This window comes from Triticum aestivum, chromosome 7D, assembly GCF_018294505.1.
Source record: "Triticum aestivum cultivar Chinese Spring chromosome 7D, IWGSC CS RefSeq v2.1, whole genome shotgun sequence".
Classification (NCBI taxonomy): Eukaryota; Viridiplantae; Streptophyta; class Magnoliopsida; order Poales; family Poaceae; genus Triticum; species Triticum aestivum.
In genome coordinates, this window is record NC_057814.1 from 313,380,695 (window position 1) to 313,452,783 (window position 72,089).

Genomic DNA, 72,089 nt, shown 5'->3' on the forward strand with positions numbered 1-72,089 from the left:
TTTGAGCACATAAAAGACTTGTATGAGCATGATCTACCTTTGCTATTCCTTATGCCAAATGTTTGACGCATACATCTTGGGAACACTATTACATCAAAGATGGTTATCTTATGAGAGCTAAAAAACTATGCATCCCCGAGTCTTCTCTTCGTTTGTTACTTTTGCAAGAATCTCATGGAGGAGGACTAATGGGACATTTTGGACGCGACAAGACATTCGCCGCGCTCTCCAAGAACTACTTTTGGCCTAAGATGTTTCGCGACGTCAACCGCCTCACCAACCGATGCTCTACATGTCGCAAAGCTAAGTCTAAAGCCCGATCTCATGGCCTTTACATGCCCCTTCCAATTCCATATCAACCATGGGAAGATATTAGCATGGATTTTGTGCTTGGTTTGCCTAGAACTAGAAATGGCAAGGACTCAGTTTTTGTTGTTGTGGACCGATTCTCCAAAATGGCACATTTCATTCCTTGCAACAAGATAGACGATGCTTCACATGTTGCAAATTTGTTTTGTAGGGAAATATTGCGCCTTCATGGAGTGCCAAAGATGATTGTGTCGGACCGCGACGTGAAGTTCTTGAGTTACTTTTGGAAGACCTTGTGCGCCAAGATCGGAATCAAGCTTTTGTTCTCTTCAGCATACCATCCACAAACCGACGGCCAAACGGAGGTGACGAACCGCACGCTCTCCACTCTACTACGCGTGTTGATAAAGAAGAACATCAAGGAGTGGGAGGAATGCCTACCTATCGCCGAGTACGCCTACAATCGTGCAAGACATTCGACTACCAGCAAGTCCCCCTTCGAGGTCGTCTATGGCTTCAACCCATTGTCACCATTGGACATTCTACCTCTACCGCTACAAGAGCGCACAAACATGGACGCGAGTGCCCGAGTCAACTTCCTCAAGAAGATGCATGACGATACAAGGAACAGCATCGAGCGCCAAGTACAACGACTCGCGACTAAGCTCAATGTCAACAAGCAACCCATGATGTTCAATGTTGGAGATCTTGTGTGGCTACACCTTCGCAAGGACCGTTTTCCCAACGAACGCAAGTCCAAACTTCTACCACGAGCCGATGGACCCTTCAAGGTGCTTGCACGCTACAACAACAACGCATACAAGATCGACATCCCACGTGACAAGTACTCCGTGAGCGACATCTTCAACATCAAAGATCTCTCCCCGTACCATGGTGATGAGGATTTCGATCCGAGGTCAGATCTTTACCAAGGGAGGGGAGATGATGCGGAGCATCCCACGATCATCCCCATGGACCTACCATCGTCTCATCAAGACCTGAGAGGACCCATGACACGAGCACGAGCTAGAGCTCTCGAGAACGAGGTGACTTCTTTCCTTAGTGATATCATGTATGATCCACTCGAGACATGGCTACTACCTAAGTCTGATATGCTATGCATGATTAGGTGTCAAGAGGACCCTCCCGGAGATGTACATGAAGACGGACAAGTCGCCAAGTCGATGGATGAAGAGAACCAACGGAAGAAGGCAAGTTCACCTTCCAGGGCCCAGACATCCGGCCCCTGGAGCGTCCACATCAGCAGCAGCCCAGCCGCCCAAGTCTACAGGGCCCGGACATCCGGCGTCCAGCCCGGACATCCGGCGCCACGCACTAGAACCTACAGAATCTATCGTCGTCAGCCCGGACATCCGGCCCCCTAGCCCGGACATCCGGCCCCTCCCGAAGCCCCGGACATCCGGCCCGACGCCTGGACATCCGGCTCCGCCTGTCTGCGCACAGTAAAGGGTCGAGGCCCATGTACCTCTTCGCCCCCTAGACTATATATACTCCATCCCCTTCCTCTTTCTAGGGTTAGCATTGGTTTAGCTCATATGTGAGATAGAGCATTGGTCATCCATTACGGATCTACTCCACGAGAGAGACCGCGGCCCCTCTACGGAGAAGATCCCCTTGGATTCAAGACCTCCTCATGGAGAAGACCCCCATCAAGACCTCCTCATGGAGAAGAACCAGTTACCTTTGTACCGTCCTTTGTTGGACTTGGATCTTGTATCTTACCTTTGTGTTCATCGATCTAGCACATGTGTGATCTATTCTTGTTGGTTGAGTGATTCTCTCATGTTTCCCCTCGTGTTCTTCGTGTTCCTCTTTGGGATCCGCTCCTTTCGTGAAAGATCGGCCATCTAGGGTTCCACCCTACATCACTAGGCCTTGTTTACTAGCATTGCAATACCTTTTACGCTCACTTTTATTGCTTGCTACCTTGCTGTTTTTATATTTTCAGATTACAAAAACCTATATCTACCATCCATATTGCACTTGTATCACCATCTCTTCGCCGAACTAGTGCACCTATACAATTTATCATTGTATTGGGTGTGTTGGGGACACAAGAGACTCTTTGTTATTTGGTTGCAGGGTTGTTTGAGAGAGACCATCTTCAACCTACGCCTCCCACGGATTGATAAACCTTAGGTCATCCACTTGAGGGAAATTTGCTACTGTCCTACAAACCTCTGCACTTGGAGGCCCAACAACGTCTACAAGAAGAAGGTTGTGTAGTAGACATCACGCCCTCTATGGCGCGCCGTGCCCTTTAATCTTGACTGTCGTCAGCTATCTCTCTGTAATGATTTTGAACTCCCAGAGCCATCATCTCCTCCCACCAGGGCTCTGTTCAAAGCCTCTGCATCCCGTCATGCTACCTGAGCAAGCATACCATGCCCTACACGGTGGACGCCTGGCTGAAATCCCCTGAATTCACAGAACTACAGCTACTTGAGTTCTACTATTCCTGAGGAAATCACCTACCAGATACCGAAACCATGTACTTGTGCCCTCACCACCAATGTCCATCTCGCGGTTTTCCTCCTCTCTCCACACCGCCACCTTTGCGCTGTGCTACCTACCAGACAATCTGGTACTAAACCTTTGACTCCCATTTCTCAAAAAACTTTCACTTGTGCGGGTTCGTATATCGGAGGCCTCATTGCACAGCATCATCCACTGCAGTTGCCCTGCCCTGGAGTGCTTGGTGCTTGTTTTCAGAGTTAGAATCGGTTGTATCCAAATAAAGTCACCTAACCTTGTAAGAATTGGAATTTCTTTTGACGGAAGGCAGCTCATCATCCAAGATGCCCCTTCACTTCAAAGGTTGATCCTTGATTCTATTTATTCATCGTCGCAAATAACCGTCCTCTCTGCGCCTAAACTGGAGACCTTGGCTGTAATACATGATCTCTGTGCTCATTTCAAGATGGTGTTTGGCTCCAATGTTCTTCAGGTAGTATATATTATCATCTACACTTGTAACCATAAGCTGCATTTTAAATTTCTGCGCATAAGTTATATATCATCTTGGAGTACACATTTTGTACTAATATTATGTTCTATGCTCAATGAAGAGTTTCTCCATGGATAGCCTATCAATGGTGCTGGATTCTGTCAAGATCTTATACATCCAAATGAATAGTTTTGATCTAAACAAGATTATTGGCTTGATGCAATGCTTTCCATGTTTGGAAAAGTTGTATATAAAGGTGATAATTTCACGCACATTGGAAGCCCGCATATAGTGTACTAGAATTAACCGTTCAGTTGTTGCTCTTCCATCACTCTTTTTTAGACCTTAACTGTTTTCGATCTTCATGTCTATTTAGGCAACAGGACAAGGAAAGAAAGTTATAACCAATCGGTGAATTCGTAAGCACCAGGATTTTCTCACTTCTCATGACATTTGATTGAAGACAATAACGCTAGAACGATATGTAGCCAACCATGCAAACACTAGATTTGTCACGTTCTTCCTATTGAATGCGAGGTTACTATTGTCCATCAGGCTTAAGTTTATCAGCAGCATGGTTTTGACGAATGGGTATGTCGAAGAGCAAAAAAAGGAGTTTCAGGTGGACAAAAGAGCTTCTGAGCATGCCGGCTTCTATTTACAACATCTTGTGGTCATAATCCAGTAAATTTTATGACCCAGGATGTTCATTCTATGGACCTAACCGATCCATTTAACTGTGACTGCCGAAAACAGTGCTGGAGTTAGATGTTGTTGCCCTTTTCAATCTGGGTTTTGTCTAAACCTGATGAACAATTAACCCTCATGCTTTTGTACAGTTTGTAAGCTGGAGTTAGATGTTGTTTCCCTTTTCAACTCGGCTGTGACTGTCATATTTTCTTTGAAACAAGGCAAATGGCTTGCCATTCGTTTAATTAAGAGTGAAATACTGTAACAAATCCCAACCAAGGGAAATAACATCACTCTCGTCGGCTGCTTGAGCTCACTGTGCATTACAGCACACAAGTGATTACCCCCACCAGCACCCACAAACTTATTTTGAACTAGCACACCAAATGGGCTGTAAATTTTCATAAGAAAGGCCGCATGACTGTGACAGATTTGGATTCTGACATTTGGGACCCATGAGGAAAAAGCCTATCCAAGGTGGTGTCGACTTACTAGCTAGTCAACAAACAATTCTGCCTACCAGTCGTTGGATTGACATCCAACGTATGTCGTGTATCTTCTATCTCTTGTTTTCTTCCTCCAGCCGCCCAAACCAAACCACCCCATTGGTTCCTCCTACTCCCGCCTCCCACGGCTGGCTGCGCCTCCGCCGCCCTACCGTACCCTCCAACGTTGGCCAGTCCCTCCCTCTATTCCCCCACACGTCCTGTTATTCTCCAGCGACGTCAGTCCCAACACGCACCCGAACCAGTCAACCCTCGTACTCCCCTCCGCCTGCGACAGGACCGGCGCATCTTCCACGGATCCTATTCGTTCCATCCGAGGCCTCGCCGTTGTCCTCCACCTTGGTTCGCTCACCATGCGCGGTGTGCCACCCTCTTGCGTTGTCAATGTCGTCAACAACCGAGAGGAACAAGGAGATGACTGTACGTGGAGAGGATTACAGTAGGGACCCACCAGGGTCATGGCAGTACGCAAGCAAGTGCCTCGTTATTACAAGCCCAAAAAATGGTTCCTCCTAATGGTTGGACATCTGGGGCTCAGGCCATTGTCAACGTAGTCAATAAATGAGAGAATTACACAACGAGCGGCTGACACCAGGGACCCAGCAGGTCAGGCAGTTGTTATTTACTTTTTTTAGGAACAAGCAGTTGTTATTTATACTAGTTTTGGAGACGGATCAGGGTAACAACGGGGCTGTGCGGGGGCTGTGGCCCGTCTAGCCAGGGTTTTATTTATGTTTACCACATCATGAGCCCAGTTGTGTTTTTTTCTTGCTGAAAATGGCTAGCCCAGTTCTACTTTTTTAAAATAGTACCCAAACGAGGTCTACTTGCTTTGTCAGCCCAGCTGGGCTACAAATCTTACAAGACGAGGAGAGTTTCATTTGGCTTGGCCAGAAAATGGGCTATCAGTAATGAGAAATGGGTTGTACATTTTTAAAACACATCAAACCGGGAATTAGTTTCAATTTTTTTTTCATTTCAAGATTTTAAATTCCATTGATTTTTATGCGTGGACAATTATTTGGATTTTATATTTATATAAATTTATTTTTCAAATTAGTTTGAATGTGACTCAAAATTTTGGGATTAAAAACAGTTGACCACACCAAAATATGCAAAATTTTGTATAATTTCGTGGCCACATTATGGGTTGTTGATACGTCTCCGTCGTATCTACTTTTCCAAACACTTTTGCCCTTGTTTTGGACTCTAACTTGCATGATTTGAATGGAACTAACCCGGACTGGCGCTGTTTTCAGCAGAATTGCCATGGTGTTATTTTTGTGCAGAAACAAAAGTTCTCGGAATGACCTGAAACTTCACGGAGATTATTTTTGGAAATAATAAAAAATACTGGCGAAAGAATCAAGGCCAGGGGGCCCACACCCTGTCCACGAGGGTGGGGGGCGCGCTTACCCCCTTGGCGCGCCCCCCTGCCTCGTGGGCCCCCCGGTGCTCCACCGACCTCAACTCCAACTCTATATATTCGTGTTCGGGGAGAAAAAAATCAAAGAGAAGGATTCATCGCGTTTTACGATACGGAGCCACCGCCAAGCCCTAATCTCTCTCGGGAGGGCTGATCTAGAGTCCGTTCGGGGCTCCGGAGAGGGGAATCCGTCGCCATCGTCATCATCAACCATCCTCCATCACCAATTTCATGATGCTCACCGCTGTGCGTGAGTAATTCCATCGTAGGCTTGCTGGACGGTGATGGGTTGGATGAGATTTATCATGTAATCGAGTTAGTTTTGTTAGGGTTTGATCCCTAGTATCCACTATGTTCTGAGAGGTATGTTGCTATGACTTTGCTATGCTTAATGCTTGTCACTAGGGACCGAGTGCCATGATTTCAGATCTGAACCTATTATGTTTTCATGAATATATGTGAGTTCTTGATCCTATCTTGCAAGTCTATAGTCACCTATTATGTGTTATGATCCGTTAACCCCGAAGTGACAATAATCGGGACCACTACCGGTGATGACCGTAGTTTGAGGAGTTCATGTATTCACTAAGTGTTAATGCTTTGGTCTGGTACTCTATTAAAAGGAGGCTTTAATATCCCTTAGTTTCCAATAGGACCCTGCTGCCACGGGAATGTAGGACAAAAGATGTCATGCAAGTTCTTTTCCATAAGCACGTATGACTATATTAGGAATACAGGCCTACATTACATTGATGAATTGGAGCTAGTTCTGTGTCACCCTATGTTATAACTGTTGCATGAATAATCGCATCCGGCATAATTCTGCATCACCGATCCAATGCCTACGAGCTTTTCACATATTGTTCTTTGCTCAATTACTTTACCGTTGCCACTGTTACAATTGCTACAAAACTGCTACTGTTACTTTTGCCACCGTTACCGTTACTTCCATACTACTTTGGTACTAAATACTTTGCTGTAGATATTAAGTTATCCAGGTGTGGTTGAATTGACAACTCAGCTGCTAATACTTGAGAATATTCTTTGGCTCCCCTTGTGTTGAATCAATAAATTTGGGTTGAATACTCTACCCTTGAAAACTGTTGCGATCCCCTATACTTGTGGGTTATCAGCTGTATGCTAACAAAAAGAAGATGGGCTCCAAAAAAATCCTTAAAAATTAGCAAATGGGCTGTAAATTCTTAGAAATAATGGCAGATGGGTTGTATGTTGTTTTCCACACATTTGAGGCTGACTTGTGCGCCTACTATAGGTTGACGCGTACGCTTTCCTAAAAAAAGGTTGACGCACATGCAACGCCGTGTCAACTTAGTCAACACACGAGAGCAGTGACTGTTGGATGTCCATCCAACGGCCGTCGAGCTTCTTCAATCTCTTCTCTTCCTACTCCAACCGCTCAAACAAGCGCCGGCGGGACTGCCTACTCCCTCCTCCCACTGCCGAATGTGCTGCCGCGCAGGCCTCACCGCCCCGCCGTACTCCCGTCGCTGGCCTAGCCATCCCTCTACTCCCCACACCTACTGTTATTCTCCGGCGACGGCAGACAAACTAGTAAACCCTCGTACTCCCCTTCCCGTGGGAAACAACAGCCGATTCTTCCCTGGTTCCGTATCGTTCCCTTCCCAGGCCTCGCCGTTGTCCACCGCCCCGGTGCTCTCGGCGCGGCATGGTCAACGTGGTCAATGAATGACATCCATCGGAAGTGGACTGTACGTGGAGAGGCTGACAGCTGGGTCCACGGCCGCATGCAAGGAAATGCCTCCTTATTATGCGCAAAATAATGATTCCTCCACCTGACAGCTGGGACCCACCGGAAGGGCCTCTGTATTTCGCGAAAACAATGTTCCCCCCGCTGACAGCTCGGACCCACCAGCTATATCTTCCCATGCAAGGAAGTGCCTCCTTATTACGCACAAAAAAGTGAATACTCCCCCTACTAGCTAGGACCCACCATAGTGGGAGGCTGACTTGTGGGCCTACTAAGTTGACGCGGACGGAGGGCTTTGTCAACTTAGTCAATATGAACGATTCTAGCTCCATTGACCGTATGATGTGCATCTAACGGTCGTAGTGCTTCTTCAACCTCTGGTCTTCTTGCTCCAGCCGCCCAAACCAGCGCCGGTCGTGTCGCCTGCTCCTGCCTCCCGTGGCCGGCTCTGCTGCCTCATAGGCCTGGCCGCCCCACCCTACTCCAACCTCTGGCCAGGCCATCCCTCTACTCACCCACAACCCCTGTTATTCTGCGGCAATGGCAGCCTCACACCGCAGCCGAACCACTCAACCCTCGTACTCCTCTTCGTGTGGGCATCCACTGCAGCGTCTTCCCCAGCTCCACGTCGTCCCCTTCCTAGGCCTCGCCGCCGTCCACCGCCTTGGTGCTCTCGGCACGGCATGGTCAATGTGGTCAAGGAACGACTTCCATCGGAAGATTATTGTACGTGGAGAGGCTGACAGCTGGGTCCACGGCCGCAGCAAGGAAGTGCCTCCTTATTACGCGCAAAATAATGATTCTCCACCTGACAGCAGGGACCCACCGGACGGGCCATCGTATTTCATGAAAAAAAAAACGTTTCCCCCTGATTGCTGGGACCCACCAGCTACATCTTTGCACGCAAGCAAGTGCGTCCATATTACGGGCAAAAAAATATGATTCTCCCCCTAACAGCTGGGACCCACCAAGGCCTCCTTACCTCCCTGATAGCTGGGACCCACCTGGTCGAACCGTACGTAGGGTTGTCTGTCTGGTCGCGAACGTGTACGTACATACTGGTCGTTCGGTCTATCTGCAGGCTGCAGCGATGAACCGTGGCCGAGTAAGGAAGGGCACGTGTCGTAGTAGAGGCGTGGATGTAGCATGTCACGCAGTCCCGTCAATATCATGTACACGTACGTACATCCAGGGTGCAAGAAAGTAAATACGTCCACGTACGTACATATGGGCGGGGTCTCGAACACCTACTCGTGCATACGTACAGCCAGGGTTTGTGTACATGGAGAAGCAGCGGAGAGCAGCGATGGCATCCTGTTCATCAGCAGCCAACCGGCTGGGTCGGAACGGAGAGACTGTGTCGTGTTCATCGGGAGGCAACGGAATGCGTCTTGTTCATGGGAGCCAACCGGCTTGGACGGAACAGCCGAAATGAGGCCTGGCGTACCGCAGAACGGAGGAAACGGCCTTGTGTTTGACCGCATACGGTCGAAACGGGATCCTGTTCACCGGGAGGGGTCCGGCGTACCGCAAAACGGAGGAAACAGACTTCTCTTCGACCTCCTATGGTCGAAACGGGGTCCTGTTGATCGGGAGGAGTGTGGCGTACCGCAAAACAGAGGAAACAGACTTCTCTTCGACCTCCTACGGTCGAAACGGGGGTCCTGTTCATCGGGAGGGGTGTGGCATACCGCAAAACGGGACTCCATGGGCTACTGTTCATCCACCGTCTACTGCCTCGCTCCAGCCTCCACGGGCTACTGTTCATCAACGTCGACCTCCTCCAGCCTCCACCTATGACTGTTCATCCACAGCATCTCCCTCCTGCCTTCACCAGCTACTATTCATCCACGGGCTCCTATGCATCCAGCCTCCACCAGCTACTGTTCAACCAGCCCTCTCCACGGGGTCCTGCTCAACAAGTCCTCCACCGGCTACTATTCAACCAGCCCTCCACCGGCTACTGTTCAACCAGCCCTCCACCGGCTACTGATCATCCAGCCCTCCACGGGGTCCTGTTCATCCACCCCCAACCGGCTCGACCGGGGTCCTGTTCATCCAGCGGCAATGGCCTCTACTACCACGGGGTCCTATTCATCCAAGTGCAATCATTCAGGTTTAGTAGGCAAACGCCTCGCTCGGGTTCAGTTAGAGCCCAACGCCTCGCACCCACGCGTACGTGTACGAGAGAAACGCGCAATCCCTCTGTGCATCGCTCGGCCCCGACCACCCACCGTAACCGGGAACTCCCCGATATTTTCGTCGCCCTCGCTTCTACCATAGTTTTTTCCATCATGGACGGCCCAAAGAATGTCATGCAGCTGCGTCTCCGGCCCCCCAAGGACGAAAAGCCCATTTTCTGGCATAAATTTTTGTCATAGAAGTAGGAGCCCACCACATCTATGATGATACCGGGTTTTGTCACAATTATCATCGTAGAAGTGTCATAAGCATGACAGGAAAGAAATCGTTCGGCCCAAAAAGTCACGGATGTGTCTTTTTTTGTAGTGAGTGAGGCAAGTCCTTTGTGGGTGATGACCATGGTGGGATAGACAAGGTTGCTTCTTCGTGGACCCTTCGTGGCTGGAGCCCTTCGTGGACTCGCGCAACCATTACCCTTCGTGGGTTGAAGTCTCCATCAACGTGGACGTACGATAGCACCACCTATCGGATCCCCGCCAAAATTCTCCACGTCTCCATTGCATTTGCGCACTCCAATCCCATCCCTTTACTTTCTTGCAACTTGCATGGTTTACTCTTTCCGCTTCATATACTCTTGTCATACTTGCTTGAAATGTATTGTGAGTGCTTTAACATGTGCTAAACTCAACCTTAACTTATAGAAATTCAAAACCGTCACTTTTGCTTGTTAAGGGTCTAATCACCCCCCCCCCTCTAGACCCCTCTTCACAATCCTTTCAAGCATGAGAGTGCAACTACTTCTATAAAATATAACCATCGTTGTGCTCTAAAAGATATAAGCGAAGCACTAGAGCAACTGCCTAGCTCAAAAGATATAAGTGAAGCACATAGAGTATTCTAACAAATCACGGTAAATGTGTGTCCCTCTCAAAAGGTGTGTCCAGCAAATGATGATTGTGGCAAACTAAAGAGCAAACAAAGCAAAACTATGGTACAAGACGCTCCAAGAAAAACTCATATCATGTGATGAATAAAAATATAGCTCCAAGTAACATACCGATAGATTGTAGATGAAAGAGGGGATACCTGGAGGGGCCTACACAAGCTTAGACGCTTGGGTCTTCCTTGAATATTAACTTGGCGTACCTTGGGCATCTCCAAGGTTAGGGTCTTGCCACTCCTTATTCCTTCATCCATCGTGATCTCACCCAAAACTTGAAAACTTGGGCACACAAAACTCAACAGAAACCTCGTGAGATCAGTTAGTATAATAGACAAATCATAAACTTTAGGTACTGTTATGAACCCATTCATATTTTATTATTGCATAATACCTTCTGTTTTCTAATTTCACCATGACTTATACCCCCCCCCCCCGATATAATCCATATCATCATTAAAACAAGCAAACTATGCAACAAAAACAGAATCTATCTAATATAGAACAGTCAGTAATGATCTGAACAAACATTATACTCCTGTAACTCCAAAAAATCTGAAAAATTAGGACAACATGGGCAATTTGTATATCAATCATGTGTAAAAATTTCAGAATTTATCACGTTTCAGTGAATTATAGTAGTTCCAGCACTGGGCACAAAAGTTTCTGCTTTTTCACAAAATCAAGTCAACTATCAACCAAATCATCCCAAAGGCTTTACTTGGCACAAACACTAACTGAAACATAAAAAACAATCATAACAGTAGAAAATTGTGTCAACACACCAAAATAGAAAGTAAAAGCAAAAAAATTAAGAGAACTATTGGATTGCCTCCCAACAAGCTCTTCCTTTATAGCCATTAAGATAGGCTTTGAGATTTCAGTGATGCTCATGTCAAAGACAAGAATTTAAGCACAAAGAGAGCATCATAATACATGTGAAAAACACATATAAGTCTAACATACTTCCTATGCATAGGCATTTTATAAGCAAACAAATTATCAAGACAAGAAATATCTAGCATATGCAAGGAAGAAGAATAAATCATTAACACTCTCAACATAACGAGAGGTGATTTAGTAATATAAAAATTTCTACACCCATATTTTGCTCTCTCGTAATAATTACATGTGGGACCTCTCCAAACACACTTTTATCAAGAATTCCATAAGATTGACTGATCTCCAAGATAGTGGAATTTTCTAAAGTCGACACTCTTCCCAAACCACTTTTAATATTCATAGCATTATAATCACCCCAATCATGATCATTATAATAAATATTAAGTATGACAAAATCATCATGTATAATGGTAAAACACAACCCATCAGTGTAGTCCCTAGCAAGTGCAAACTTCTCCGATATAGTGTTGTTGGGAGACTTCAAAAATATAATAGGAATATCAAGTGTGGGTGCAACAGAGCTAATTTTGTTTTTAACATAAGGGACTATGGCAAGTTCATCTCCGTAAGCATCATTAATATTGGCATCATGGCCACAAGCATAGCAAGCATCAAATTCATCAAAAAGGGATATTTCAAACGAATCAATGGGATCATAATTATCTATAGATTCCTGCAAAGTATCAATCTCTTCTTGGACAGCGGAGATTTTCTTAATATAATCTTTAATATAGGCATTAGAATCATAATTTTCATAGTAATATTTAAATGTGGCAAAATTTAAGATTGGTAGAGAGTAGCATCATACATTTCAATCAAAGAAGCAACTTCATAGGCACCCCTAAAAGCAACAAATTCTTCATTTTGTTTGATATCGTAGTAACTATAAACACCATTGGCATAAGAAGATAAGATTTCATTATCATTAAAATCACATAGGTAGGGAAGGTGTTTCTTTGGGTCCTTTCTAGTGCAACAAGTAAAATCATATATTTGGCATAGATGACAAGCATAGCATAGCAAACAATTTATTTGATTCCATCAGAGTCTCCCCTTTTGGGACAACCGGTGACGCACAAAATAAGCATGATCATCTATTTATTTTCCCTCAACTAAACAAGTTGTGTTTTCAACACGAGCACAATGGATCGAAGATGATCCAAGTAGAAAACTTTAAGTGGATCCATAGGTCTTTATTTTTTGTGTTTTTGTTTGATCACATGATTATGGCAAGCAAACAAGCAAACTAAAAAAAGTAAAATATTTTCGGTGTTTTTTATGAGAAGTGGAGGAAGATGAAAAAGAGAGGCGAATAAAAAGGCAAATAAAAGGTAGAGCAAGTAGATGACAGTTTGTATGTAGGAACCTGATAAGAATTTGATGATGTCTCCCTAGCAACAGCGCCAAAAATTATTCCTGCTACTTGTAAACTACGTTGGGATTTCCCCCAAGAGGAGGGATGAATCGGTATAGTAGAGATAAGTATTTCCCTTAGTGAGAAGCAAGGTTAGCGAACCAATAGGAGAACCACGCAAACCTTCTTTGGCAACACCAACACACACAAAAGCAAATACTTGCACCCAATGCGAGCAATAGGGTTGTCAATCCCATTGAACTCGTTACTTGAAAGGATTAGTTCTAATAGTGACAGATAGATAAATAAATTGAAAAGGTAAATAAAAGTAAATAAATTGCAGCAAGGTATTTTTGGTTTTTATAATATGGTAAAAGTAGACCCGGGGGCCATAGTTTTCAGTAGAGGCTTCTCTCTCGAACACATAGCAAACGGTGGGTGAACAAATTACTGTTGGGCAATTGATAGAAAAGCGCATAGTTATGACGTTATTCATGGCAATGATCATGTATATAGGCTTCACGTCCATGACAAGTAGACCAACTCCTTCCTACATCTACTACTATTACTCCACCAATCGATCGCTATCCAGCATGCATCTATGGTATTAAGTTCATGACAACAGAGTAACGCTTTAAGCAAGATGACATGATGTAGACAAAGTAAACCCAATCAATATGAATAAACACCATTGTTTCACCCCTAATGTCAACAGCACAATACATGCCTCGCTACCCCTACTGTCACTTAGTGAGGACACCGAAAGATTGAACCCATCACAAAGCACCTATCCCATGGAAGATAAATCAGTCTAGTTGGCCAAATCAAATGGATAGATCGGAGAGAAATACAAAGCAATAACAATCATGCATAATAAAGTTCAGAAAAGACTCAACCACTTTCAATGAATAATCTGATCATAAACCCACAATTCATCGGACCCAATAAACACATTGCAAAATAAGATTATATAAGGTACAACTCCAAGAAGATCGAGGAGAACATGGTATTGAGGATCAAAGAGAGAGGGAGAGGGAGAAGAAGCCATCTAGATACTAGCTACGGCCCCGTAGGTCTATGGTGAACTACTCATGCGTCATCGGTAGGCAGCGGGGATGATGTAGAAGCCCTCCGTGATTGATTTTCCCTCTCGCAGAGTACCGGAAAAGACCTCCAGATGGGATCACGGAAAAACAAAAGCCTCTCTGGGGGTTCCCCAATATTTGAGAATTTATAGAAGCGGAATTAGGTTAGACGGAGCCACGTGGGGCCCAGAAGGTAATAGGGCGTGACCTACGTATACCCCCCAGGGCACGCCCTATTTCGTTGTCATCTCTTTGCTATGTGTCTGCTCTCCTCCCGAAGCTTATACGGTCTCTTATGTCCAAAAAAATCATCAAAAAGTTTTGTAGCGTTTGGACTTCGTTTGGTACTGATTTTCTGGAAAACCAAAAACAAGCAAAAAATAGCAACTCGCACTAGGCACTAGGTTAATAAGTTAGTTCCCAAAAATGATATAAAATAGTATAAAACGCATATAAAGCATCCAAGATTGATAATATAAAAGCATGAAACAATCCAAAATTATAGATACGTTGGAGACGTATCATACTCCAACTAAGTTGTGAGTAAACTTACCAGAATGGTCAAATTGTTGACCGGAGGACAACAGTGAAAATGTCGTTAAGTACTGACGACATGTTTCTGGCAAACGGGGAAAATGCAGAGATTTTTGTAAGGAGTTACATCAATACATGCTCGTTGTAAGTAGTACAACGAAAAAAATCTTCATCGGTGTTACAAATGATTTTCGATTTTAGTGAAATGATTTATGGTGGCACAGTAAGTTAGAATTGGTCCAATAAAGTTATTGTGGTGAATTCTATAACAAAAGACTAAGTATATTGTTGCCTTATAAGCAATAATAGAGAGTGATGAATCAAAGGTTCATTTATGAACTTGGTATGTTTCTAGATGATTGTGCAAATGGAACATTGTTCTCAATAGTGGTTCTATAGCTTAATCTAAGGAATCAAAGGTCCTGCCAGTGATTCAATATATACTAAGCTTATTTCACATAAATTATGAATTCTTGTGAAAGCATGATAGATGCATAGATATGTATATAATACACACGAATCTAAAGTTGTAAAGATCTGATAGGACGAAGGCTCTACCACAAGAAAAACATGAACAAACACCGGATTGCCATTGGTGTAAAAGAAAATGTACTGACTACATTATTGACTCTAGTGCAAGTGGGAGACTGTTGGAACTATGCCCTAGAGGCAATAATATTGTATCATTATATTTCCATGTTCAATAGTTTATATTTCATGCTACAACTGCTATGATCCTGGAATATGCGATTCAGTGGAAAACTCATATGCATGTGTGAAATGATAAACGATAAAATATAGGTCCCCAGTCTTGCCTCTAAGACTGGCTCAAGTGTTATTGGTGATCACATTTTCTAGATCTTAGGATATCGTTAAGTATAAATGATAGTCCTAAAACAACATTGAGATTATGATGTTGGAAAAATGATCATATTGAATCAACCCAATTTGTCTATTATGAATTGAGATTATATCGTCAATAATCAAGTGTAATAACACGGAGTGTTGACATGTGGCTTTGCTCCTTAGACCATGAGAGTATCTTAATCACTTCCTACCGTATGGTGGACTTTGGGATTGCTCAAACGTCACCTATAACAAGGTGACCATAACGACAACTTACAGGCTCATCGAAAAGTTTGACAAGGGACTAGATAGTGATACGTCTCCAACGTATCTATAATTTTTTATTGTTCCGTGCTATTATATTATCCATATTGGATGTTTTATATGCATTTATATGCTATTTTATATGATTTTTGGGACTAACCTATTAACCTAGAGCCCAGTGCCAGTTTCTGTTTTTTCCTTGTTTTTGAGTTTCGCAGAAATGGAATATCAAACGGAGTCCAAATGAGCTGAAAATTTACGGAGATTTTTTATGGACTAGAAGAAGCCCCCAAAGCAAAAGAGTTGGGCCAAAAGTGCCACAAGGCCTCCACAAGGGTGGAGGATGCCCCCACCCCCCTAAGGCGTGCCCTCCGTCCTTGTGGGCTCCTCGTGGACCCCCTGGCTTGTTCTTGACGCCAAAAATTCTGATAAATATAGAAACCCCAAAAATAAACCTAGATCGGGAGTTCCGCCGCCGCAAGCCTATAACCACGAAAAACCAATTGGGAGCCCGTTTTGGCACCCTGCCAGAGGGGGAAACCATCACCGGTGGCCATCTTCATCATCCCGGTGGTCTCCATGATGAGGAGGGAGTAGTTCACCTTCGGGGCTGAGGGTATGTCAGTAGCTATATGTTTGATCTCTCTCTCTCTCGTGTTCTTGATTTGGCACGATCTTGATGTACCACGAGCTTTGCTATTATAGTTGGATCTTATGATGTTTCTCCCCCTCTACCTTCTTTTAATGGATTGAGTTTTCCCTTTGAAGTTATCTTATCGGATTGAGTCTTCAAGGATTTGAGAACACTTGATGTATGTATTGCATGTGCTTATTTGTGGTGACAATGGGATATTCACGTGATCTACTTGATGTATGTTTTGGTGATCAACTTGCGGGTTATGTGACCTTGTGAACTTATGCATAGGGGTTGGCACATGTTTTTGTCTTGACTCTCCGGTAGAAACTTTGGGGCACTCTTTGAAGTTCTTTATGTTCGTTTGAATAGATGAATCTGAGATTGTGTGATGCATGTCATATAATCAAACCCGCGGATACTTGTGGTGACATTGGAGTATCTAGGTGACATTAGGGTTTTGGTTGATGTGTATCTTAAGGTGTTATTTTAGTATGAACTCTAGGGCTGTTTGTGACACTTATAGGAATAGCCCAATAGATCGATTAGAAAGAATAACTTTGAGGTGGTTTCGTACCCTACAATAATCTCTTCGTTTGTTCTCTGATATTAGTGACCTTGGAGTGACTCTTTGTTTCATGTTGAGGGATTGTTATATGATCTAATTATGATATCATTGTTGAGAGAACTTGCACTAGTGAAAGTATGACCCTAGGCCTTGTTTCGGAGCATTGCAATATCGTTTTCGCTCACTTTTACTACTTGCTACCTTGCTGTTTTTATATTTTCATATTACAAAAACCTATATCTACCATCCATATTACACTTGTATCACCATCTCTTCGCCGAACTAGTGCACCTATACAATTTACCATTGTATTGGGTGTGTTGGGGACACAAGAGACTCTTTGTTATTTGGTTGCAGGGTTGTTTGAGAGAGACCATCTTCATCCTACGCCTCCCATGGATTGATAAACCTTAGGTCATCCACTTGAGGGAAATTTGCTGCTGTCCTACAAAACTCTGCACTTGGAGGCCCAACAACGTCTACAAGGATAAAGTTGCATAGTAGACATCAGATAGCTCAAGGGTGGGATTTGCTCCTCCGATGATGGAGAGATATTTTTAGGGATCTCTCGGTGTGACGGCATCCATCATAGTCTGGCCAGACACAGGTGACTTCTTCACAGGGATGCCGGAACACGATAAGAAGAAAGAAGCACAAAATTGGTAATGAGGATAACGGTATAGCGAGCATGTGATGACTCAAGGAGATACCGATGCATCTAGGGTTTTGTGAAGTATCGTGAAGCAAAGGGAACATCACATGATAACCAAAGGTTCACTCGAGTATCATTTGTGTGCTCGTAGGGATCGATATGGACATCCATGGTTCCGCTACTGGTCATTGAACGAAGGGGTTCCATTCATGTCTATGAGTTATCGAACCTACGGTGTCACAAGCTTAAGGAAATCATGATCTCTTGAGTGTTAGTAGAAAGGGAGTGACGAGAATATATTTGTGGAATTGTTTCAGAACTATTCCTAATAGTTTCGAGAGGATCCGGAAGCGTTTCGGGGTCACCGGAAGGGTTTCGAAGAGTATCGGGTAATACCAGGTATTACCGATAATTAGTATATAGGTGGAAAATTCTTCCGGGGCTGTTAAATTATATATAATATGCTCTAGTAAATGTTAGAGGGCTTGTATATTTAATTTGATATCAACGAGACTAAGAAGGCCAAGTGGTGGAACGCTACTTGGGCCACTTGGGCCCAAGTAGAGGTGGCGCCCTCCTTTCCAATTGAGGAAGGGAGGGGAGGCCGAATTGACAGGGACTCCCCCTCCTCTTGGCTGGCCAAGGAGGGGGTCCTTTCCCTCCTTGTGGCGCCCCCATCAATTGTGCATCATGTTTTCCTACTGTTATTTACTATGTTTTTATGCATAATAATGCTTTATGGAGTAATTTTAATGCCTTTTCTCTCATAATATGCAAGGTTTACACAAAGAGGGAGAATGTCGACAGCTGGAATTCTGGACCTGAAAAAGCTATGTTAGAGTTACCTATTCTGCACATCTCCAAATGAGCTAAAAATTTACGGAGAACTGTTTTGGAATATATAAAAATACCGGAGCAAATAACTATCGGAGGGGGCCACCTAATGAGCACAAGACACCACGGCGCGCCAGGCCCCCAGGCGCGCCCTGGGGGTTATGCTCAACCCAGCCTACCTTCGGTGCCCATCTTCTGGTATATAGGTCATTTTGACCTAGAAAAAATTAAGGGGAAGACTTTCGGGACGGAGCGCCGTCTCGGGCGGAACTTGGGCAGGAGCACTTTTGCCCTCCGGTGGAGCAATTCCTACTAGGGGAACTTCCCTCCCGGAGGAGGAAATCGAAGCCATCATCATCACCAACAACCCTCTCATCTTTGGGAGATCAGTCTCCATCAACATCTTCAACAGTACCATCTCCTCTCAAACCCTAGTTCATCTGTTGTGTTCAATCTTTGTACTGGAACCTCATATTGGTACCTGGGGGTGACTAGTAGTGTTGATTGCATCTTGTAGTTGATCACTATATGGTTTATTTGGTGGAAGATTATATGTTCAGATCCATTATGCTATTTAATAGGGATAATTGCATTTTTACCCCTAGTTGGTTCCTACCCACGGGTTTTGCCCTTACTTTTCGAGCTTGCTCAGTTTTGCCCTTACTTTTTCCGTCGAGGTCCCTCGAATGCCCTTTGACCGTTTGACCAAAACTTTGAAAATTCATAACTAATTCATATGAACTCAGAAAAATGCAAATAAGATATCAAAATGTTCAGATAAACATTACCTTTATGTGCACATCATTTGCATTCAGGACAAAAGCACCCTTTAAACTACCTGAGGTAATTAACGTTATTAACATTATTAAGAATAAAAAGGTATAAACAATATATTTTTCATGAATAAAAATTACATGCAAATGTAGATGATGTTTTCTGAACATCCTGATATCTTATTTGCATTTTTCTGAGTTCGTATCAACTTGTTATGAAGTTTCCAAATAATGTCAAAGTCGTTAGAACATTCTTAACAAGATGATACGAACTCAGAAAATGCAAATAAGATATCAGGATGTTCAGAAAACATCACCTACATTTGCATGTAATTTTTATTCATGAAAAAATATTGTTTATACCTTTTTATTTTTAATAATGTTAATAACGTTAATTACCTCAGGTAGTTTAAAGGCTGCTTTTGTCCTGAATGCAAATGATGTGCACATAAAGGTAATGTTTATCTAAACACTTTGATATTTTATTTGCATTTTTCCGAGTTCATATGAATTAGTTATGAATTTTCAAAGTTTTGGTCAAACGGTCAAAGGGCATTCGAGGGACCTCGACGGAAAAAGTAAGGGAAAAACTGAGCAAGCTCGAAAAGTAAGGGCAAAACCCGTGGGTAGGAACCAACTAGGGGTAAAAATGCAATTGTCCCTATTTAATACCCCTTTGATCTTGAGCACGATTATCATTTGTGAGTAGTTACTTTTGTTCTTGAGGTCACGGGAGAAGCCATGTTGCAAGTATTCATGTGAGCATGATATGTGTTCGATATTTTGATGATATGTATGTTGTGATTCCCTTAGTAGTGTCATGTGAACGTCAACTACATGGCACTTCACCATATTTGGGCCTAAGGGAATGCATTGTGGAGTAGTTATTAGATGATAGGTTGCTAGAGTGACAGAAGCTTAAACCCTATGATACGTCTCCAACGTATCTATAATTTTTTATTGTTCCATGTTGTTATATTATCATTCTTGGACGTTTTACAATCATTTTATAATAATTTTATATCATTTTTGGTACTAACCTATTGACATAGTGCCCAATGCCAGTTGTTGTTTTCTGCTTGTTTTTTACATCGCAGGAAATCAATATCAAACAGAGTCCAAATGCACCAAAACTTTTTGTGGAATTTTTACGGACCAGAAGACACCCAATGGGCCGAAGAAGCACCTAGGGGGTGCCCCGAGGGGGGCACAACCCACCAGGGCGTGCCTGGGCCCCCAGGCGCGCCTAGGTGGGTTGTTCCCACCTCGGTGGCCTCCAGCACCGCCTCTTTGCTCTATAAATACCCCAATATTCCAGAAACCCTAGGGGAGTCGGCGGAAATCAATTCCAGCCGCCCCAAGTTCCAGAACCACCAGATCCAATCTAGACACCATCACGAAGGGGTTCATCATCCTCATTTGTGCCTCTTCGATGATGCGTTAGTAGTTCATTGTAGACCTATGGGTCCGTAGTTAGTAGCTAGATGGCTTCCTCTCTCTCTTTTGATTCTCAATACAATGGTCTCTTGGAGATCCATATGATATAACTCTTTTTGCGGTGTGTTTGTTGGGATCCGATGAACTTTGAGTTTATGATCAGATCTATGTTTTTATGCATGAAATTTATTTGAGTCTTCTTTGATCTCTTATATGCATGATTGCTTATAGCCTCGTATTTCTTCTCTGATATTTGGTTTTGTTTGGCCAACTTGATCTGTTTATCTTGCAATGGGAAGGGGTGCTTTGTGATGGGCTCGATCTTACAGTGCTTGATCCCAGTGACGGAAGGGGAACCGACACGTATGTATCATTGCTATTAAGGATAACAAGATGGGGTCTATTTATACATAAATAGATCTTGTCTACATCATGTCATCGTTCTTATTGCATTACTCCATTTTTCCATGAACTTAATATACTAGATGCATGCTGGATAGCGGTCGATGTGTGGAGTAATAGTAGTAGATGCAGACAGAAGTCGGTCTACTAATCTTGGACGTGATGCCTATATAATGATCATTGCCTCGATATCGTCATGATTATTTGAAGTTCTATCAATTGCCCAACAGTAATTCGTTTACCCACCGTTTTCTATTTTTCTCGAGAGAAGGCACTAGTGAAATCTACGGCCCCCGAGTCTCTTCTTTATTATATTTGCCTTCACGATCTATTTTTATTTGCTTTTATTTTCAGATCTATTAAACCAAAAATACAAAAATACCTTGCTGCAATTTATTGTTATTTATTTTATCTCGCGTTCCCGCGAGATCTATTTATCCAATCTACTACAATTTTATCTATCTTTTTACCCGTGAGGGATTGACAACCCCTCTCTTACGTCGGGTTGCAAGTATTTGTTCTTTGTGTGCAGGAGCTGTTTACGTGGTGTTGCTTGGTTCTCCTACTGGTTCGATAACCTTGATCTCATCACTGAGGGAAATACCTACCGTTGTTGTGCTGCATCATCCCTTCCTCTTCGGGAAAATACTGACGAGTTCAAGCAAAAATCAAAAGGAATTTCTGGTGTCGTGCCGGGGAGACATCATCAACATCTACCAGGTTCCTAATCAAAAATCTTATCTCCTTGCAATTTACATTATTTTCCATTTTCCTCTCGTTTTCCTCTCCCCCACTTCACAAAAAATTTCCGTTTTATTCGCCCTCTTTTTCGTTCGCCATTTTCTTGTCAGATCTGTTTTTGAGTGCAAGCTTGTTGCGTAGTCACAATGACTCAAGAGAACACAAGTTATGTGATTTCTCCAATACCAACAACAATGATTTCATTAGCACTCCGATTGCTCCTCCCTCCACTAGTGCGGAGTCTTGTGATATTAACACCGCTTTGCTGAATCTTGTTATAAAAGATCAATTTTCCGGTACTCCTAATGAGGATGTCGCGTCCCATCTTAACACATTCGTGGAATTATGCGATATGCAAAACAAAAAATATGTGGACAATGATGTTGTGAAGTTGAAATTATTTCTGTTTTCTTTGCGAGATCGTGCAAAAATTTGGTTTTCTTCTTTGCCTCACAATAGTATCGATTCTTGGGATAAGTGCAAAGATGCTTTTATTACTAAGTATTTTCCGCCCACGAAAATCATTTGCCTTAGAACCCAGATCATGAATTTCAAGCAACTTGAACATGAGCATGTTGCACAATCTTGGGAAAGGATGAAATTGATGCTAAGGAATTGCCCAACTCATGGGTTAAATCTTTGAATGATCATACAAATTTTTTATGCGGGGTTGAATTTTGTTTCTCGTAATCTTTTAGATTCCGCCGCGGGTGGTACTTTTATGGAAATTACTTTGGGTGAATCCACCAAATCTCTTGATAATATTTTGGAAAATTATTCACAATGGCATACCGAAAGAGCTCCTACTAGTAAAAAAGTCACTTCAGTTGAAGAAATTTCTTCTGTGAGTGAAAAAATTGATGCTCTTATGAAATTGGTTGCTAATAAAAATGCTCCTATTGATTTTAATGATGTGCCTTTTTCTACTTTGATTGAGCAAAATAGTGATGCCATAGATGTGAATTTTATCTCGCGGAGCAATTTCAATAACAATGCTTATAGAGGTAATTTTAGTCCTAGGCCTTTTCCTAGTAATTCCTCTAATAATTATGGTAATTCCTATGGTAGTCCTTCTTATAATAATAATAGGAACACCTCTGATCTTGAGAATAATATTAAAGAATTTATCAATACTCAAAAAGTTTTCAATGCTACAATAGAAGAAAAGCTGAATAAGATTGATGATATGTCTAGAAGTATTGATAGAATTTCTCATGATGTAGAAAAACTCAACATGAAATTTTTTGTGCCTAAGGTTAAAAAATCAATTAAAGCTCTTTATGTTTCTATGGATGAAAGTAAGAAAAGAACCGCTATGCTTAGAGCTAGAAGAAATTTTTTAGAAAAAGCGTTTTCTAGTGATTGCTTTCATAAAAGTGATGAAGATCTTAAAATGATTGGTGCTTCTTATATTGATTCTCTGTTTAGTAAAATTAAGATTGAAAAAGGGACTGAAGAAGAGTAAACTTTAGCTAGAAGGCGTCCCGATAATTCGGAGGCTGAAAACCTTGTTGAGAAAATTGATAAAAGTGGGTTTGAAGAGGTCAAAACTTTAACTAGTGATGTGCCCACTCTTTTGGATTACAAAGACTTTAATTATGATAATTTCTCTTTGATTGATTGTATTTATTTGTTGCAATCCATGATAAATTCACCCCATGCTTATGAACAAATTAAAGCTTTTACTAAACATATTGTTGATGCTATGATGAAAGCTTTGGAAGAAAAATTGGAATTAGAAGCTTCGATTCCTAGAAAATTACATGATGAATGGGAACCTACTATCAAAGTCAAGATTAAAAATTATGACTGTTTTGCTTTATGTGACTTGGGTGCTAGTGTTTCTACAATTCTGAAATCTTTATGTGATGTGCTTGGTCTCACCGATATTGAAGAATGTTTTTTAAATTTGCACTTGGCGGATTCTACTATTAAAAAGCCTATGGGAAGGATTAATGATGTTCTTATTCTTGTAAATAGGAATTATGTGCCCATAGATTTTATTGTTCTTGTTATTGATTGCAATCCGTCTTGTCCAATTATTCTTGGTGGACCGTTTTTACGTACTATTGGTGTCGTGATTGATATGAAAGAAGGCAATATTAAATTTCAATTTCAACTAAGGAAGGGTATGGAACGCTTCCCTAGAAAAATAACTAGGCCACCATATGAATCAATCATGAGGGTATCTTATGGATCTAGAAACAAACATGACAATACTTAGATCCTTTGCATTATGCCTAGCTAGGGGCGTAAAACGATAGCGCTTGTTGGGAGGCAACCCAATGAATAAAATTTATTTTTGTCTTTTGCTTTCTGCCCTTGGGTGTTTGCACAATTATGCTACTGTTATGGTTGTGTTTTTTCTATTTTAATTAGTGTTTGTGCCAAGCAAAGCCTTTGGGATCATGTTGGGTGATAGTAGATTTGATCTTGCTAAAAAAACAAAAACTTTTGCACTCACAAAAATAATTCTCTTTTTTAACAGAAGCGTGATAACAAACCAATTATTTTTGCAGAAGATTAATATACAAATTTCTCACGTGGTCCTAATTTTTCAGAATTTTTGGATTTACGGAAGTATTTGAAATATCCAGATTTCTACAGACTGTTCTGTTTTTGATAGATTCTGTTTTCTTTGCGTTGTGTGCTTGTTTTGATGATTCTATGGTTTTCTTTGAAGAGTTTTGCCATAGAAAAGTTGGAATACAGTAGATATAATGCAAGAATAAAATATGAATAGGTTTGCAATAGTACTTATAGTAGTGATTTGCTTTAATATACTAACGGATCTCACAAAGGTTTTGTTGAGTTTTGTGTGATTGAAGTTTTCAAGTTTTGGGTGATATTACGATGGATGAAGGAATAAGGAGTAAGAAGAGCCTAAGATTGGGGACGCCCATGGCATCCCAAGCTATTATCCAAAGAGAAGCAAGCAACTAAGCTTGGGGATGCCCGAGTGGCATCCCCTCTTTCTTCTAACGACCATCGGTATTTTACTTGGAACTATATCTTTATTCGTCACATATTATGAGTTTTGCTTGGAGTGTCTTGTATGATATGAGTCTTTGCTTGTTTTGGTTTTTGTTTTAAGTCATGAATCCTTGCTGGACACACCTATTTGAGAGAGCCAAACTTATGCTATGACTAGTTAGAATTGCTCTCGATGCTTCACTTAAATCTTTATGAGCTATGGAATTGCTCTAGTGCTTCACTTATATCTTTTTGAGCATGGTGTGCTTTATTATTTTTAAGAAATGCTCTCATGCTTCACTTAGATTTATTTGAGAGTTAGTAAATTTTTTAAGAAATTCTCTCTTGCTTCACTTAAATTATTTTGACAGAAAGAAATATGATGCTCATGATCTTCACTTATATTTGTTTGAGGTTATTAAAAGCAACATATGAAACTAGTCGCAAAGTGATAGATGTCCAAGGAGGATATAATAAAAACTTTCATGAAGATCATTGGACAAAATAAACTTGATTCTTTGTAATAGTTTTGAGATATGATGATGTGATATGTGAGTCATGTTGATGGGTAATTATGCTTTAGAAAGGATATTGGTGTTAAGGTTTGTGATTCCCTATGCAAGCACGAAAGTCTAGTTATGCAATTAAATTACATCCTACTTATGGTGCACTATTCGGTGTTAGTCATGCTTAATGCTCGCTTATGAGATTTTTCGTTTCTTGGTTGGATGCTTGTCGGATTCGGGGTTCCACAAACCCTTGAGAGGTTCGAACTCTGGGGTGCGTGCGAAGAACTCCCTCTTCCTAGTCTGCCTGCTCAACGATTCCACAGCCTAGCTCGACAAACCAAAGGGACAAGGGACACAGCACTTTATCCTGGTCCGGGCCACCTTGTGGTGTAATACCCTACTCCAGCTTTGTGGTGGATTGCCTCGAGGGGCTGAGGATGAACTAGTACAGTGGATGAACAGCCTCAGGAGGTGAGGTGTTCTTGAGCTCGATGAGCTGGTGAGGTGGTTTGGGAGGAATCGATCCGTCCTCCTCTATGGTGGTGGATAAGTCCTATTTATAGTGGCCTTGGTCCTCTTCCCAAATGTAGGCGGGAAGGGATCCTACAACGGCCTAATTTGAAGGGGGCAACTAGTACAAGCTATCCTGACAAAAGTAGTCTTCGCCTGCAAAAGGCTCTGGTGGTGACGCCGCAGTGGGCTCCGCAATGACCTCTGTCCTGTCGTCCTGGCGGTCTTGGTCTTGTTGCACCAATATGGAAACCTTTACCTGATTCCTCGGGACCCTGCGCCTGCGCTTGCCTCCTTAGCACCAACGAGGAAACTGGTACACTGCGCCCGCTGGCGCTCGCCTGGCCTTGGTCGTCATGGCTCACATCACATGAACCTCGCGAGGTGCACCTTGCATAGATATCTCAGCTCCTCGGGAGCCATCCTAGTGAGGCCGCCCCTCAGGGAGGTCCTGGTGTCGTCCACCTCGCGAGGGTCTTGGGTTGTTGTTGCTGAAGCTGGGCCGTACCGGGCCATCGATGGAGCCACGCCATGGGCCGCAGGCAGGCAAGTCTGGGCACCCCCGTTCCCAAGACACCGACAGTAGCCCCCGGGCCTAAGGCGCGCTCGAACTTGGCTTCGAGGCGAAGCCAAAGGGCAAGGGCGGAGCGCTGTGGGCCCCAACCGCCTGCGGCGTTGGTCGACGCGTGGCGATTGATGGGACGTGGGCGCCTCCGCTTCCCCATGCTGCCTCGGCAACCGTTCGACTTGACGAGACTCTGCTGCATGCAAAGAAAAATCATCATTTCATGCGATCGTGGAAGCCGGCGGTTGGCCTCCTCTTGGCTATAAATTAGGGGAGGGACGAAGCCCTCTTTGCTTCATCTCCTTCTTCTCGTCGCCCGCTCTTTCTTCTTCCTTTCTGCCTCGCCGTCTTGCTATAGTATCCATGGCGCCGATTAGGAGGTTTTCCGCGGCGGAAAAAGGGAAGGCCCCCCGCGAGGAGCCTGAACTGCTCCCACCGAAGAAAAGGTCCAGGCGTCCTCACGACGCCGGGGAGAGGCGGGAAGTAACGCGGCCCTGGTACGAACGGTCACCACCTGGTTTCCCGCTCCCCCTGTACGCCCAGGCGCAAGGCTCGGGAGAGGACGGCGGTGCCCCGCGCAGCGCGAGCCACGGCCGCGGTGACCAGGCTGGTGCCGTTCGGCCGGCCGGCCTGCGAACCCACGCCGAAGGCTCCTCGCGTGAATTCGTGATGTGGGCGGCGATGCCACCGCGCACTTGGATCCGGTTTCCACGGTTCTTCGCCAAGGAGATGCCGCCGAGGGGGCCGCTCGAGCTGTGGCTGCAGCACGTCGGGTGCTGCAGTCTGGCGGGGGCGGAGGTCGAGGTGGTCTCCCTGGGGAAGATCTTCATGACCCGAGGATGGGGCGAGGTCGCCCGTGCTTGCCGCGCGGAGGGGGCCCTCGCCATTCATTTCGAGTATGATGGCGCCTCTGAAGGAAATATGCCCTAGAGGCAATAATAAAGTATTATATATTTCCTTATATCATGATAAATGTTTATTATTCATGCTAGAATTGTATTAACCGGAAACATAATACATGTGTGAATACATAGACAAACAGAGTGTCACTAGTATGCCTCTACTTGACTAGCTCGTTAATCAAAGATGGTTATGTTTCCTAGCCATAGACATGAGTTGTCATTTGATTAGCGGGATCACCTCATTAGGAGAATGACATGATTGACTTGACCCATTTCGTTAGCTTAGCACCCGATCATTTAGTATGTTGCTATTGCTTTCTTCATGACTTATACATGTTCCTATAACTATGAGATTATGCAACTCCCGTTTATCGGAGGAACACTTTGTGTGCTACCAAACATCACAACGTAACTGGGTGATTATAAAGGTGCTCTACAGGTGTCTCCAAAGGTACTTGTTGGGTTGGCGTATTTCGAGATTAGGATTTGTCACTCCGATTGTCGAAGAGGTATCTTTGGGCCCACTCGGTAATGCACATCACTATAAGCCTTGCAAGCATTGTGACTAATGAGTTAGTTGCGGGATGATGTATTACGGAACAAGTAAAGAGACTTGCCGGTAACGACATTGAACTAGGTATCGAGATACCGACGATCGAATCTCGGGCAAGTAACATACCGATGACAAAGGGAACAACATATGTTGTTATGCGGTCTGACCGATAAAGATCTTCGTAGAATATGTGGGAGCCAATATGGGCATCCAGGTCCCGCTATTGGTTATTGACCAGAGAGGTGTCTCGGTCATGTCTACATAGTTCTCGAACCCAAAGGGTCCGCACGCTTAAAGTTACGATGACAGTTGTATTATGAGTTTATATGTTTTGATGTACCGAAGGTTGTTCGGAGTCCCGGATGTGATCACGGACATGACGAGGAGTCTCGAAATGGTCGAGACGTAAAGATTGATATATTGGACGACTATATTCGGACACCGGAAGTGTTCCGGAGAAGTTTCGGATTAAACCGGAGTGCCGGAGGGTTACCGGAACCCCTCGGGGAAGTATTGGGCCTTGGTGGGCCTTGAGGGGAGAGAGAGGGCAGCAGCCATGAGGTGGCGCGCCCCCTCCCAAGGGGAGTCCTAGTTGGACTAGGAGAGGGGGGCGCAGCCCCCTTTCCCTCTCCCTCTCCCTCTCTTTCCTTCCCCCCTTCTTTTCCTAGTAGGACTAGGAAAGGGGAGTCCTACTCCTACTAGGAGGAGGACTCCCCCTCTCTCCTTGGCGCGCCTAGGGCAGCCGGCCTCCCCCTTGCTCCTTTATATACGGGGGCAGGGGGCACCTGAGAACACACTTGATATACGATATTTTAGCCGTGTGCGGTGCCCCCCTCCACCAGATTACACCTCGATAATACCGTCGCGGAGCTTAGGCGAAGCCCTGCGTCGGTGGAACATCATCATCGTCACCACGCCGTCGTGCTGACGAAACTCTCCCTCAACACTCGGCTGGATCGGAGTTCGAGGGACGTCATCGAGCTGAACGTGTGTAGAACTTCGGAGGTGCCGTGCGTTCGGTACTTGATCGGTCGGATCGTGAAGACGTACGACTACATCAACCGCGTTGTGATAACGCTTCCGCTGTCGGTCTACGAGGGTACGTGGACAACACTCTCCCCTCTCGTTGCTATGCATCACCATGATCTTGCGTGTGCGTAGGAATTTTTTTGAAATTACTACGTTCCCCAACAGTGGCATCCGAGCCTGGTTTTATGCGTTGATGCTATGCACGAGTAGAACACAAGTGAGTTGTGGGCGATATAAGTCATACTGCTTACCAGCATGTCATACTTTGGTTCAGCGGTATTGTGAGATGAAGCGGCCCGGACCGACATTACGCGTACGCTTACGCGAGACTGGTTTCACCGTTGCGAGCACTCGTTGCTTAAAGGTGACCGGCGGGTGTCTGTCTCTCTCACTTTAGTTGAACCGAGTGTGGCTACGCCCGGTCCTTGCGAAGGTTAAAACAGCACCAACTTGACAAACTATCGTTGTGGTTTTGATGCGTAGGTAAGAACGGTTCTTGCTAAGCCCGTAGCAGCCACGTAAAACTTGCAACAACAAAGTAGAGGACGTCTAACTTGTTTTTGCAGGGCATGTTGTGATGTGATATGGTCAAGACATGATGTGATATAATTTGTTGTATGAGATGATCATGTTTTGTAACCGAGTTATCGGCAACTGGCAGGAGCCATATGGTTGTCGCTTTATTGTATGAGATGCTATCACCATGTAATAGTTTTACTTTATCACTAAGCGGTAGCGATAGTCGTAAAAGCAATTATTTGGCGAGACGACAACGATACTACGATGGAGATCAAGGTGTCGCGCCGGTGACGATGGTGATCATGACGGTGCTTCGGAGATGGAGATCACGAGCACGGTGCTTCGGAGATGGAGATCACAAGCACAAGATGATGATGGCCATATCATATCACTTATATTGATTGCATGTGATGTTAATCCTTTATGCATCTTATCTTGCTTTGATTGACGGTAGCATTATAAGATGATCTCTCACTAAAATTTCAAGATAAAAGTGTTCTCCCTGAGTATGCACCGTTGCAAAAGTTCTTCGTGCTGAGACACCACGTGTTAATCGGGTGTGATAGGCTCTACGTTCAAATACAACGGGTGCAAAACAGTTGCACACGCGGAATACTCAGGTTAAACTTGACGAGCCTAGCATATACAGATATGGCCTCGGAACACAGAGACCGAAAGGTCGAGCGTGAATCATATAGTAGATATGATCAACATAGTGATGTTCACCATTGAAACTACTCCATCTCACGTGTTAATCGGACATGGTTTAGTTGCTTTGGATCACGTAATCACTTAGATGATTAGAGGGATGTCTATCTAAGTGGGAGTTCTTAAGTAATATGATTAATTGAACTTAAATTTATCATGAACTTAGTCCTGATAGTATTTTGCAAATTATGTTATAGATCAATAGCTCGCGTTGTTGCTTCCCTGTGTTTATTTTTGATATGTTCCTAGAGAAAAAATTATGTTGAAAGATGTTAGTAGCAAAGATGCGGATTGGATCCGTGATCTGAGGATTATCCTCATTGCTGCACAGAAAAATTATGTCCTTGATGCACCGCTAGGTGACAGACCTATTGCAGGAGCAGATGCAGACGTTATGAACGTTTGGCTAGCTCAATATGATGACTACTTGATAGTTTAGTGCACCATGCTTAACGGCTTAGAATCGGGACTTCAAAGACGTTTTGAACGTCATGGACCATATGAGATGTTCCAGGAGTTGAAGTTAATATTTCAAGCAAATACCCGAGTTGAGAGATATGAAGTCTCCAACAAGTTCTATAGCTAAAAGATGGAGGAGAATCGCTCAACTAGTGAGCATGTGCTCAGATTGTCTGGGTACTACAATCGCTTGAATCAAGTGGGAGTTAATCTTCCAGATAAAATAGTGATTGACAGAATTCTCTAGTCACCATCACCAAGTTAGTAGAACTTCGTGATGAACTATAGTATGTAAGGGATGACGAAAGTAATTCCCGAGATCTTCGCGATGCTGAAATCGACGAAGGTAGAAATCAAGAAAGAGCATCAAGTGTTGATGGTTAACAGACCACTAGTTTCAAGAAAAGGGCAAAGGGATAGAAGGGGAACTTCAAAAGAACGGCAAGCAAGTTGCTACTCAAGTGAAGAAGCCCAAGTCTGTACCTAAGCCTGAGACTAAGTGCTTCTACTGCAAAGGGACTGGTCACTGGAAGCGGAACTACCCCAACTATTTGGTGGATAAGAAGGATGGCAAAGTGAACAAAGGTATATTGGATATACATGTTATTGATGTGTACTTTACTAGTGTTTATAGCAACCCCTCGGTATTTGATACTGGTTCAGTTGCTAAGAGTAGTAACTCGAAACGGGAGTTGCAGAATAAACAGAGACTAGTAAAAGGCGAGGTGACGATGTGTGTTGGAAGTAGTTCCAAGATTGATATGATCATCATCGCACACTCCCTGTACTTTCGGGATTAGTGTTGAAACTAAATAAGTGTTATTTGGTGTTTGCGTTGAGCATGAATATGATTTGATCATGTTTATTGCAATACGGTTATTCATTTAAGTTAGAGAACAATTGTTGTTCTGTTTACATGAATAAAAAACCTTCTATGGTCATACACACCAACGAAAATGGTTTGTTGGATCTCGATCGTAGTGATACACATATTCATAATATTGAAGCCAAAAGATGCAAAGTTAATAATGATAGTGCAACTTATTTGTGGCACTGCCGTTTAGGTCATATTGGTGTAAAGCGCATGAAGAAACTCCATACTGATGGGATTTTGGAATCAATTGATTATGAATCACTTGATGCTTGCGAACCATGCCTCATGGGCAAGATGACTAAAACGCCGTTCTCCGGTACTATGGAGAGAGCAATAGATTTGTTGGAAGTCATACATACAGATGTATGTGGTCCAATGAATATTGAGGCTCGTGGCGGATATCGTTATTTTCTCACCTTCACAGATGATTTGAGCAGATATGGGTATATCTACTTAATGAAACATAAGTCTGAAACATTTGAAAAGTTCATATAATTTCAGAGTGAAGTGGAAAATCATCGTAACAAGAAAATAAAGTTTCTACGATCTGATCGTAGCGAAGAGTATTTGAGTTACGAGTTTGGCCTTCAGTTAAAACAATGTGAAATAGTTTCACTACTCACGCCACCTCGAACACCACATCATAATGGTGTGTCCGAACGTCATAAACGTACTTTATTGGATATAGTGCAATCTATGATGTCTCTTACCACTATCGTTTTGGGGTTATGCATTAGAGACAGCTACATTCACGTTAAATAGGGCACCATCAAAATCCGATGAGACGACGCCTTATGAACTGTGGTTTGGCAAGAAACCAAAGTTGTCGTTTCTTAAAGTTTGGGGTTGCGATGCTTATGTGAAAAAGTTTCATCCTGATAAGTTCAAACCCAAGTCGGAGAAATGTGTCTTCATAGGATACCCAAAGGAGACAGTTGGGTACACCTTCTATCACAGATCCGAAGGCAAGACATTCGTTGCTAAGAATGGATCCTTTCTAGAGAAGGAGTTTCTCTTGAAAGAAGTGAGCGGGAGGAAAGTAGAACTTGATGAGGTAACTGTACCTGCTCCCTTATTGGAAAGTAGTTCATCACAGAAATCTGTTCCTGTGACTCCTACACCAATTAGTGAGGAAGTTAATGATGATGATCATGTAACTTCAGATCAAGTTACTACCAAACCTCGTAGGTAAACCAGAGTAAGATCCGCACCAGAGTGGTACGGTAATCCTGTTCTGGAGGTTATGTTACTAGACCATGACGAACCTACGAACTATGAAGAAGCGATGGTGAGCCCAGATTCCGCAAAATGGCTTGAGGCCATGAAATCTGAGATGAGATCCATGTATGAGAACAAAGTGTGGACTTTGGTTGACTTGCCCGATGATCGGCAAGCAATTGAGAATAAATGGATCGTCAAGAGGAAGACGGACGCTGATAGTAGTGTTACTATCTACAAAGCTAGAATTGTCGCAAAAGGTTTTTCGACAAGTTCAAGGTGTTGACTACGATGAGAGTTTCTCACTCGTATCTATGCTTAAGTCTGTCTGAATCATGTTAGCAATTGCCGCATTTTATGAAATATGGCAAATGGATAAACAAAACTGCATTCCTTAATGGATTTATTAAAGAAGAGTTGTATATGATGCAACCAGAAGGTTTTGTCAATCCTAAAGGTGCTAACAAAATATGCAAGCTCCAGCGATCCATCTATGGACTGGTGCAAGCATCTCGGAGTTGGAATATACACTTTGATAAGTTGATCAAAGGATATAGTTTTATACAGACTTGCGGTGAAGCCTGTATTTACAAGAAAGTGAGTGGGAGCACTACAACATTTCTGATAAGTATATGTGAATGACATATTGTTGATCGGAAATAATGTAGAATTATTCTGCAAAGCATAAAGGAGTGTTTGAAAGGAGTTTTTCAAAGAAAGACCTCGGTGAAGCTGCTTACATATTGAGCATCAAGATCTATAGAGATAGATCAAGACGCTTGATAAGTTTTTCAATGAGTACATACCTTAACAAGATTTTGAAGTAGTTCAAAATAGAACAGTCAAAGAAAGAGTTTCTTGCCTGTGTTACAAGGTGTGAAATTGAGTAAGACTCAAAGCCCGACCACGGCAGAAGATAGAAAGAGAATGAAAGTCATTCCCTATGCCTTGGCCATAGGTTCTATAAAGTATGCCATGCTGTGTACCAGATCTATTGTATACCCTACACTGATTTTGGCAAGGGAGTACAATAGTGATCTAGGAGTAGATCACTGGACAGCGGTCAAAATTATCCTTAGTGGAATAAGGAAATGTTTCTCGATTATGGAAGTGACAAAAGGTTCGTCGTAAAGGGTTACGTCGATGCAAGTTTTGACACTAAATCTAGATGACTCTAAGTCTCGGTCTAGATACATATTGAAAGTGGGAGCAATTAGCTAGAGTAGCTCCGTGCAGAGCATTGTAGACATAGAAATTTGCAAAATACTTACGGATCTGAATGTGACAGACCCGTTGACTAAAATTATCTCACAATCAAAACATGATCACACCTTAGTACTCTTTGGGTGTTAATCACATAGCGATGTGAACTAGATTATTGACTCTAGTAAACCCTTTGAGTGTTGGTCACATAGAGATGTGAACTATGGGTGTTAATCACATGGTGATGTGAATTATTGATGTTAAATCACATGGCGATGTGAACTAGATTATTGACTCTAGTGCAAGTGGGAGACTGAAGGAAATATGCCCTAGAGGCAATAATAAAGTATTATATATTTCCTTATATCATGATAAATGTTTATTATTCATGCTAGAATTGTATTAACCGGAAACATAATACATGTGTGAATACATAGACAAACAGAGTGTCACTAGTATGCCTCTACTTGACTAGCTCGTTAATCAAAGATGGTTATGTTTCCTAGCCATAGACATGAGTTGTCATTTGATTAACGGGATCACCTCATTAGGAGAATGACGTGATTGACTTGACCCATTCGTTAGCTTAGCACCCGATCGTTTAGTATGTTGCTATTGCTTTCTTCATGACTTATACATGTTCCTATGACTATGAGATTATGCAACTCCCGTTTACCGGAGGAACACTTTGTGTGCTACCAAACGTCACAACGTAACTGGGTGATTATAAAGGTGCTCTACAGGTGTCTCCGAAAGGTACTTGTTGGGTTGGCGTATTTCGAGATTAGGATTTGTCACTCCGATTGTCGGAGAGGTATCTCTGGGCCCACTCGGTAATGCACATCACTATAAGCCTTGCAAGCATTGTGACTAATGAGTTAGTTGCGGGATGATGTATTACGGAACGAGTAAAGAGACTTGCCGGTAACGAGATTGAACTAGGTATCGAGATACCGACGATCGAATCTCGGGCAAGTAACATACCGATGACAAAGGGAACAACGTATGTTGTTATGCGGTCTGACCGATAAAGATCTTCGTAGAATATGTGGGAGCCAATATGGGCATCCAGGTCCCGCTATTGGTTATTGACCAGAGAGGTGTCTCGGTCATGTCTACATAGTTCTCGAACCCAAAGGGTCCGCACGCTTAAAGTTACAATGACAGTTATATTATGAGTTTATATGTTTTGATGTACCGAAGGTTTTTCGGAGTCCCGGATGTGATCACGGACATGACGAGGAGTCTCGAAATGGTCGAGACGTAAAGATTGATATATTGGACGACTATATTCGGACACCGGAAGTGTTCCGGAGAAGTTTCGGATTAAACCGGAGTGCCGGAGGGTTACCGGAACCCCCCGGGGAAGTATTGGGCCTTGGTGGGCCTTGAGGGGAGAGAGAGGGCAGCAGCCATGAGGTGGCGCGCCCCCTCCCAAGGGGAGTCCTAGTTGGACTAGGAGAGGGGGCGCAGCCCCCTTTCCCTCTCCCTCTCCCTCTCTTTCCTTCCCCCCTTCTTTTCCTAGTAGGACTAGGAAACGGGAGTCCTACTCCTACTAGGAGGAGGACTCCCCCTCTCTCCTTGGCGCGCCTAGGGCAGCCGGCCTCCCCCTTGCTCCTTTATATACGGGGGCAGGGTGGCACCTGAGAACACACTTGATATACGATATTTTAGCTGTGTGCGGTGCCCCCCCCACCAGATTACACCTCGATAATACCGTCGTGGAGCTTAGGTGAAGCCCTGCGTCGGTGGAACCTCATCATCGTCACCACGCCGTCGTGCTGACGAAACTCTCCCTCAACACTCGGCTGGATCGGAGTTCGAGGGACGTCATCGAGCTGAACGTGTGTAGAACTTCGGAGGTGCCATGCGTTCGGTACTTGATCGGTCGGATCGTGAAGACGTACGACTACATCAATCGCGTTGTGATAACGCTTTCGCTGTCGATCTACGAGGGTACGTGGACAACACTCTCCCCTCTCGTTGCTATGCATCACCATGATCTTGCGTGTGCGTAGGAATTTTTTTGAAATTACTACGTTACCCGACAGCCTCCACGTTGTTCTTCAAGGTTTTCGACAAGGAAGGTTGTCGCCTAGAGTGCTACCCCGGAGGAAGCCGCCGGCAGGGCGCAGCAGCAGACGTTGAGCCCGCTCCCGGTCCTGCCGCTGGCTTCTCCAGCAGCAGCAATGACTCCTGGGAGTCCAGCGACTCTCCCGAGCCTAGCCAGTCCCCGGAGTCAAGCGACGACAGCTATGTGCCTCTAAGCTCTCGCTGCGCCCGGAGCACAGCTGCGGCATCCGCTTGGCGTCATTGATGACCTGGATGGGGTTGGCGTCGGCCTCTCGCGGCCCACTATTGATGATGGTATCGACGGTGATGCCCGTAGTTAGGGCTCCTTGAGGATTTTCTTCTTTTGTTCCATGCGAGGAATCGAGACAAGACCCCATGGTGGTATGTAAAGAACCGGTAATACTTTTGCTTCAATTATTGTTCCTGTTATAATGTTGCGGCCGCACGTCTTGCTTCGGCATTGTCCCCCCTTTTCGTCCTCGCGGTAGCTTAGCGCTCTACGCCGGCAGGTCCCAGTCCCCAGGCAAGCTCCAGCCGTCGCTGGTATGCCAGGTCGCGATGCCATGGTCAAGGCTAGGAGGCGAGCGGCCCAAGGTCCGGTAAGAGCTCCTGAGGCGAGATGCTCAAGAGGTCCCCTTTGGCGTGCAAGCAACTTCCTGACGGCTGGAAAGGAAGGCGGCATTGCCGGAGCAAGGCTGCAAGAGTCGAAACTCCAGACAGTGGCGTCACGTTAACATGAACAGGTGACTTATCTTAACGAGCGAGAGGCAATTCCTTGCGTAGCGCCCGATTTGAGTTTCAGCGGTGGTGCCCCCAAGCAGGCTTATGCCAACCTCCCCATTCCTCGCTCATCTAAGTGCTCTACGTCCTCGGGTCCCGACCCTCGAGCGAAGCTCTGCCGCCGCTGGTATGCCAGGTCACGATGTCGTGGTCAAGGCCAGGGGTGAGGGCTGAAGAGTTAGTAGGAGCTCCCAAGACGCGATGCTCGGGAACCCCCCCTTTAACGTGCAAGCGAATCGCGTGAAAAGGGGGCAGCTGGCGGGGCCACCCGTAGCCAAACTCTGGAGATTCCTGTGGGTTAGCCCGAGGGGAGATCATAACTTAAAATCGCGTTTGCTGCCCTGCCTCTGATCTTTCCGTAAGAAGACAAAGGCACTGAGGATCTGGTGAGGTGACGTGCGCGGGACGGGCCGCGAGCCAGAGCTCGATCTCTCAGGTTTATCAGCGTTGCAGGGATGGACCCGAGCACAAGCGTCGTGCCAGCATGTGTAGCCCCCATTGCGGGATGAGCAGGAGGCCGGCCAGCAACGCGGGAGGCCGCGAAGGGCGACAGCCAAGCAAGTGACAACATAAATCAGCTTCTGGGAGGAGGTAAAGCTAGTTCAGATAGATGCAAGAACGATACATGCCGCAGGGACAGACCCACGCGGCCTGGGGATGATGCAGCCCAAGGGGCGCCCCCAACAGAGCGACTGGAAGATGCAAGAAAGATACATGCCGCAGGGACAAGCCCATGCGGTCTGGGGATAATGCAGCCCGAGGAGCGCCCCCAACAGAATAAACCGAAAATGTCACCTGGCACCATTGCTGAAGAGATGTTGAAGTAGCTGGAGACGCATGCTGAAGGGCTGCTCCTCACGAGCCGCCTGGGTCCTCAACCTCGGGAGGCTCATGAAGAACCTCGCCATCTCCTCCAGGACCGCGTGGCGCCTGGCCTCCTGAGCCGCCATGATGCTTTGTAGGCGGCGCTGGAAGGTAACAGCCGCACTCGGCAGGCCGAAGGGCATGCGAACATAGCTGTGAGGTGGACCCTCACACCAGCCAATGCGCGAAGGCGAGAAGCGCTCCTGGGATGCGGCTCTGTTGAGCCCTGGAATGTTGACGCAGACGCGCAGCTCATTGTCCTCGCCAGGACAAGGGGCCGTTCCTGGTGGTAGGCCGCGGTCACCGTGCATGGCTCTCACCTCCTGAAGCTCCTCGGTTGCCTTGTGGATGAACTCCTGAGCACCTGGCACCCCGTGCCTTGTGCCCTCGTGAGGGAAGCGTGCGATGAAGCATGCCTCCATGTGGTGCCCGAGCGCCTCCCTCGTGATGTCAGCTAAGTCAGAGGCCCTCCTAAAGAGAGCCCCCAAGCCCAGCCTGAGGAGGGCGCCAAGCGCGCCTTCCTATGTGAGGGAGGGAGGCGCCCCATCCGTGGGCGCGGGTCCTAAGGTGGTGCGGCTGGAGACACCACTCTCCTGAGGCTCTTGGCGGAGCAGCTGCTTCTTCTTCTTGGGGACAGCCTCAGGAGGGTAGATGGCACCTTCGTGGTCTGGATCTTCGATCGCTGCAGCCTGGTAGGCGTGCTCGAGGGAGCACACTACATCCTTCTCCTAGCAGGCGATCGTGATGATGTCGCGGTTCCCTGGCATCTTGAGGACGTTGTAGCCATGGGGGGTCACCGCCATGAACTTGGCCAGGGCCGGATATCCTAGGATGGCATTGTACGGAAGGCGGATGTGGGCGACGTCGAAGTCGATGAGCTCGGTGCGGTAGTTGTCGCGTTGGCCGAAGGTGACGGGGAGGCGGATCTGCCCTATTGGAGTGGTGGAGCCGTCGGTCACTCCTGAGAAGGGCTTAGTGTGCTGCAGCTGATCATATGGCACTTGGAGGCGGTCGAACATGTCGATGGAAAGAACATTGAGCCCCGCACCGCCATCGATGAGGGTCTTGGTGACAAGGACATTGCTGATAATGGGCGAGCAGAGCATCGGGAGGGCGCCGGCAGTCGCCGCGCACTTGAGTTGGTCGGACGAGCTGAAGGTGATGATGCACTTGGACCACCTGAGTGGATGCATGGCCTCGAGCCTGGGGAGGGCCGCGTTCACTTCACGAGCGAACTGCTTGAAGATGCGCTGGGAGGCTGGGGCCTGAGCGCCACCCAAGATGCAGGCGATGGCGCGAGGCTCCTGGAAGACCCAGCCCCCTCGTCCTGGTGGTGGTCGTCGTTCCTTCTTCGTGGTGGTGGCAGCGGAGGGAGGCCGACATTGCCCTAAGGATGGTCCTCACGAGGCTGGTCTCTCCAGGCGCCCTCGCGAGGCTGGCCTTGCCAGCGGTCCTCACGAGGTTGGTCGCGCCACTCCTGGCGGGAACCGCGGTCATCCCAACGTCCTCCACTTCTGCCTCCTCCGCGGCCGTAGCCTCGATCATTGTGCTCGGGGCATCGACCTAGGCGCCCATCGCGAATGGACCTGAGATCCTGACAGTCATTGGTGTTGTGGTTGTGTATGTTGTGGAAGACGCAGAATGGACGGCTGCCCTTGGACGATTCTGGGTGGTCGCAGCCGCGCTTCATTTCTGGTTCAGCCGCGAGCACGGCAGCCCCCTTGCGCTTCACGTCCTTGGCCTTGGCCTTCTTGTCTTCTGGGTCGGCCGCTGGGAGTTCAAGGAGGGAGAGGCGCCCTTCCTCAGCTCTCGCGCACTTGGTTGCCATGTTGAACATCTCCAGAGCCGCGCACATGTCCTCATGGATGGCGGGCTCCTCCTTCAACTTGACATCGCGGACGCCATCGGAGAACACCGAGATGATGGCTTCGTCCGAAGCCTTGGGGATCTTGAGGCGAACGCTGTTGAAGAACTGGATGTACTTCTGCAGGGTCTCCCCTGGCTGTTGCTTGATGCGCCGCATGTCACCCGCGGCAGGCGGGCGGTCGCGCGTGCCCTGGAAGTTGGCAACGAAACACTCGCGCATCTCGCCCCAGGAGGAGATCGATCCCGCGGGCAGATTCAGGAGCCACGAGCACGCGCCGTCCTTGAGGGCCATGGGAAACCAGTTTGACATCACCTTTTCGTCGCCGCTGGCCGCCTCGATGCTCAGCTCATAGAGCTGCAGGAACTCCGCAGGGTCGGGGGCGCCATCGTAGCGTGGAGGCAGGTTGGGCTTGAACTTGCCCGGCCAGACGACGCTGCGTAGCTCAGGGGTGAAGGAGCGGCAGCCCGCTGTGGTCACTGGAGCCCGTCGTGGAGGTGGAGCCTGACTTTGGTGCTCACGCGCCACCACTGCAGGCGGCGCGTGGTCTTGACGTGGTGGTGGAGGGAGCACTGGAGCACCTTCTTGCGACCGTTGGACCTCCGGGCAGCTTTCTTCTTCGTGTGCGGGCACCCTGCGCGGTGGGTCACGCCATGGGGCCGCGCATCTTGGACCGAGGGCGACGTCCTGATGGGAAGGTGGCGGAGGCGCTCCATGGGCTACGTCGCCCGCAGCAGGCGGCGGGCGAGGTAACGAGAGGGATAGTGCACGCAAGCCCCCAGCCGTGCTGACTAGCTCGGCGATGCGGTCCAGCCAGTCTTCATAGAGGTCGTCGACTGGGCGGTAGCGCAGGAGCTCACGTGCCATGAGCAAAGCAGCCTGCGCATTCGTCGGGCCGTGATGAGCGTCGGACGACGAGCCGGCCGGAGTCAGCGACGGGGTGGCGGTGCGTCCGTCCCGCCGCACGGAGGGGTGCAGCGACGAAGCTTGCTGCTCGTGCCCCGCCGGGCCGGAGGCGGCGTTGGCGGCGGGTGATGGAGAACGACGGGGAGGCCCGCCGACAGGCGTCGTCTGGGCAGCGCGAGCGGCGAGAGCGGCTCGACGCTCAGCACGGGCTCGACGAGCATCAGCCATGGAAACAGTGGAGCAGCGGTGAGTCGATCGACGGAAGAGAGACTTCGACGCACCCCTACCTAGCGCACCAAATGTCGGATTCAAAGTTCCGCAGACCCTTGAGAGATCAAACTCTGGGGTGCGTGCGAAGAACTCCCTCTTCCTAGTTTGTCTGCTCAACGAATCCATAGCCTAACTCGACGAACCCAAGGGACAAGGGACACGGCAGATTATCCTGGTTCGGGCCACCTTGCGGTGTAATACCCTACTCTAGCTTTGTGGTGGATTGCCTCGTGGGGCAGAGGATGAACTAGTACAGTGGATGAACAGCCTCAGGACGTGAGGTGTTCTTGAGCTCGATGAGCTGGTGAGGTGGTTTGGGAGGAATCGATCCGTCCTCCTCTATGGTGGTGGCTAAGTCCTATTTATAGTGGCCTTGGTCCTCTTCCCAAATGTAGGCGGAAAGGGATCCTACAACGGCCAGATTTGAAGGGGGACAACTAGTGCAAGCTATCTTGACAAAAGTAGAATTCACCTGCAAAAGGCTCTGGTGGTGACGCCGTAGTGGGCTCCGCGATGACCTCCGTCCTGTCGTCCTGGCGGTCTTGGTCTTGTTGCACCGATATGGAAACCTTTAGCTGATTCCTCGGGACCCTGCGCCTGCGCTTGCCTCCTTAGAACCAAAGAGGAAACTGGTACACTGCGCTCGCTGGCGCCCGCCTAGCCTTGGTCGTCATGGCTCACGTCACATGAACCTCGCGAGGTGTACCTTGCATAGATATCTCTGCTCCTCGGGAGCCAGCCTAGTGAGGCCGCCCCTCAGGGAGGTCCTGGTGTTGTCCGCCTCGCGAGGCTTGGCCCCTCGCGAGGGTCATGGGGTTGTTGTTGCTGAAGGTGGGCCTTACCGGGCCGTCGACGGAGCCACGCCATGGGCCGCAGGCAGGCAAGTCTGGGCACCCCCGTTCCCAGGACACCGACAATGCTTCTCAATCTTTTTGCTAGCCTTCATTTGCACTAAGTATGATCACTACTTGTGCATCCAAAATCCTTTAAACCAGTTTTGCCATATGAGTCCAGCATACCTACGTATATACGGTATTCTTTTGCCGTTCTAAGCAAATTTGTATGTGCCATCTCTAATTTTCAAAGTAAATTTCTCTTTTGTGTGCTCGTATCACTCATGAAACAGTAGGGGTGGCTAATATATTTCCATGCTGGATGTGTTATTCTCAAGATGAGTGTTTATTCACTTGTCATTGCACTAGAGTACGGCAAAGGTATTTGGGATGCCCGGTCCCGAAATGAAAATGAATTTACTTTATGTTGTCAAATAATAAATTCCTTGCAAAGTGTTGGTATGGAAGGCACCCGTGGATACGGCTAGCCATGGAAAGTGAAAGTATGGTTGAAAAAGGAATAAACTTTATTTTTTGTTTGGGAACCGCCTATGATATATCTAGCATGGAATGTATTGGGAACTACTCGGTCGTTTTCGTTGACAGGAAAAGCATACCTCCCAAAGTGTTTTTATCTATCTTTTTTTCTTTAAGCTTTGGCACCTCTACAAATCCCTACTTCCCTCTATGAATGGCCTTTCTTTTACTTTATGCAGTTTTTATTTTTACTTGAGTCTCCATCTTCTCTTATAAAGCACCAACTAAGGGTCACTATGATCGTACTTGAGCATTGGGTGTAGCTAATATGCGAGTGTGTTTCATGAATGGATCAATGATTGAGCATAATGGGCTAGGGATAACTTGCTTTAGTGTTGATATTTTGAAAGACATGGTTGCTTGTTGATATGCTTGAGTATTTAAGTCCTTGTGTCAAAACTAGAATATTGCTTTGAACCATATAAAAGTCCAAATGTCCATGCTACAAAGAAAAAATATGTGATGAACATGTTAGGCAACATTCCACATCAAAAATTCTGTTTTTATCATTTACCTACTCGAGGACGAGTAAGAATTAAGCTTGGGGATGCTGATACGTCTCCAACGTATCTATAAATTTTTAGTGTTCCATGTTGTTATTATCATTCTTGGATGTTTTACAATCATTTTATATCATTTTTTGGTACTAACCTATTGACATAGTGCCCAGTGCCAGTTGCTGTTTTCTGCATGTTTTTTTTACATCACAGGAAATCAACACCAAACGGACTCCAAACGCAGAGAAACTTTTTGTGGATTTTTTTTGGACAAGAAGACATCAGTGGGCCAAAGAAGTACTGAAGAGGGACCCCGAGGTGAGCACAAGACACCAGGACATAGTGCCTAGTGCTAGTTGTTGTTTTTTGCTTCCTTTTTACATCGCAGGAAATCAATATCAAACGGAGTCTAAATGCAACGAAACTTTTCGTGGAATTTTTATGGACCAGAAGACACCCAATGGGCCGGAGAAGCTCCTCGGGGGTGCCCCGAGGGGGCACAACCCACCAGGGTGCGCCTGGGCCCCCAGGCGCGCCCAGGTGGGTTGTGCCCACCTCGGTGGCCTCCCGCACCGCCTCTTTGCACTATAAATGCCCCAATATTCCAGAAACCCTAGGGGAGTCGACAAAAATCAATTCTAGCTGCCGCAAGTTCCAGAACCACCAGATCCAATCTAGACGCCATCACGGAGGGGTTCATCATCCTCATTGGGGTGTGACGCACCCGATTCAATCGTACACTAATCAGGGACTCACGGGAAGATATCACAACACAACTCTAAACACAAATGAAAGTAATACAAGTTTCATATTACAAGCCAGGGGCCTCGAGGGCTCGAATACATAGCTCGATACATAAGCGAGTCAGCGGAAGCAACAATATATGAGTACAGACATAAGTTAAACAAGTTTTTCCTTAAGAAGGCTAGCACAATCATCAACGATCGAAGAGGCAAGGCCTCCTACCTGGGACCTCCTAACTACTCCTGGTCGTCGGCGGGCTCCATGTAGTAGGTACCCTCGGGGTGGTAGTAGTAGTCGACTGGGGTGGCATCTAGCTCCAGGGATCCACCATCTGGTTGCAACAACCAGAAAGAAGAAAGAAGGGGGAAAAGGGGGAGCAAAGCAACCGTGAGTACTCATCCAAAGTACTCGCAAGCATCAGATCTATACTAAGTATGCATTGGTATCAAATGGAAGGGTTGTATCTGTGGACTGAACTACAGAATGCCAGAATAGAGGGGAATCGAGGGGAATCGGACGAGGGCCTCACCATAGAGGCACACGGAGGCCGTCGACAGCTTAGGAGCGCAGAGGACGGATCGGGGTGGCAGAGCTGCGGTGGTCCGAGGAGGACGATGACGGTGTTCCGGCGCTGCAGTGCTCCCCGTCTCCAACGGGTTGCACCAGTGGACGAGGCGGTCCACGGCGAGGCAGACAGGAACGGTGAAGCCGCGCGAAGGGCGCGGTGGCCGCGAGAACAAGCTCGGTCATGGCCATGGTGGTGTTCGGCGAAGGGGATCTAAGGAGGGGAACGAGCGCGTGGGCGAGAGAGAGAGAGCGAGGGGAGTGGAGTGGATGAGAGCGGACGAGGGAATCGAGGGGCGAGGGGGTCCTTATCCCCTCCTGGCGTCAACGCCGGCGAGGTGGTTGGGGCGGGACGAGCCCCTGTAGCGACTGGTCGGAGGAACAGAGCAATCAACCGGGGTGGGGGTTGGGCTGGCTGGGTCGGTCTGTTGGGCTAGGCCTAGTGGGAGTCAGGGGGTTTCTTTTTCTTTTGCTTCTTTTCTTTTTCCATTTTCTTTTAGCTAGGAAATGTATTTTGTACAATGTGGGACTTGGCCAGATAAATACCTTGCATTTACCAGCACTGACACAAAAAGTTTGGGAGGCTTTCGAGTTTCTTTGAAATTTTCATAAATGGAAAGGCATTTAAATGATTGTTGAAGCCACTGTTATATTCACAAAAGGGGATTTAAACACTTTACATAAGTGTTGGGTCACCACCATAATTAGTTATGGAATATTTGCCACACTTTGAACATTTTATTTTGCATGTTTGAGAAACTTGAATTTTGGACTTTAATTTGAATTTGAATTTGAATTATGATTTGGATAAAGTGAGGATTAGCAACAGTAATGTGATGACATGGCACCATTAATGAGGGATTACTATAGCTTAATTATCCGGGCGTCACAATTCTCCTTTACTACAAGAAATCTCGTCACGAGATTTTAGGAGGTAGAAGGAGACAAAACGGGGTATTCATCTCGAAGATGATCCTCGCGTTCCCAAGTGGCTTCATCTTTAGAATGATTTGACCACTGAACTTTAAGAAAGTTGATCGTCCTCAGATGGGTGCGACGTTCAACTTGAACAAGAACGCGGATCAGATGCTCTCTGTAAGAGAGATCATCATGCAGGGATTGAGCTTTATAAGCCATGGGGTTATTGCAATAAAACTTGCGACTCACGACATCGGTCATGGCATTAGCCTTGCCAGGGATATAAGGAATACCATTGTCATAGTCTGTAATTGTTTCGATATGCCGCTGTAGACGGAGATCCAGATCTAGCTGAGTAAACAATTACTTCATACTTTGATGATCGGTGAAGGTCTTGCAACGATTACCAAGAAGGAAATGCCGCCGCAACTTTAGTGCAAATTTTAACGACAGCAAGTTCAAGGTCATGGACTGGGTAGTTCTTTTGGAAAGACATGTTGGAATTCAGAAATGACTGGAGCATTTTCAATTCTCACAAGAGGAGAAGCGTTTAACGCATTCAAGGAATAAATCTGTGCTTCGACATTTCGAACAAGATGAGCATGGTAGCTTACTATCACACTTGAAGAATGTAGTAGATGGACGGTTTTAGTGGCGCAAATGATAGAAGTGGTATGTGATTTCAACCATTCCATTCCCAGAATGAGGTCAACATAGGAAGACTTCAAAACAATGGGGGAAATGTGGAATGCCAACCCAATTTCAACGGGGACATTGGGACTAAGCCTGGTGGTTCGATATTGGCCTGCGGAATGCAGCTTGGAATGTTGGTCTAGTGATGGCGGTTCCAATAGGTAAGGAACGCCTATGGTTGTCCCACCATTGAGAAGCGGGACCTTTTAGGTAGTAAGCCACGAAGGTGACATAGTTAGTAGGGGCTACAACAGCAGACTCCAACTCGAGTCACGGAGCCAATCATCAGCATCAATTAGTGGCTGAGTTGAGCTGCAGTAGATGACAGGGTTGAGACGTGCAAAGTCTTGCAGAGCCACTGGGGCTGGTTGTTGATTCATATTGGGGCGCGGGAAAAGCCATGACCCCTTCCATGAACTGGCGATTCAGCATCAAACTGTTGTATCATTTCGGCCATGTATTCTGATGGCCATGACCAGCGGATCTAACCATCCCGCTTAAATGCAACAGGGGTAGTTTAGCAAGGGGTGGAGCAAGTGTATGGAGTCATTCAAGATGTAACTTGAATAGTGAGCAAAGGCGCAGTATGTACAAAGCAGTAGTCATTGAAGACATACTGATATATATAGAGCCAATTATACGCTGCTTGTATGAGTTCGGACAAGAGAAACATCCTAGACATACTAGGAGGCACGCATGCACGCAATGGAGGGATACAACAATGGGACATAGCAAAGGCTACATCAACATCGGGGAAAACCTCTGGGGCAAGGGGGTTATCAAGTGACGACGCAGGGTGCCCTCGATGAAAGGATCCTACGGTCAGTGAACATTGTAAAGCAGATCATACCCTGAATTCAAAAAAGGCGTATAACGAATCTCCGGGTGGATGTGATCACGAGATCCTATTGTTAGAGTTAGCAAATCATTTAACCCGAATAGAAGAGACTTCAGAGTCCCAGAGTATAGACGAGGAGTAAAAGATCCTAATACCACCCAATGGTGACGTGGGCCCGTAAGCCACACAGCCATGTTAGTAAAACAGTTTTTCAAAGACTAGACTCAACTTCGGCCAAGGAGTTGGACAGGGGATTCCTACAGGCAGTCGGCTCTGATACCAACTTGTGACGCACCCGATTCCATCGTACACTAATCATACACGCAAACGTGTATGATCCAGATCAGGGACTCACGGGAAGATATCACAACACAACTCTAAACACAAATGAAAGTCATACAAGCTTCATATTACAAGCCAGGGGCCTCGAGGGCTCGAATACATAGCTCGATACATAAGCGAGTCAACGGAAGCAACAATATCTGAGTACAGACATAAGTTAAACAAGTTTTGCCTTAAGAAGGCTAGCACAAACATCAACGATCGAAGAGGCAAGGCCTCCTGCCTGGGACCTCCTAACTACTCCTGGCCGTCGGCGGGCTCCATGTAGTAGTAGGCACCCTCGGGGTGGTAGTAGTAGTCAACTGGGGTGGCATCTAGCTCCAGGAATCCACCATCTGGTTGCAACAACCAGAAAGAAGAAAGAAGGGGGGAAGGGGAGCAAAGCAACCGTGAGTACTCATCCAAAGTACTCGCAAGCATCAGATCTATACTAAGTATGCATTGGTATCAAATGGAAGGGTTGTATCTGTGGACTGAACTGCAGAATGCCAGAATAGATGGGAATCGAGGGGAATCGGACGAGGGCCTCACCATAGAGGCACACGGAGGCCGTCGACAGCTTAGGAGCGCAGAGGACGGATCGGGGTGGCAGAGCTGCGGTGGTCCGAGGAGGACGATGACGGTGTTCCGGCGCTGCAGTGCTCCCCGTCTCCAACGGGTTGCACCAGTGGACGAGGCGGTCCACGGCGAGGCAGACGGGCATGGTGAAGCCGCGCGAAGGGCGCGGTGGCCGCGAGAACAAGCTCGGTCATGGCCATGGTGGTGTTCGGCGAAGGGGATCTGAGGAGGGGAACGAGCGCGTGGGCGAGAGAGAGAGAGCGAGGGGAGTGGAGTGGATGAGAGCGGACAAGGGAATCGAGGGGGCGGGGGGGTCCTTATCCCCTCCTGGCATCGACGCCGGCGAGGTGGCTGGGGCGGGACGAGCCCCTGTAGCGACTGGTCGGAGGAACAGAGCGATCGACCGGGGTGGGGATTGGGCTGGCTGGGTCGGTCTGTTGGGCTAGGCCCATTGGGAGTCAGGGGGGTTTCTTTTTCTTTTGCTTCTTTTCTTTTTCCATTTTCTTTTAGCTAGGAAATGTATTTTGTACAATGTGGGACTTGGCCAGATAAATACCTTGCATTTACCAGCACTGACACAAAAAGTTTGGGAGGCTTTTGAGTTTCTTTGAAATTTTCATAAATGGAAAGGCATTTAAATGATTGTTGAAGCCACTGTTATATTCACAAAAGGGGATTTAAACACTTTACATAAGTGTTGGGTCACCACCATAATTAGTTATGGAATATTTGCCACACTTTGAACATTTTATTTTGCATGTTTGAGAAACTTGAATTTTGGACTTTAATTTGAATTTGAATTTGAATTATGATTTGGATAAAGTGAGGATTAGCAACAGTAATGTGATGACATGGCACCATTAATGAGGGATTACTGTAGCTTAATTATCCGGGCGTCACATGGTGCCTCTCCGATGATGTGTGAGTAGTTCATTCTAGACCTACGGGTCCGTAGTTAGTAGCTAGATGGCTTCCTCTCTCTCTCTTTTGATTTTCAATACAATGGTCTCTTGGAGATCCATATGATGTATCTATTTTTGCGGTGTGTTTGTTGGGATCCGATGAACTTTGAGTTTATGATCAGATCTATGTTTTTATCCATGAAAGTTATTTGAGTCTTCTTTGATCTCTTATATGAATAATTGCTTATAGCCTCGTATTTCTTCTCCGATATTTGGGTTTTGTTTGGCCAACTTGATCTATTTATCCTGCAATGGGAAGAGGTGCTTTGTGATGGGTTCGATCTTACGGTGCTTGATCCCAGTGACAGAAGGGGAACCGACACGTATGTATCGTTGCTATTAGGGATAACAAGATAGGGTCTATTTCTACATAAATATATCTTGTCTATGTCATGTCATCGTTCTTATTGGATTACTCCATTTTTCCATGAACTTAATACATTAGATGCATGCTGGATAGCGGTCGATGTGTGGAGTAATAGTAGTAGATGCAGGCAGGAGTCGGTCTACTAATCTTGGACGTGATGCCTATATAATGATCATTGCCTTGATATTGTCTTGATTATTTGAAGTTCTATCAATTTCCCAACAGTAGTTCGTTTACCCATCGTTTGTTATTTTTCTCGAGAGAAGCCACTAGTGAAATCTACGGGCCCCGGGTCTCTTCTTTATTATATTTGCCTACGTGATCTATTTTTATTTGCTTTTATTTTCAGATCTATTAAACCAAAAATACAAAAATACCTTGCTGCAATTTATTGTTATTTATTTATATCACATTCCCGTGAGATCTATTTATCCAATCTACTACAATTTTATCTATCTTTTTACCCGTGAGGGATTGACAACCCCTCTCTTATGTCGGGTTGCAAGTATTTGTTCTTTGTGTGCAGGAGCTGTTTACGTGGTGTTGCGTGGTTCTCCTACTGGTTTGATAACCTTGGTCTCATCACTAAGGGAAATACCTACCGTTTATGTGCCACATCATCCCTTCCTCTTTGGGGAAATACCGACGTAGTTCAAGCAAACATCACCCTAGTTTATGTGCTACTTCGTAAGGGACCGATTTGGATCCAAATGTTTAATGCTATGGTTAGATTATATCTTAATACTTTTCTCGTAGTTGCGGATGCTTGCGAGGGGGTTAATCATAAGTGGGAGGTTTGTTCAAGTAAGAACAACACCCAAGCACCGGTCCACCCACATATCAAATTATCAAAGTAGCGAGCACGAATCAAACCAACATGATGAAAGTGACATGGTGAAATTCCTGTGTACCCTCAAGAATGCTTTGCCTATTATAAGAAACCGTTTTGGCCTGTCCTTTGCCACAAAATAATTGGGCTACCTTGCTGCACTTTATTTACCTTTACCATTACTAGCTCGTTACAAATTATCTTGCTATCAAACTACCTGTTACCGACAATTTCAGTGCTTGCAGAAAATACCTTGCTGAGAACCACTTGTCATTTCCTTCTGCTCCTCGTTGGTTCGACACTCTTACTTATCGAAAGGACTACTATTGATCCCCTATACTTTTGGGTCATCAAGACTCTTTTCTGGCGCCGTTGCCGGGGAGTGAAGCGCTCTTGATAAGTGGAAATTGGTAAGGAAAAATTATTACTATGTGCTGAAATTTATTGTCACTTGTTACTATGGAGAACCATCCTTTGAGGGGTTTGTTCGGGGTATCTTCACGTCGACCGGAACCACAATTAGTTGCCCCTCAACCTACTGCACCTACTGAAAATATTGGTTATGAAAATCCTTCGGGTATGATAGAACAACTGCTAGCTAATCCTTATGCAGGAGATGGAACTGAACATCCTGATATGCACTTGATATATGTGGATGAAATTTATGGATTACTTAAGCTTGCAGGTTTATCCGGAGATGAAGCTAATAAGAAGGTTTTCCCTTTATCTTTGAAGGGAAAAGTATTGACATGGTATAGGCTACGCGATGATATTGGATCTTGGAACTAGAATCGATTGAAATTGGAATTTCACCCCAAAAAATATCCTATGCATCTAGTTCATCGTGATAGAAATTATATATATACTTTTTGGCCTCGTGAAGGAGAAAGTATCGCCCTAGCTTGGGGGAGGCTTAATGTTATATTCATGCCCCAATCATGAGCTCTCAAGAGAAATTATTATTCAGAATTTTTATGCTCGGCTTTCTCATGATGATCGATCCATGCTTGATACTTCTTGTACTGGTTCTTTTATGAAGAAGACTATTGAATTCAGGTGGGATCTTTTAGAAAGAATTAAACACAACTCTGAATATTGAGAACTGACGAATGTAAAGAGTCAGGTATTAATCTTGAGTTTGATTGTGTTAAATCTTGTATGAATACCGATGCTTTTCACAAGTTTAGCACTAAATATGGACTTGACTCTGGGATAGTAGCCTCTTTTTGTGAATCATTTTGCTACTCATGTTGATCTCCCTAAGGAGAAGTGGTTTAAATATCATCCCCCTATTAAATAAAAAATTAAAAAATGGTCATAGTCAAAGATGAAACTATTATTTACAATGTTGATCTAGTTGTGCCTAATGTTTATATTGAAAAACCACCTTTCCCTGTTAGGATAAAGGAACATGCTAAGGTTTCAACTGTGGTTCGCAAAAGTAATATTAAAGCACCTAAACATCCTAGCAAATTAAAGTAGAACCTAGTGTTGCCATGGTTAAAGATCTCCTGGTAGAAAATATTGATGGGATGTTATTTACTTCTGTGATGAAGCTGCTAGAATTGCTAAACCTGATGAAAAAGATAAACAAGACTGTTGTTGGCATGCTTGTTGTCTTAGTCAAAATAGAAGATCACTGTTATCATGGTTTACGTGACTTAGGTGCTAGTGTGAGTGCTATTCCTTTTACCTTATATCAAGAAATTATGAATGATATAGCACCCCGCTGAAATAGAAGACATAGATGTTACTATTAAACTTGCTAATAGAGACACCATCACACCAGTTGGGATTGTTAGAGATGTTGAAGTCTTGTGTGGGAAAATAAAATATCCTACTGATTTTCTAGTTCTTGGTTCCCCACAAGATGGCTTTTGTCCCATTATCTTTGGTAGACCTTTCTTGAACATTGTTGATGCTACTATAGATTGCCATAAACAAACTGTTAGTGTTAGCTTTGGTGATGAATCTCATGAATTTAATTTCTCTAAGTTTAGTAGACAACCCCATAAGAAAGAATTACCTAGTAAGGATGAAACAATTGGTCTTGCTTCTATTGCCATGCCTCCTACTGATCCATTAGAACAATATTTGCCCGACCATGAAAATGATATGCACTTGCGTGAAAGAAATGAAATAGATAAAATATTCTTTGAACAACAACCTCTGCTTAAACACAATTTGCCTATTGAAACTCTAGGAGGTCCTCCTCCACCTAAAGGTGATCCTGTGTTTGAATTAAAACAATTGCCAGACACTTTGAAATATGCTTATCTTGATGAGAAAAATATATATCATGTTATTATTAGTGCTAACCTTTCAGAACATGAAGAAGAAAGATTATTGAAAATTCTGAAGAAGCACCGAGCTGTTATTGGGTATACTCTTGATGATCTTAAGGGCATTAGTCCCATTCTCTGTCAACACAATATTAATATGGAACCTGATGCTAAACCGATTGTTGATTACCAACGACGTTTGAATCCTAAAATGAAAGAAGTGGTAAGAAGCTAAATATTAAAGCTTCTGGAAGCAGGTATAATCTATATGTAAGTCTCGTTCATTGTGTCCCTAAGAAGGGAGGTATCACTGTTGTTCCTGATGATAAAAATGAACTTATTCCACAAAGAATTGTCACTAGCTATAGAATGGTAATTGATTTTAGAAAAATTAAATAAAGGAACTAGAAAAGATCATTACCCTCTCTTTTATTGATCAAATGTTGGAAAGACTATCTAAGCACACACACTTTTGCTTCCTTGATGAATATTCTGGTTTTTCTCAAATACTTGTTTCACAACCTGATCAAGAGAAAACCACCTTTACTTGTCCTTTTGGAACTTATGCTTATAGACGTATGCCTTTTGGTTTATGCAACGCACCTGCTACCTTTCAAAGATGTATCACTGTTATATTCTCTGATTTTTGTGAAAAGATTGTTGAGGTTTTCATGGATGATTTCTCTGTTTATGGAACATCTTTTGATGATTGCTTAAGCAACCTTAATCGAGTTTTGCAGAGATGTGAGCAAACTAATCTTGTCTTGAATTAGGAGAAGTGTCACTTTATGGTTAATGAAGGTATTATCTTGGAGCATAAAATTTCTGAACGAGGTATTGAGGTGGATAAAGCTAAAGTTGATGCAATTGAGAAGATGTCATGTCCTAAAGATATTAAAGGTATTCGTAGTTTCCTCGGTCATGCTGGTTTCTGTAGGAGATTTATTAAATACTTCTCTAAAATTTCTAGGCCTCTTACAAATCTTTTACAAAAGGATGTTCCATTTGTTTTTATGATGATTGTGTAGAAGCCTTTGAAACACTTAAGAAAGCCTTAACTTCTGCACCTATTGTTCAGCCACCTGATTGGAACTTGCTTTTTGAAATTATGTGTGATGCTAGTGATTATGATGTTGGTGTTGTTCTAGGACAGAGAGTTGATAAGAAGTTAAATGTTATCCATTATGCTAGCAAAACTCTAGACAGTGCTCAACGAAATTATGCTACTACTGAAAAAGAACTTTGAGCAGTTGTGTTTGCTTGTGATAAATTCAGATCTTATATTGTTGATTCCAAAGTAACTATTCAACCAAGGACTATCTTATACCAGCATGGTGCATAAAAGAAAAATGAAAAATAAAAACAAAAGGCGCTCCAAGAATTTGCGCATATCATGTGATGAATAAAAATATAGTTCCAAGTAAAATTACCAATAGTCATTAGAAGAAAGAGGGGATGCCTTCCGGGGCATCCCCGAGCTTAGTTGCTTGGGAGTCCTTGAATATTACCTTGGGGTGCCTCGGGCATCCCAAAGCTTAGGATCTTGACACTCCTTATTCCTTCATCCATCGTGATCTCACCCAAAACTTGAAAACTTCAATCACACAAAACTTCACAAAATCCTCGTGGGATCCATTAGTATAATAAAGCAAATCACTACTTTAAATACTGTTGCAAACCCATCCATATTTTATTTTTGCATTATAACTACTGTACTCTAACTTCACCACAACTTATTTCACCGATACAGTCCATAGATTCATCAAAACATGCAAAACAATGCATCAAAAACAGAACAGTCTCTAGAAATCTGAACATTGACCATACTTATGTAGCTCCAAAAATTCTGAAAAATTAGGACAAAATAAAAAATTTGCATAGCAGTACTGTGTAAAAATTTCATAAACTTTTGACATTCCTGTAAAAAAATGTAAATTCACGCACCACAGACAGAGTTCCTGTTTTTGCACTATACATACCAAACAAGCAATTTAATCATCCTAAAGGCAAATTTTGGCACATTATTTTTATAATACAATGGATTTGTACAAGGGGATAATTATTTTTGTTGAAAAGCTTCTGTAATTCAAGATTTGCAAAGTTTCCATGGGCATGAAGAAAGTTCAAGGAGCTCCCCCACTTCAACGGTGCTCGTTTTTTTACTTCCACTTTTCTTTTTGAAAAAGTTTCAGGTTCCCCTCTATATTTTTTGTTTTTAAACTTTATAAAAGCACTCAATAGAATAAAATGACTCTCTAAAACTTCTGGATTGTCTCCCAGGCGCTTTCTTTAAAGCCGTTAGGCTAGACATAAAGTGCTCAAGCAATGGATCCACCCGGATCCCAAGGTATATCAAAGCCAATTTTAATTAGCAATGATTTGTAATTTAGTATTGAGCACAAAGCAACATATATCATGCAACAACGAAGTCTAACTCTCTTCCTATGCATCGTCATGTCATAAAAGAACAATTCATGCACATCAAGTAAAGGTCAATGCATAGCATAAATAGTTTCTTGCAATTTTATCGTATTGGAAACATAGAGAGGCGGAGATGTGGTTCCTCTCTGGTAATAATTGCAAGTAGGAGCAGCAAGCACATGCATATTATATTCATCAATAAATCATCATGTGTAGTGGTAAAACGCAACCCATCAATGTAATCCTTAATAAGAGCAAACTTCTCCGATATAGTGTAGTTGGGGGATTCAAAAAGATAATAGGACTATCATGTGTGGGTGCAATAGAGACAATTTCTTTCATAACATAAGAAACTATAGCAAGTTCATCTCCATAAGCATCATTCATATTGGCATCATGGCCACAAGCATAGCAAGCATCCATTTTATCAAAAAAGCATATTTCAAACGAATCAATGGGATCATAGCATTCACCCTTCGGTAAGCACGAAGGGAAATTAAACAATGTATGAGTTGAAAAGTTACTCTCATTAGAAGGTGGGCACGGGTAGCTAACCCACTCTTCCTCCCTTTGTTCTTTGCTCTCCTCCTCATCTTTTTTATCCAATGAGCTCACAGTGTCATCAATTTCTTCTTCCATAGATTCCTGTAAAATATTAGTCTCTTCTTGAACAGCAGAGACTTTCTCAATAAATTCATTAATATCGACATTATATTCATAATTCTCATAGAAATATTTAAGTATAGAAAAATTTTCAGGTCTATAAACAGCATCATCAAAATTTTCATATTTTTCAAACAAATATTCAATTTCATAAGCACCCTCAAAATCAACAAATTCTTCTATTCGTTCCACATCATAGTAATCATATATACCATTAGCATAAGAAGTCAAGGTTTTATTTAAAACAATAATGAGGCTAGCCAACTCACCTCCAGAAGGCTCCCCCGCTTGGGCCTTCGTGGGCCAGATCTGGCTCTCGGACACGTCTAAGCCGTTAGATCTTCAGAACGGTCAAACTCGATTTTCACCTCACGGTTGTTTTCATTGGCCAATGACTGATGGGCTCGTCTCGCACGCTCGTTGGCTGGTTAAACTTTGTTCGTGTCCCCAAGGGAATTTGCCAATCCGCTCCGCCCGCGCTTCAAAACCCTAGCCGCCAGCCCTGCTCGTCCCCTCCTCCCCGCTCCCTCCATCCTCTCACATGTCGCCGCCCCTCTTCTCCCCGCTCGCCTCGGCCGCCTCCTCTCCTCCGCCGTGTCGTCGGCCCCCTCCCTCCTCCTACCTCCTCCTCCCTCCTCTCAGTCCCGTGCCAGCCGCCGCCCAAACCCTAGCCCCCGTTTCCCTCGATCCCCACAGTAACCGCATCCATAGCCACCCGCTCCTTCTCACAGCCGCCGCACCATTCCTCCCTTCCGCCCCCTCCTCCTTCCCGGATCCCCACCACGGCGCCGACCTGCAGGCAAAGGGCGACAAAGAGTGGCAGACGAGGACAACGAGGGAGAGAAAGAAGGGAGATAAAAAGGAGGCCGGCGGGCGGCGGCGAGGCCCAGCGACTAGCGCCTCTCCGCCTCAAGCCCCGGCATCACCGCCACCAGATCCACCTCGCAACCTCTCTTCCTACCCTGTCTGACTGTTGTGTGGTCGCGTCAGGCCCATGCCGGCGCCACCGCCACCACCGCAGCCGCCGCCGCTGGATGGCTCCGTCGGTCCCTCCCGCTCCAGATTGAAAACTGAGAGAGCGACGGGAGGGAAGAAGGGGGTCGGGGGAGGGGAGAGCACGGGAGAGAAGGCGAGCTCGCGGCTGACCGCAGCGTGCAAGGCGGACGGGTGAGAAAAGGTGAGCTTCTCTAAATCCTTCTCCCCTTCACGCCCCTTGCAAATTTTTCTTATTTCAGATCATATGAAAGTGAGTATAGTCTTGTTGGCAATTGCATCTGCTATTTCTTTCTTTGCTTTTTCCATTTCCTACAAGAAGATACCAAACATTGTCTCATGATGATTGTGTTGGCCGCAGGGGCGCCGCGAGGAGTGGAGTAAGCTAAATACCTGACTGGTTGGATCGTTTTTGGGTTCTTTACAGATTTGCCGACTTCAAATGGGTATCTCATAGTTGAAGCAAATGGTGGTCTGAATCAACAACGTCTTTCTGTAAGTTCCTGGACCACGTTAGATACAGCAAGCAAGCAATACCATTGCTATTACCTATAAAAAAGTCCAGTGCCGTATGAATCCATTGACACCACTATGTAACTTGAAGTCATGTACTATCACTTTGATTGAGACGGCTTTCATCAATAACTTTGTACTGGAAAGGCATTAGTACTATCTTTGTACATACATAGGTGTATTATTCATCCAAAGATCACCGATATTTGCTTTCATCTTTTTGGTCACATGCCATCAGATCTTCTGTTGAGAGATATATTTCTTCTGACCTGAGAGCTTGAGAATTAGGCTCTGGTCTCTACCATTTGCTGTGATGTGGATGTCTCATTTTGTAAAGTCCTTAGAACCTTCACACTATGCTGAGTAATAATTATTGACAGTGCAGTTCCATTTTTTTTCTCAATACAGATCTGCGATGCAGTTGCTGTGGCCAGCTTGCTTAATGCAACTCTTGTGATCCCAATATTTCATTTGAATAGCGTTTGGCGCGATCCTAGGTAACTAATGCTATTTTGTTTGCTCACTGCTTTGTTTCTTAACATTAGATAAATAATTGCATTTTTATATGATGGATGCATGTCTGGAGCAGTTGTCTCTTGCTCGGTGTTTTAGTGTCTAGAGCAGTTTGTTTGACTTCTAAAGTTCACTTCTGTTAGTTATAAACCCGTGAATATTTTTGAAATTCTACTTTTTGTTCTAATATGTATTGGTTCTTCCTGATGTTTTGTTTCTCAGCAAATTTAGTGATATTTTTTATGAAGATCGTTTTATTGGGACACTCAGACAACATGTAAGAGTTGTGAAGGAACTCCCAAAAGATGTCCTGCTGCGTTTCAATCATAATATAAGCAGCATACCAAATATGCAAACTAAAGCCTACTCATCCCGAGACCATTATGTTCAGAAGGTGCTTCCGAATGGAGTTAGGGTATGGTAAACGCTCACCACCTCAGAAATAATAGGAGAGGCCTTGTTTGAGAATGGGTTTCATTATATATCTATTCTATGCAGGGTTGTGCGCATCGCCCCATTCTCGAATAGATTGGCTCAGTCAGTTCCATCGAATATCCAGGCCTTGAGGTGTTTGGTAAACTACGAGGCTCTACGGTTTGTCGAACCAATAAGGGTTCTTGCAGACTAATATGGTTGTTCGAATGATGAAAAAGAGTTCTTTGGCTGGTGGGAAATATGTCTCGGTGCATCTCCGTTTCAAAGAGGTCTCAATATACTCTCTCTTGTGAGTTAACTATTACATAGTTCTTCCGTCACACTAAAATTTGCGCACACTGTTTAGGATATGGTGGCTGGAAGGAGAAAATTGAAATGGAAAATGCCCGTGAAAGGAGCTGGAGAGGGAAGTTTCACTGACCTGGTCGAGTTATCAATCCCGAGGCAAACAGAAGGGATGGGAAATGCCCACTTACTCCTCTAGAGGATAGGAATTTTTTCACTGGTTAAAGCACTTGTGTGGATATATGTACACCCAATGATGCATTCGTATTTCAGGACATTAATTAACATCACAATAGGCCTGTTATACTAGAATTGATGTTTGTTGCTTAGTTTGTGATGCTTCAGGTCAATAATAATAACCTTTAAGTTCAGTGCCATCAGTTGCGTCTCTTTAGTAGCATTCAGAACAAATTTAGAAGCTTTCAAATATGTAAATATACTCACTAGAGCTAATATGTTAACTGACTGAATTTGAGCAGGTTGGTATGATGCTGCGAGGCATGGGGTTTGACAATACAACCTTCCTCTACGTTGCCTCCGGTAAAATATACAATGCTGCAAAATACATGGCTCCCCTTCGCCAGATGTTCCCTCTTTTACAAACCAAGGACACTCTTGCATTGTCTGAAGAGCTTGCTGAGTTTGAGGTATTGTTTCCGCCAGCCAGCCCATCAGCCTAGCTGGATGTCGTTCTGAATGTCAGATGAATATGCATGCATTGAACTGTTCATCAATTCACATTGAATCTTCATACCGTTACTCACCAACCTATTCTCTGTAGGGGTACTCTTCTCGGTTAGCAGCATTAGATTACACCGTCTGTGTTCAGAGCGAAGTGTTTGTGACGACTCAAGGGGGGAACTTCCCTCACTTTTTGATGGGACACAGGCGTTACCTGTTAGGAGGGAATGCAAAGACAATAAAACCCGACAAACGGAAGCTGGTCTTATCTTTTGACGACCCAAATATCAGGTCAGTTTGAGCTGCCATTATATCGTCAACAAAGTATTACAAATCACACCGAATCAGTTTCAGTTTTGAGTATATGCTGGAATCTTTCACCAAATCAAACTGCTGAAGCAGTTCGCTGCCCTTGTTATTCCTTCACCATCCAAGACTGTAGCTATTGCCTACTTTTCGGAACGCATTAGCCATGTTAACAAATTGAAATACATCTCCGAGTTGACCTTCACATACATGCTCTAAATATTTGCCCATCTTTGCTTAACGTGTAAATGGATATAGTGGTATATGAAACTCAAATTGTTTCTTTGAACTGCAGATGGAGTCGATTCAAGCACCACATGCTGGAAATACTGCACCATAGTGACATAAGGGGCATCGCATTCAGGAAACCTAATGATTCCATATACACCTTCCCAATGCCTGATTGCATGTGCCAACAAGATGGAATATGATCTAGGCGTTAGCATACATAACTGAGGGATGCATATCCTCTGCCTTTGTGCAACAAAGGCACCAAAGGCACGGCATTGTTGACTGCATGATCAGGATTTGATGGTCATGATGAAAACTGGAGTGAAATAAAGCATTTGGTGCTTCTCAGGAGATTCTGAAACCCTCTGGCATACCCCAAATCGTTCGATTCTGGATATAATGGTCAAAAGGTGCCTAATGACAATGAATTCCGTAGGATCAGAAATTGAGAGGATGCGAGGTATTTTGTAAAGTTAGTAATCTGTAGGTAGTCCACCATATAGCAATCTCCATTTGTTCAATCTGTCTGTAGGTTGTAAAGAGAAAAGAGCTACGAGATTGGGTTGTAGATATGAGTACAACCTGAGTGCCTCGATGTATATTCGAAAAACAAGGGCTAACAACAACAAAGAAAGGAAGTATATCATTACTCATCAGTGCTTGTTCTCGCATTTCATCTTGCCTTTGACAATTCATATTTATGAGCATGTTCTTACAGTTCAGACCTAACGTTCTTTTTTCTTTCCTTGGGCACTTCCTCAAGAATCTTGTTGAGGTGTCTGTTTCCCCTCTTTGTGTCATGAATGATTGTGATGGCTGCAGGGTCTTCGCAAGGAGTTGAAGGCATATAAAAACCATGGATCCTTTGCTCCCCAGGCCGCAAAATTATCACAGTGATGTCTACGACCTCCTCCTAGATGTATTAATCTCAATCTCATGTTTGGTTTTCTTCCCTTTTCTCTTCTAATGATGTAATTTCTTTTACTAAGATAACACCATGTTTGTTGTAATGCCTTATTTGATGTAGGATCCCTTTTCTACTTTGAATGATTTTACTGTATATATTTCTTATTTAGTTTAGTTCATCATTCAGAGACGGTGGAATATTTTTGTCCTTCACAGGTTAAATGAGCATTGCGTAGTCCTTTACAGGTTAAATGAGCATTGCGTAAAAGTATGTCTAAGTTCTCTTTCTTCAAGTGCTTCAAGTAAATGAAATTGTCTATTTCGAATTTAATACCTTTTAATAATAATCATAATGAGAGAGGGGTATGCTTCTCTCTCTCTCTCTCTCTCTCTCTGGAAATGTGTTTGAATCGCATAAAAAGAGTTCGTAGTTCTTATTCATACTTGAAACACGTGAGGCTCTGCAAATTAAACCATGTTTTTTTTTCAAGGCGCATATGGATTTAGCAGACCACAACTAATGACTGTATATACATGGCCTGTTCTTAGTAAAGGAAACTATTTTCATCGCGAACATGGCTTTAGTTGAAGGTTCTTGCAGCATGAAACTATTTTCATCGACAACATGTCTTCAGCAGGTCTCTGCGCCATTTGGCGCAACGGGTCAACTAGTTATCATTAAATTCACATGAAAAGAGAAGGTGTGGAGCCTTCATCCTAGAGCAACAAGTATAACCATTTCTCAAGCATAAATTTCAAGCATACCATTGTCACATTTCAACTTGATCCCATAAGAGTTTTTCTTTTTAAGTCAAGCGATAATACCTAAAGTATTCACGTTGATCCAACATGTCTCCCATTATCAAGTTGAATAGGGTTTTCTCAGGATTATCAAAGTAGTGTTTAGTATTTTTCACATAACGAGCATCGAGGATTTTAGGAGGTTCCCCATCTCCATGAGTAGCAAGTACGCCTAATTATTTTTGGTATTTCATGTTCCATATCCATAAGTAAAGATATAAAACAATTTAGAACAGAAAATAAAATCTATTTAGTGATAAAGCAAACAAGCACACACAAGAATATTCACCCAACGCTATTGCTCCCCGGCAACGGCGCCAGAAAAAGGCCTTGATAACCCACAAGTATAGGGGATCAATTGTAGCCTTTCTCGATAAGTAAGAGTGTCGAACCCAACGAGGAGCTAAAAGTAGAACAAATATTTCCTCAAGTTCTATCGACCACCGATACAACTCTACGCACACTTTATGTTTACTTTACCTAGAACAAGTATGAAACTAGAAGTACTTTGTAGGTGTAAAGGGATAGGTTTGCAAGATAATAAAGAGCACGTAAATAAAAGTTCTAGGCTGTTTAGATAAAGAAACAATTAAGTTAGTTTTAGTAGAGAGCTTTTTGTAAAAAAAAAGTTATTTGTCCCTAGGCAATCGATAACTAGACCCGTAATCATTATTGCAATTTTATATGAGGGAGAGGCATGAGCTAACATACTTTATCTACTTGGATCATATGCACTTATTATTGGAACTCTAGCAAGCAACTGCAACTACTAAAGGTCATTAAGGTAAAACTCAACCATAGCATTAAGTATCAAGTCCTCTTTACTCCCATACGCAACAACCCACTTACTCGGGTCTGTGCTTCTGTCACTCACGTCACCCACCATAAGAGAATCATGAACATATTGCAACACCCTACATCGGGGATCCCTCACGCTTGCACGATGGAGAGCACCATAGGACAGCACCAAAATACAACATAAAACTCAAACCAATCACGATCATCAATCAACCCATACGACAAAACGGATCTACTCAAACATCATAGGATAGCCATACATCATTGGAAAATAATATATAGCGTTGAGCACCATGTTTAAGTGGATATTATAGTGGGGAGAAGAGGTGTTACACCACTGCATAGAGGGGGAGAAAGTTGGTGTTGACGGTAGCGAGGTTGTTGGTGTAGATCGTCGTCACGATGATGGCCCCGGCGGCACTCCGGTGCCACCGGGAGGGAGGGGAAGAGAGCCCCCTCCTTCTTCTTCTTCCTTGACCTCCCCCTAGATGGAAGGAGGGTTTCCCCTCTGGTCCTTGGCCACCCTGGCGGCGGAGGGGCGAAGGCCCCTCCGAGATTGGATCTATCTCTCTGTTCTCTTTTGTTTCTCGTTCTGTTTTCTGGCCTTTCACCGTTTCTTAAACTTCCGGAGATCCGTTACTACGATTGGGCTAAAATTTTAACACGACTTTTATCCGGATATAAGCTTCCTTGCGGCTGAAGGACACATCCAACCGACCTACGGGGTGGCCACAAGCTTGCCAGGCGCGCCCTGGGTAGGGGGCGCTCCCCTTGAGCTTGTGGGCGCCTCGGGCATCGTCTCGCGTTGATTCCACTTCCCAAAAATCATATATATTCTAGAATAATTCTCGATAAATTTTTATCGCGTTTGGACTTCGTTTGGTATGGATATTCTGGGAAACAAAAAACATGCAACGAACAGGAACTGACACTGGGCACTGGATCAATATGTTAGTCCCAAAAATAATATAAAATGTTGCCAAAATTATATGAAAGTTGTAGAATATTGGCATGAAACAATCAAAAATTATAGATACGATGGAGACGTATCACTCCACATCATTGCAAAAAGCATATCCTCTATGTCGGAATCACCCGACTCCAACAACAACGACGACGAACTCCAATCATTATCCATGTAAAAAATCCATGATTTAATCTACGTATCACTCGTCTCCTAAATTAATACCCATGGAAATCACTAGAAAAATTACGTTTGGCTGCAAGGACGGTGTTGCTTCTTCCCTACCGTCGGCCGGTAGCAAACCCGCCGACCCTACTTCCCCACGGAGGTGCGGCCCCAAACTCGCGGTGCCCGGTGGGCGCGGCGGCTGCGGACATGAATCTACGACTCAATCGCGCCCGGAGCAACCTCTTCTGACCGCAACAAGGGTTCGAGCAAAGCTCCACGGTGGCGGTGGCAGCGACCACGCGCCCACGGGAAGGAATGGCCACCCGCGAGCTCACAAAGTGGTGAAAAAGATGCGGCGGAGGGCGGCAGAACTACTCGACGGCACGGAGTGGCCGGGGCAGCAAGAATCGACGGCGAGATGCGGCGGCGGCAGCAAAATGGAGGGCACGGCTGAAACTTCCGCCCCGCCTTCCTAACAATAGGGGAAGCTGGAAATGGGACGGTAAAAACTTCACATATGTCGCACTCAGGGTCGAATGTACTGCTCCCCCAGTAGAAGAAGAAAATCCGGGCTGGAGTTTGTCAGGACCTGCTCGGGTCTTTTTTTACACCATGGAACCGTAAAACGGCTGTTATTTTCCAGGCCAAGACGTTTTCCGGGATCTACTAGAGCATCTCCAGCCGCGCCCCCAAAAGGCCCCCAGGGCCATTTTTTAGCACCGGCGCTGAAAAAACGGCCCAGTCGCGCCCAGGAGCCCATTTTTGCCGGTTAGGCCCGGAACTGGCGTCGGCGGACCCAGGCCAAACCCGGCACGCTGGGGACGCCCTGGGGCGCCGGGGCAATTGTTTTTGGAATGAAAGAACGGCAGGCCCACCGAGTCGGCGACCCCCGCGCCTCGTCGTCCTCATCGTCTCGGTTTCCCGCGGGGAATCAATGCCAAGGCTGCCGCCGGTCAGCCTTCCATTGATTCCTCACGGGCGGCGTAGCGCGGCGACGCGCCCCCTCCCGCCACGCGTATACACGTTGCCCCCCTTCCCCGACTGCTATAAAAGCCGCCCCCTCCCTCGTCGGTGGAAGCACCGGCCCGCAGCCCCCCTCTCTCGCCGCCGACGCCCTCTATTTCCCTCTCTCCTCGTCTAGCCACCGCGTGCACGCACAGCCAATGGGTGAACTGTTCCCCGGCAACGCGGCGGCGGCCAATGGTTTCGGCTGCCGCTCTCTGCACGAGTGGGAAGCCCACCTCCTCCACGAGGCGAACTACCCGGCACCCCCCGACATGCGCGCACCGGGGCGGTGGAGACTCAGCGCCGGGGGCATCCCAGTCCCCCCTCTGCCCGATGTTGAACACCTCGGCTACTTCCACGCCGAGATCGAGCGTGTGCGAGCCTCCCTGTCGGAGGAGGAGCGGGCCCTCCCGGAGTACGACTCTGTAACCACGAGGCATGGGCGGTGTACTTCGAACGCCGGCAGACGGAGCGGCTCGCCTCCATCAACAACGCGCCGGTGGTCAGGGGGCGCAACAACAGTGACAGCCGCCGCCTGTGGTGGGGCGCCCCCGGCCGCACGCTCCACGCCGTCTGCAACGATCTGCCGCTCCAGTACCCGGCAGCCCGCCGGAGTGGCGGCCCATGGATGCCGAGGCGAATGTTGGGCGGGTCCTCCTCCTCCCGATCCTCCTCCCACTCCTCCGGGTCGTCGGCGCTCGTCAGCGTTAAGGCCGAGCCCGTGGAAACGCCGCTCGGCCGGCGCACCCGCAGCGCCGCCCTCGTCATCAACGAGGGCGGCCGTGCCTCCTCCTCGGCTCCCCCCTGATTTGTCAAGCTGAAGGCGGAGCCGGGGCTCGCCGCCGTGAAGAGCGAGCACGATGACGCGCTCGACGACGAGGCCACCATGAAGTGGGCGCAGGAGGATTTGGCCCGGCTGGAGATGGAGCGCCAGCACCGCGCCCTGGAGGAGATCGCCGCACGCCGCCGTGGCCGCGGCGAGGGAGGCGTCATCGTGCTCGAGGACAGTGACGACAACGCACCGCCACCGGCCAAACCAATCCGCCAGGGCGACCCCGGGCAGGGATCCAGCAGGGACGGCCATGTGAAGAAGGAGGAGGACGACGGTGGCGGCGACGACAGCGACTACGCCGCGTTCAGTAAGTTCTTCGACATGTAGGCGCGGCAGCAGCCCTTTGTTTTTTTAGTAGATTTTATGTTTTCTATATGTAAAAAATCTGTGGAACGCCGAATCTATGTCATGTTTGCCGAATTTTGGCCGAATGTCTTTTTAAAAATGTTTAAAAAAGGGCGTCTGGGGACAACCTGGGGGCGGCAGCTGAGAACCCAATCGCCCCCACGACGAAAATATCACCGGTAACCCCCAAGCGGCGCTTTTTCTAGCCCCTCGGGGGGGGGGGGGGGGGGGCGAACGGCAGCAAATTATGATGTTTAAATTTCACCTCCGAGAAAACCTCTAAACCTGCTACACCACAACGATTAATCTCTAACATCAACCTATGTTTTAGGATGTACACAAGTTCTTCAGCAATATCTTGGGAGGATCACAAAAGCGTACTGGAATTTAATGTAACATGTCAATGCACGTAGTCAACAAACAGTGTAGCGTCGTGTCCATAAGACTGTTAACTTGCATACACCATGAATATAACGACGGATGAATCCATCATACCTCGGATCAGTTAAAGTTTGTGATCAATCCAACTAGAACAATACAGCTAAAGAGCACTCCACACATGAAGAAGGTTCTTTGTCTCCTTTTTGCTTAGCCTCAGAAGCGATTACAGTACCTATACATGGTAAGGATTGGAAATCTATACAAAGGGACAACTGTAAGTTTCATCATGGCTTTCTGAACCTAGATTCTCTGTCCCAACTTCTGGCAATCCGGTGATGCTCCGCACGATGCTGACCCTCATCTCATATACAGAAGCTAACCCAACAACAGCTCACATAACCAATAAATATAAATAACACAAACTAATGCATTAGTTGAATCGAACCTATCCTCGCAAATCAATTGTTTTGGACAGGAACTGCTGCAGAAGTATCTTTCAGGAGGGGATTCTTCAGGCCGTCTGGATTAATTTTCATGCTGCGCGGGGTTTGTGCGCTCTCTGGTGGCTTCTTACCTCCAAGTTCTAAAGTTGTGTCCATGGTGGACTCACTGTCAGCGGCCTTCTCTGTGCTGGTTGGAAGCTTCTGACCCGATGTTGAAGACACTGTACTGGGTTGCTCAGTGATTGTCATTGCTGGAGTGATCACAGAGACGGATTCATCCCTTGATTCGTTGCTGCTTCTAAATGGTTGACCATGATTGTGCTTACCTTCATAGGTTACTACCATATTGTTTATGTCATCTGGTGCTTTTTCGACATGCTTACGGACAGGGCACCCATCATGTGTGCAGCGATAATAGCTCCTGCGGAGGTTGAGGAAGAAAGCAATTTCAATAAAACAATACTTCACGCAGGGCAGAGAATAATAAAATAATATTCATATTCTTTTTAGCAACCGACAGAATCGCTATCAATTCATTTATATGCATATCCACATTAAACCATAGACAAATGATCTCTAGCAGATTCCAAATGTATGATAAGATCATACATCAACAACAACAACAAAGCCTTTAGTCCTAAACAAGTTGGGGTAGGCTAGGGGTGAAACCCATAAGATCTCGTAACCAACTCATGGCTTTGGCACATGGATAGCAAGCTTCCACGCACCCCTGTCCATAGCTAGCTCTTTGGTGATACTCCAATCCTTCAGGTCTCTCTTAACGAACTCCTCCCATGTCAAATTCGGTCTACCCCGCCCTCTCTTGACATTCTCCGCACGCTTTAGCCGTCCGCTATGCACCGGAGCTTCTGGAGGCCTGCGCTGAATATGCCCAAACCATTTCAGACGATGTTGGATAAGCTTCTCCTCAATTGGTGCTACCCCAACTCTATCTCGTATATCATCATTCCGGACTCGATCCTTCCTCGTGTGGCCACACATCCATCTCAACATACGCATCTCCGCCACACCTAACTGTTGAACATGTCGTCTTTTAGTCGGCCAACACTCCGCGCCATACAACATTGCGGGTTGAACCGCCGTCCTGTAGAACTTGCCTTTTAGCTTTTGTGGCACTCTCTTGTCAGAGAATGCCAGAAGCTTGGCGTCACTTCATCCATCCGGCTTTGGTTTGATGGTTCACATCTTCATCAATACCCCCATCCTCCTGCAACATTGACCCAAATACCGAAAGGTGTCCTTCCGAGGTACCACCTGGCCATCAAGGCTAACCTCCTCCTCACACCTAGTAGTACTGAAACCGCACATTATGTACTCGGTTTTAGTTCTACTAAGCCTAAACCCTTTCGATTCCAAGGTTTGTCTCCATAACTCTGACTTTCTATTTACCCCGTCCGACTATCGTCAACTAGCACCACATCATCCGCAAAGAGCATACACCATGGGATATCTCCTTGTATATCCCTTGTGACCTCATCCATCACCAATGCAAAAAGACAAGGGCTCAAAACCGACCCCTGATGTAGTCCTATCTTAATCGGGAAGTCATCAGTGTCGACATCACTTGTTCGAACACTTGTCACAACATTATCGTACATGTCCTTGATGAGGGTAATGTACTTTGCTGGGACTTTGTGTTTCTCCAAGGCCCACCACATGACATTCCGCGGTATCTTATCATAGGCCTTCTCTAAGTCAATGAACACCATATGCAAGTCCTTCTTTTGCTCCCTATATCTCTCCATAAGTTATCGTACCAAGAAAATGGCTTCCATGGTCGACCTCCCAGGCATGAAACCAAACTGATTTTTGATCACGCTTGTCATTTTTCTTAAGCGGTGCTCAATGACTCTCTCCCATAGCTTCATTGTATGGCTCATCAGCTTAATTCCACGGTAATTAATACAACTCTGAACATCCCCTTGTTCTTGAGAAAGCTAAAAAATATAAATGCATGGGTAACCAGTGATATGTGGACACAGGCTGCACGATTATAGCACAAGAAAAATGCGTAAATTTGAGCAAATGTTTATCAAATTTCTCTGAAGCACAACTCACTTATGGAGCACCAATCAACTAAATGCAACGATTGGGTGCCTCGAGGAATACAGTGCATGATGGGTTTCACAGAAGAGCTTCAATGAGTGAAACAATGTCCAGAGTGCATCAAGTAAACCAATGTCCGTCTTTTAGTGCACATCTAGTTAACAAATTGCCAATGGTATACTGATTAGTTTTTTTTAACAGGGATGGATTCCAAAGGATCCAGGGAGCTACATTATTTTAGGGCGGTGACATTACAAAGCTCGGAAAAAGACTCAAAGAAAAGAAAAGTACACTCAAGTCCTGACATTTTGCACGGAGGACCCCATAGCAAGATTTTAGATTACAATCAGGTCCAACATTGGTCCTTCGCTCGGATGCAGCGTTGCCACCACCAGGGACGAAACCACTTGGTGTGATGATGCCGCCACCACGCCTCACCAGCTCCCAAGGAAACCGGTGGAAGAGGTGATGGACTCCAAGCTTAGACTGCACTGCCTCGCAATATGGCACCAGGCTAGGAGGAAGAAGAGGAGCCGGCGCCGATCTGTAGCAGCCAAAGCTCCACACAGCCGCCTTTCGGCCAGAAGATACACCGGCAAGGAGATTAAAATCGGCGGCTGAACGCCACAGCCAGAGGCCTCAGCTGGCGCCATACCTCCACAAGCACCGGTGTGTATGAGCGCCAACCCAATCGCCGGAATTTGGTGCTCCACTCGTCCTCAACCCTGCTTCCACCACCGCGGTAACTGCTGGGGTCGAGGACGAGGCGGGGCCCCTCCGCCGAATCAGGAACCTCGTCGAGCTTATTTAGGAGCATGCTGGCCCTGCCGCTTGTATCTGCCAGCCCCCCATGGAGCAGCAGAAACAGCAGCACAGCAGCCCCTAGCCACGAAGCGCGGCTCGAGAGCGCTGGAGGCGCGCACTCACTCGGCATCACACCAAACGCCACTGGGGCAAGACCATCCCTAGACTTAATCCTATAGCTACTATGCTCATACTCATTAGTATTATTGTGTTGGTACTATACACATCCCTTTAAGTTACTGCTCATGCCACCCCCATAAATGCATTGACCACAAACTCAATGGCCAATAGGTGAAACAGCATGATCACAGGTACAGTTCAGGTGTACACTATCATCGCAAAAGGGATAAATGATTGGCACTGCAATCACATAGTATATTAGGGATGTCAATATTATCAATGGATCCGGGTATCCATGGACATCCGACCCGTTGGACAAAGGTTTGGAGGACCTTTTCTACCCATGGATTTTGATGGATGGATACTAACTCATGGGTTGGGCATGGATTTAGAACTTGCTCCATGGATACCCATCTGACAAGCGGGGCCCACATGGCAGTGACACATGGCATATAACCTGTCCTAATTTCCTTTCGAGTAAGTATTAACCATATTATGGTTTGTCATTTGTAGTTCTGAATTCTGATGTATGTAAAACTCTTAACGTGTATTGTCTACCGTGTTATGTGACCTTTTATAGTTATTGTTGATGATATGTAAGATATTGTTATGGTCGTTGTTTTCATTGTTGCATGGATATGGATATCCATGGATTGCTGGATATCCAGAGAGTATGGGTACGGACCATGTCTGCCCATGTATACTTTCACGGATGGGCAATAAACGAACTTATGGATATGGGTATGGATCTGGTTCAGCTCTACCCATCCAAACCCGACCCATTGGGGGCATGTTGATCAAGGGAGTGGCCAGCATTGTTGGCATGACTGTTTTCCAGGCACCTATATAGAAATTAGTTTAAAAATGCGAGGTACAATTTATGCAAACTAAAAAACACATCGATTGAGTTATGATTCTTTTATATGGTCTGTTAAAATCCCTCGCTACATTAGGTACCAAGAGCATGCTCTGAGGGCAAGCAAGGTTCTAATATCAGTTTCAGCAGTCTACCGACTTAGCATATCATATCGGAACTATCATTTTAACACATATAGGACGGTGTAGACCAATATGTGGGATGATATGACCAATATTTAGCCTATATTTTCATTGTCATGGACCGATATGTATATAACACATATTCCTTCTTCAGAAAATGATGAAAACAAAATTATACATTTAAGTCTTCGTCAAGATATTAAAGTAAAATGCACATTGTCTTGCCATACATGCATCATGTATTTTCTTCTGTTCAACTAAAAAACTATTAAGTGCTTATTTGTGTTTTCCTTAACCATACTTTTGGAAACCGACCCCACTAGGGTCATGCCCATTTCCCAAGCCAAAGGTTGGTGGATTCATACTTGGATACGCCTAGCAGACCACCTGTTATTAAGGGGCATGGCTCAACAATTGTAGTTCTACTCCGGAGATCTGAATTATAAAGATAAGAGCCAATATCCTACATCTTGTGTCTACTTTGTGTCTCCCTTCTGCTTTTCGTCTCTAGTTTCCCATTGCGTTCCACAATACTCTCAACATGTTATCAGCATGGAGCTTCGCCAAGATGCGGATGGGGAGGAGGTGACCTTGACGCCAAGATCATCGACGACAAACCCCTCTCACCAGGATGATTGGCAAAACTGCACCAACGATCTTCATGGCTACAAACCAACTTACAGCAAACTTCACGAGATCCAAGGTATTGATCATCCCCATGATCCTCCCCATGAAGATCATTTTTCTCAAAAAAAAATATCACGTCTAGATCAGATCTGATCGTTGCATTACACGACCCTCTAGATACAAAAAGGATGGCTAACCATGAAGAGATTGATGAATATATCCGGATGAAGTGGTGGTACGCACGTGCACTGACGTGCACGTGGTGGCGTATCACATTCGCACGATCTGCAAATATGACTAGCGAATTGGCACCGAAAGTAAATTCACTAGCGTACTAACGTGCATGTGCATGTGCATGTGTCTATAAATCAAACCACATCTAAGAAAGATAAAATTTCCGTCTGCCCACTCTTGTTGGCGCCACCCAACGGTCGCACCCGCACACGCTGCCCATCGCGACTACACACGATGAACGTGTCGCTTCATCATCTCGATCGCTCGCACCGCATTGTTGCGCCGCCTAAATGCAAGCACACGTAGCCATCCATCTGTGCGTCAGGCCGCCACACCATACGCCGAACCGCCTAGCAGCACCAGCATGCCACCACTCTCCGTGTCATCACCCACAAGGCATGCCTTGCCTCGTCGACGTGGAGCAGCTTGGGCCTTTGGGCCAACAGGCATGCCGAGGGAAAGGCCTACCGAAGGGGTTGGCCGAGAATAAGGAAAATAAAGGAAAAGAGAAAGAACAAAAGGATCTGAGCACAGTTTTCGTAGATGACCCCAGACTTCTCCGTAATTTAGAAAAAGGGGGCATCTGTGTTATTTTGCAAAAAGGCCCCTATAGTGTCCCAAGATAACTTTGCATCTCGCGGCAGTCAAGCACATCCTGCTCTACATCGCCGGCACGATCGATTACGGTTGTCACTACATCAGGAGCTCCAGCTCTTCACTGTCAAACTGTGACAGAGATGGCCGGTGATCCAGACATGCGCAAGAGCACTACTGGCGTGCTCTTCTTCCTCAGCAACAACCCGGTCAGCTGGCAATCGCAGAAGCAGAGGGTGGTGTGGTGGCCCTCTGTTCCTGCGAAGCTGAATGCATGGCAGCAACAGCGATGGCTTGTCAGGTTGGCCCGGTTGCTGAAGGATCTAACTGGGGAGGAGGAGGGTCCATTGGTTCCGAAGGTGGACAACAAATCAGCTATCTCATTAAGCAAGAGCCGCATTCACCACGACAGGAGCAAGCACATCGACCTATGCTTTCACTTCATCAGGGAGTGCGTGGAAGAGAAGAAGGTCGTGGTGGAGTGCATCGTCACTGATCAACAGCTCGCGCACATTCTGACGAAGCCACTTGGAAGAATCAGGTTCCAAGAGCTGAGAAGCAAGATCGGCATCAACAAAATAAAGTACGAACCGCAAGGCTTAGGGGGGGGGGGGGGGGGGGGGGGGGGGGGGGGGGGGGGTGGGGGGAATGTTAGAGATAAACCTTGCCGGTTCTGCTGCCATGGCATCCCTTTTGTTATTGTGCGTTCTTCCGTCAGTTTAGGCTTGGCGAGTTAGCTGGTTTAGCTCGAAGGCTTAACTGCCTCGAGCGAATGTTAGAAATAAACCTTGCCGGTTCTGCTGGCATGGCAGGCAACATTACTTCGCTGCCATGGCATCCCTTTTGTTATTGTGTATTCTTCCGTCAGTTTAGGCTTGGTGAGTTAGCTGGTTTAGCTCAAAGGCTTAACCGCCTTGAGCAAGTCTTGTGCCCTGTTGATCTGCTCGCGGGATGGCACGAGCATTGTGGATCACGGCGGCGCTAAATTAGGGGCCACATCCCCAGTTTCCTTCTATAAGTCTGATAAATAGAATGGAGAGAATGCAGAAAAGCAGTGGAAGTTTAAGCAGCGAAAAAACATTGTCTTCCACCTCTGCTCGTTGCTAGCTTCGCAATTAGAACTGACAGTAGTGTTCCACTGAGCACCTAGGCAGCTGCCAAGACAGTATTTACAACCCTGGTCATCCTCACACCAGATGTTTTTGTCAGTTTGGTCATCCTCACACCAGATATTTTTGTCAGTTTAGGCATATTTGTGATGGTACTGAGCTAATTTTCTCAGAAATATTACATAGTGAGGTTAAGCGTGCACCGTCATTAATAAGCACCTGAATAGAACTAGCCTTAATGCTTAATAGATTCACTGAAGTAACCATGGGTAAGCAATAGCAACACACACCTGGGGTTTGGATTTCCCTTCACAATTTTCTGCCCATACTTACGCCATCTGTACCCATCGCTCATCTTCCCAGCCTGCACG

General features: G+C 45.4%; 1 protein-coding gene and 1 pseudogene across 1 annotated transcript in view; one reads left to right on the top strand and one right to left on the bottom strand.

The window, feature by feature from the left end:
• The first annotated feature begins 26,657 nt into the window (after positions 1–26,657).
• Positions 26,658–59,174, top strand: LOC123171088 (O-fucosyltransferase 9-like; annotated as a pseudogene).
• Positions 59,175–64,811: 5,637 nt separating this feature from the next.
• LOC123163839 (probable WRKY transcription factor 4) overlaps positions 64,812–72,089 on the bottom strand; it is a 9,927-nt gene continuing 2,649 nt past the window's right edge. Inside the window, exons 3-4 of the mRNA XM_044581221.1 lie at positions 72,009–72,089; positions 64,812–65,585 (exon numbers count right to left, since the gene is read on the bottom strand). The exon at positions 72,009–72,089 is cut by the window's right edge and continues 66 nt beyond it. Coding sequence (XP_044437156.1) covers positions 65,180–65,585; positions 72,009–72,089 — 487 coding nt within the window. The 3' untranslated portion in view covers positions 64,812–65,179. The remainder of the gene's footprint in view (positions 65,586–72,008) is intronic.